The sequence below is a fragment of the Vicia villosa genome, linkage group LG6 (assembly GCF_029867415.1).
Source record: "Vicia villosa cultivar HV-30 ecotype Madison, WI linkage group LG6, Vvil1.0, whole genome shotgun sequence".
NCBI lineage: Eukaryota > Viridiplantae > Streptophyta > Magnoliopsida > Fabales > Fabaceae > Vicia > Vicia villosa.
This window is the reverse complement of record NC_081185.1, coordinates 136,320,742-136,381,689: the sequence shown is the minus strand read 5'-3', so window position 1 is coordinate 136,381,689 and position 60,948 is coordinate 136,320,742. Positions and strand designations below refer to the sequence as shown.

The following is a 60,948-nucleotide window of genomic DNA, read 5'->3' as shown; positions in this document are numbered from 1 at the left end:
ACTTGTTTTCTTGTTACTCAGACAAACTATTAATGTTTTTAATTAAAATACATCCTTTCACCTCCCCTCCCCTTTATTAAAATCTCTCTTCTCCCCTTCCTTCTGTTGAACCAACCAGACCCTTAATGTTATTGTTCACTTAGTTGTCCTTTAGTTTTGAACTTCTTTAATTCTAAATTTTGTTTTAGTAATTATAAATATAATTAAATATGGTTTTTACAATATAATTTCAACCAAATATTTATAAGCTCCATTAAAAAATCATAAAATTTTATGAATTAAATTCACTAAACCATAATTCCGTAGTTGAATATTGTAGCGGTGAAATTGGTGAGACTAGAGTCATGGGAAGACTTAGCTCATTTTAAACAGAGTCGCCACCGCGCTTTATTGTTTCCGAAAAGGAATGGGTGAAAGAGCGAATAAAACCCACAGAAGTTTTTAAAATCAAAACTAATAAACTTATCAAAGTTCTGGCTATGGAGGGTTTGTTATACAAGGGGAAGGTTTTAAGCACCCCTCATATCCATGGGAACCTCTTTGTTTTTGTGTTATTGTCTTTTGTTTGTAAATACCTTTTTTGTGAAAAACCTATGTGAAAAACTTGTTTGAAATAGAGGGTGAGGATGAGAAGAGAAGTTTTTGAAAGTGAGCTCGATAAGATATGACATCTTAGGCCTACATACCCATTAGGTGCAATAGGGAAGTCAAAACTTTTGTAGTTCCTCTTTTGAAAAAGGAAAAGGGGCCAAAATGGCCAAAATCTTTTTGGGTGTGAGCTTTAAAATACTCACACGTTTTTCTTTAAAAGAGGGTTAAGCTTTAAAATACTTAACAAGTTTAAAAGAAGATTAGGCTTTAAAATACCTAATAAGTTTAAAAAGTTAAGCTTTAAAATACTTAACAATCTTATTAAATTAAATTTTTTTATTACAATCTTATTAAATTAAATTTTTTATTACAATAAATTGATGAAAGGAGTACCAAAAGTACTCAAAAAAAAGAACAATGAAACATATCTCAGCTAAGTCTGGTGGATATCAACTGGAAAGTGCCACCAATCATAGAAACTAACCAAATCATCATACATTTATTCTTGAACTTTCTCCCTTTCAATTATCATAGAACTACTCAGTAGTTTCCTTTTTTGAAATTTATTTTTGTTACTATCAGAAAATAAATAGATAATTTTGCGGATATAATCACATTTAGATAGCTTAATATGCTTAATAACTAATGGATGTAACTTTTCTTAGCTTCCAAAATAAATTTTCAGAATTAATTGCTAATCTTTATGTGTATTATAGATTATAGAAATTGAAATGTAGAATTTAATTCAATTGGAAAAGGGCATAAAATAGATATGTACTTTCACTTTTAGAGTCATAATGTGAATTTCATTGAATATGTAACATAGGTGCAAAGATATTTCAATTTTGTTAAAATTTCCACAATTAATTTCAACCTTCTCAAGAACACATCAAACAAGTCTATTTTAATATCGTGTGTTTATACATTTAAAATTATCTGAAATAAGCTAGTGGTTTGACTTTTGTAAACATAGTAAATAACATCTTATTTCAAGATATTTTATATGTCTGATGGAATTTTAATACTATGATTATTATTCAATTTTCAGATTAGAAATGCAGATATGGAAATATCACATATAAATGGTTAGATATCAAGACAAAGAAGAAAATATGTTAGATTTTTTCATAAAGATTTAAAATACATGGAGTTAGATTTTCTCCATAAATGTAAATGAGTTAACTAGTCATCTATTTAGGGGTGCAACTTTACTTCATAAATTACATCCAGTCATCTATTGAGGAGTGCAATTTTATTTAAACAAATTACTTTCAGTTCTTATAACAATTTCTTTATAAGGTGGTTGAAGATGGAAATGGCTTCGATTGTTGTTATTGGTTTGAACAAAATCTCGTTAGTTGGTTTAGTGGTGATTGGCGCTAAACTTGGTAGGGAGGACCACAGTTCGATCCCCCGCAACTACGATCGAGAGGAGGCTGGAACCACTTGATGTCAGAACTGACCCCCGAACCGGATAAGCCGATAGTGATAAACTAAAAAAAATCTTATTCATGAGCATCTCAAAGATCAAGTAAATGAATAATATCAAGCTCATAATTTTGTAGTGTTATGTTATTTATTTGTATTGAATTATGTCATATTCTTGTTATTAGTTAATTCTCTCCTACTAACATTGTATACTATTATGTATCTTATTTTCTAAAATATGTGTATATATCGACCGATCTATATAATTTTATAGGTTTTTTTAATAGCATAGGTCTAGTTTATTTAATTAAATAGACTTTAAATAAACTTAACCTTGTTATTAAATATGTAAGACCAAACCAAACTTAAATATGATAGGTTATAAGTCCATGCAGGATAACCTGAAATATTCTCATCTTTAATTGCAATTTATTAAATGATCTGAGTCAATCTACAAATGAAAACTATCCTTATGATGAATTCAATGAATTCAATGAGTCGCTTTATCTTTAATGGTTTGCCTTCGATCAATAGTTGAAATCAAGCAAGGAAAAAAAACAAGTTAGTATAATAAACCCTAGAGAGACAAAAAAGACGAGCAAAATCGAAATATTCTCCCGTTTCACACCTTCAGGTATCGGAGTTAGAACACGAACGTGTTCCAGGCCAATATGAAGATGTCATTGGAAACTGTCCAGGGTATGCTTAGTCGGAACCTCTCGTTCGACGCATTTTTTAGACTCTTCGCGGATAATTTTTGTAAAGTTCCCACAGACGAACTAGTCTGGAAATGGAGGACTTAAATCCACACCTAAGTCAGCACTGGGCAGTCGAGGGAATTTTGGAGGGTACATGTTAAGAGCCATTTCATAACGTTGTTCAGGACGAACATATGAAGGAAATTTCAGACTCTCCAATTTTTTATAAAACTTTTCGTGTAAGGTAAAAGTTGCTTCGCCAATGGTTCGACTAAGATCACCTGGCCTGTAGGCAATTTCGAAGTATTTTTGAAACGCTTGAATTTCCTTGATATGCGTCGAAGTACCTTTTTTGAAGCGCTCCTGCATAGAAGCGAAAGCTACAGTTAGTTCTTTCGAGAGAGTAGGAACATCAAAGATCTCTTTATTGTAATAACTGGACCACCGTGTAGAGAATTCTTGGTACATTGGAAATAGACTCTGAAGGAGATGGGTGTAAGAGAGGTGATCCCAATATATCTACCAGTCAGGGATTCGAAGCTTTCTTCGGTTGAAAACAAAGTGAAGGCACAAATGGCTCTTCTTCTCTTACATAGGTTTTGGCTTGATTTGAACAAGGCTAAACTGTCTCGAAACCAAATTAGGTTGATAGCTCAAGAGACCATAATGGCTCTTCGAAATCCTCAGTCTATGAGATAACATCTTAGGGGTCAAGAATGCCTCCCAAATAGTCGTGGATTCAGCTTGCTGATTTGGCAGATGAGCAGGGAACTCTCGAGTAAACCATTTTGGGCCTATCTTCCTTTCAGCAAAATGAGCCATTGAAGGGCTAAAATGATAACGTTTAGCGAACATCTTCATATAAGCTGGAAAGGCTTCAAGTAATTGTCCTCCTTCATCCTGAGGGTCAAGTAAGCTAGTCTTGTTCCTTCGATTGTGCGGTCATTGATAGCTTCTTCATTTTCTTCAACCAAACATTTCTTTGGTAAATCAGATTCGAAGGTGGAATTTAACCACAACTGTAGTAGCCAAAAGGGTCCAGCGAATAAAAGGGAGGTTCCAATTTCGTAAGCTTTCAAAAGGTCCGCAGATTCGCCAAGACACTCATAAAGATACCCAAGAATCATCTGGCTTAGGTCAAGTTTCCTAATAGAATTGAGTTGATTTGCCATGGCTAGGTATCTTTTCGCCACTTGTAGCGATCTTGAACAAAAGACGCATCTCGACAGCCAGAGCGCCAAGAAGGCGATGTGTTATTCATCGGAGACATCAACGCTATCCTTGTTATGATGTTTCGTAGTAAAGAGGGTGTAGGTGGCCTTACTTTTTCCAAACTTAATGGTAACTACGTCCATATAGTTGGGATCAAAATCTTCTCCAATCGGGTGAAGCCCAGTAATGGCAGTTACATCGAAAAGTGTGGGTGTAACCGTTCCGCATGGAAGGTGGAAGGTATTGTGAGACACGTCCCAGAAATACAAGAACGCTACTAACATTGGTTGATTATATTCGGTTCCAGTCTTCGACAACTGGATTAAATCATAAATCCCTAATTCTTTCCAGAATGGAGATTTTTTCGCCTCAACTTTCTCTAGCCAAACATAATAAGGTTCAGGATCTTTCGCTAAAGGGATAGATCTAAACACCTTAAAGGTGTTCGCCATATACTATAGTCGAATGGCCTCTTGGGCTACTAAAGCTTCCGTCGAAGACGTAGCTTGGTTTTGTCGAATTTCTTCGGTTTCAATTAAAATGGGTTTCCCTTATCATCTATTTTGTTTTTGCTAACAAGGGGTCTAGACCTATGATAACTGGGAAAGAATTCAGAACGCATATTCGCATTAGGATCAGGGAGTGGACCCATAAATGTGTGTGTTTCACCAGAGATTTCAAGAGGAATCAATACATGAGAAGCATAGATTATACGTTTTTCTTCAAGATAAGGAGGTTCTGAAACGTATTCCTGATTTCCCATTTGCAGTGGCTTTTGGATCTTTAAGATTAGTTGCGAAGCATCTTCAATTTGTGTTTGTTTAAGTTTTTGGTTACCAGGAGCCATTGAAGTTGAGTTTTTTGTTGAAGAAAATTTAAAATCTTTGAACAGATTTTTGGAAGAGAAGATATTAGGAAATTTTTCTAGAGAAAGCACGAAGAAAGGTTTTGAAAGTGACAAGGATCACTATTTATAGGGACGGAAGTTAATCTCTCAAAATTCTGAAAATTTATGGTTTAAAGTTAGTGGGACACGCGTTCGACGCTGATTGATTGTCCAGGCGGTTGCATAATTTGTAGCCTCACTCCTACTTATTGGGAGTAATGATTACCTTAATGGCGCACATCTTGATGAGATGTTTGAAAAGAAACGTCTTAATTATAATGACGCCATTAAGTTTCGGAAGATCAAAAGGTTAAAGCAGTCAAAATCTATAGTGGCATGAAATGCCTATTTCTGCATCTCATTCGAAATAGACATTTATTAGGGGAAATTTGTTAGCTGGAGATTTCGACGACCAAAATAAAGTTGTTAGACTGTATGTTTCGAAGAGAAAATAAGAGAGAGTCATGCAAAGATATTTCTTAGAATCCCTTCGAATGAGAGTTTTTTTCTTTGTATTGAGTTGAAGCTTCTATTGGAAAGTCTTCGAGATGTTTAAAGCAAGGATTGAAGATATTTTGCAAAATGTTTCGAAGGGTATACGCATTTTAAATAAGTCATGGGGATCGCGTTTCGAAGGCTTCGAGTGGAAATATTTGAATTTTGAAGTAATTCGTTTAGCCAAAAGGACGCGTGGAAGCAACGTGGCATTTCGTTAGGAAAAGACCGTTAGGGTCGAATTAGTATAAATAAGAGTCTTTTTATGTCGAAAAGTGTGTTCATTTTGTACAAAATTACTCAAAATTGCTGAAGTATCAAGTGTGAGAGAAAGAGTTTGTTGAGAATGTACGTGTAACACCATTGTCATTCTAATATTGTTTTCGTTTTAGTAGTGCAAGTCATTTACATACTTTTCGTCAAATTATGTCTTTTATATTTACAGTCGAAATCCTTTAAGTCTTTCTTTAAATTTGGTTGTTGCATATCCCATTGCCTTTACACCAATTGTAAATTCGAGTGCTTTTTTTAGAATATAGTCAAAAAGATGAATTTAATCACTAAGACAAAATCACTTAGCCACCATGTCCTACGATCAATCTAGTCGATCATGTATGTTACCAAAAATATACAAAAGAATTTAGAGGACTATCGGTTGTTTACCAGAAATCGCTGTAAACATGCATAAAGGATCATATTTAAAAAAAAAATAACAGAAATTCACATAGATATAGAAGGGATACTCACATGTTTGTTCACGACCACCATTTCAAAAATAGATAATATATGATAAGTTAACTTTGTAAATATTTTTTGAGTTTTAAGATCTGCTTTAATAAACCATAGAAACTTAGGTAGAGGCTTATCTCATCTAAACTTATGTATTCCGAAAACAAAAAATGATCTTGTCAATCAAGTTAAACAAAACCTAAAAGGTAGGCTATGGTTTGTAAAATTAAAAAGTTCCCTAAATTGTGGATCTCGTAAAAGTTGATTGCTTAAGAATTTTCTTGGATTGGTTTGCTTCTCTTTTTTTTCTCCCTAATGTCATTTCACAAAAAATTTATAGCATTTTTAAACATGATTAGGGCCGGACCAACCCGTTTCGAGGCCTAAAGCAAATTTTAAAATGAGCTCTTTAAAATGTATTTTAAAATATTAATTTAGAAGTTACTAAGAGTTGAACCAAAGACATAAAGGAAAAGAGGCCTATATTTTACAAACTCTATTATAATAATATATGTAACTCAAGCGTCATTATATATTTTTATAACTAAATGAAAAAAAATTGAGGCCTTTTTTAAACCTAAACTTTTGAAGGCCTAAAGCCCTAACTTTAGGAGCTTGGCCCTTGGGCCGGCCCTGAACATGATTATGGGTCCACTTATTTTATCTTTAAAAATGATTTTAATAAAATGCTATTTAAAATAGTTTCAAATTCAAGTGATTTTTTTTAATTTTTATATTTTAAAAAATATATGTCAAAATACCTAAGATAATATTTTAAAAATAAATATTTAAACTAATTTTTTATTTGATATTTTAAAAAAAAAAATTGTAACACTAAAAATTATTTTTAGGAAAAAACTGAAACATACCCATGTGTTGTGCTTATTGATTTCTTGTTTCGCATGCTAGTAGGGATGGCAAGCTGATTCAAATCCGCGGGATCCACTTGCACCCGAACCCGAGTCAACGGATAAAAACTCGAATTGATTAGGTTTGGGTTCGGGTGCCACTCGATATTTCGGATGCGGGTTTGTGTAGTGTAAAACCCGCATCCAAAACTCGAAATCACACCCCGTTTATATATATATATATATATATATATATATATATATATATATATATATATATATATATATATATATATATATATATATATATATATATATATATATATATATATATATATATATATATATATTGTGGAAAGTTGTAGGAAAATTGTAGGAAAAAATGTATTTTACTGCGGGTTCGGATTTGGGTGAAAAAACCCGAACCCAACAGGTGTGGGCGTGAGTGTTATTTTGTCACTGTCACCCGAACAGCATTTGGATTTGGGTTCGAGTTTGAGCGTCGATTTCGAATGCAGATTTGAGTAGTGCGAAACCCGCACCCGACTCGTTCTCATCCCTCCCTCCTTAGTAGTGGTCTAACATGAAGAAGAAGTTTTATAATTTTACAATGAGATAACATAGGCCAGCCATTGAGTTTTGTAAAGCTGCTAACCTTTGAATTTGATTCAAGCATACATGTTTTCTGATTTCTAATTACATAACTAGTGTGACTTTTATCATATGACACGGTTAACGTGTTAGGGAGAAAAACAAAGGGTGTACTAAAAATAAGTAGAATTTAGACAATACTAATAAGGTTTACAAAAACAAGCACGACGCAACCTAAGTAGTGGTCATGAATATGAATGTGAATTTTGCAAAGATAACCAGAACAAGCAAAGAACATTGTAATTTTCCAGAACTTGATGATGTTCTATAAGACGACGATGAGCCTCGAATACTTCCAGTTGTTCCAGTAGTTGATGAAAAACTCCCTATAACAAAAAAGCATCAAATTGATTACATTTATTCATCAAAAAAAAATTGTTCAATACTAAGAATTCGTTTTTAATTTGATACCTGAAGGAGAATTCGGAATGTTGGAAATCGAAATACCTGCGGGAGGAGAAGAGGAAGAAGCTGAGCCTGAAATTACAATAAGAAATTAAGTTTTCCAGAAACAGACATACAGATAGACAGACAGATAAACAGATATATTTAATAACTCGTACCGTTGCAAGTGTTAATAGGAGGTGTTTGGATATTACAAGCAGTTGGAAGAGCCAAAGCGCGGGTTTGATTGATGTTAAAACTAGCAGCAATAGACGAAGCAGCACCGCCATTAACAACCTCGCATAGACACTGTGGCTGTGACCCCATAACAGAAGCAAGCTGTGAGCAGCAAGCAGAAGAAGGAGTGGAAGTTTGTTCTGTGATGTAGTCAAGGCATGGAGAAAGACTTATGAACACATTGGTGCAACTTGAGTCAGTTTGTTGTGCCACTGTGACACCCCAAAGAGACACTAGAACAAAGAACATGCTTAGCACTAGCAGCATCTCATTGCTTCTGAATGCCATTGTTTTAAGATGTTATGACAGTAATGTTGTTGATCAAATATTTAAATGCTGAATTTATTGGTTTCTTTGTGTTTTTTGGTGGAAAAGTCACTAGAGAATTGCTTGTGGTGACAAAAAGAGAGTGTGAATTAAAGTGTGAGAGCACTTTTTTGCTTTTCATTTACATTAGATTCTTAACAAAGAATTTATCTGGAACTTTGCAAATTTATATGTCCTCTCTTTTATGTTTCTTATCTTTTTTATTTTATAATATATGTAAGATAAAAAAATAAGATATATAAAGAGCTATAAAGTGTCGCATAAGATGTTTAAGACTGTTTAAGTAACATAGCTATAATGAAAAATCATATGAATGACTTTAATAATGCATCTTCTTTTCATGATGGGTTTTACTTTTGAGATTGAATTGTGATCAAATTAGTGTTGATATACAATGTTTCATGCTTTTAGTGCTACAATTATGGAGTAAGTTAATAAAAGGGGATTAAACTCTGAATGCATTGAAAATTGACAAAAACTAATGCTTAGCAGCGAAGGCATGTTTTTTTTAAAGCATGTCCCTTCTAACATGCAATACTTTCTCTATTCGAACAACTTTTGGGTTTACACACACGCCAAAGAATACCAGGAAAAGGACAAAACAGTATTTTTAGTTCATCCCATTATAGGATTTTTGTGTTAATTGTTGGAAGAAAATGGTTAGAAGTTGATTTATGTAAATTTTAACATGATTATTTTGATATATGACATTAATTTATTGGGCCATTTTTAGCATGTAAATTTGAACTTCAATTCTCGACATAAAAAGTGTAAGAAAAGAGTGAAAATGTTAAATACGAGATGATAAGATTAAAATTTCGACATATTGATCATTTCATTTAAGGTGGTGAGTTCAACTCGCTTACCAGGTGTCGTGAGACTTAGCTTATTCTTGAGTCCAAGGATTATATAACCTAGAAATCCATTAAGCTTGGTTTGGAGGAGTCTCAGGAACAGATCCACAAGATTAGAATCACTCTTTCTTCAAAATATGTCCAGAATCTCGAAAAGGTTTGTAATGACTTGACGTACTCGGAATGGGTATTTAGAAGACTTGAAAATATTCTCGACGGAAGCAGTTAAGAGATTTAAGAGCAGTTATAGACTTGGGTAGCAATTTAGAAGCAGTTCAAAGACTAAGGACACGTGAAAGCAGAGGAGAGAACATAGGTCCACGTAATAAGATACATGTCGAGTTCCAGAATGGTAACCGTTATTGACGCTTATTGATATTTAGTATATAAGTTGACTTCATTCATGTAATCAAGGTTCGCAAATTTTATCATTAATCCCTACAGACCTCGAGTATCCAAGTCATAGAGAGAAAATAGTTTGTGAGGAAACATGTATGAATCTGCGTCCCTTTTGTAATTCTTTAATCAAATCATTCTATCTTACCTTTATTTGTAGTCTTTGTTTATTTTGTCCCATCGAACAATCATATATTGTTCCTATTAGAATTTCTATCCAATTTCTCTATATTCAAACATCAACACTCAAGCACAAACACGTTTCTTCAAAATATTTTACACAAGTTGTCCATAGAATTTTTTCGAGTTTAATCCCTTAAGTGAACTAAAACTTAAGCATAATTATACTAGGGGTCCTTTAAGTTATTTTATTGTAACAAGTTGGTCCCTTAAGATGTTTTTGTAACAACTTGATCCTTTAAGTTAACAAATGTGTGCACATTTACCATTTTTTACCCTTTTTTTCAATCTTTGATTAAACCAATCACCCAAAATACATAAAGTTGCAACAAAATGCATATATTATTAGCATCCTAAACACATAAAGTAGCATCCGAAAACTATAAAGTCATAACCTAATTCAACCAAAAAATTTTAAAGAACCAAGTTGTTACAAAAAAAACTTAAAGGATCAACCTATTACAGAAAAAAACAACTTAAAGGACCAACTTGTTACAATAAAATAACTTAAAGGACCACTAATGTAATTATGCCTAAAACTTATTATTTGATTTACTGGAAAGACCGATAAACAAATTGACACACCTTGTGGTACCCATTTGTGCAAAAATTTTAACTTCTGCAGAAAAGTGTTGTGTCTTTTATTGTTGTTTTATTCTTCTTACATGAAATGTCTTCAATTGTTGAGTGTTTATGCGTCTGAGGAATGGTAAAACTCTTGTTGAGATGACTCGTCCAACATTGAAAAATCCTCCCCCCTCTAGAACAATGCTCTAAACATAGAAGAACAATTAATCGAATTGATGGAAGGAAATGCAGGAACTTCAACAAGCGTTGGAATAACCTCTCCTGTTATAAGCTAAATGTCAGTTTCGACGATATTACCAGAAGTGGCTGTTTACCTACCACATTCAGCGAGTATTCCAACTACTCCCAGGGCCGCACAAACGATTATAGGAGACCCTTTTATCCCAATATTTACATTACCCTTGGTAGTAGTTAATATCATTATGGCATGTCAACTGTGACGATGGCATACCTACAAGCTAATGCATCGACATATGCAGATAATACAATGTCTATTGCGCCGCCTCTTAATTCATACTTAGCGTCAGGGTCTGCTATAAGCAACCCTATTCGAATGGTACAACCACAAGGAGGTTAAGACTATATCCCTCAAGTTATGCCACCCCTAACCACTAGTTCCCTCGTGTCTGTGAGACAGCAAATGGATGAAAGTAACCATGATACGGTGAATATGCTTACATAACAGATTGGTACTATGTTTAATCCTTTGATCCGAAACACAAATCATAGCTACCAACAATTGGCCCATCAAATGGGTCGAATTGGTGATTTGTTTTGTGCTCCCCAAGCACCTATTCGACATATCCCTCAAATCCAAAATGTTAGGCCAATTCAAAATTTAGGAGTACCAAACAATGAAGGGATTCTTAATAATCAAAGGCAACAAGTTATGCATCAACCCGTCAAACAGCCCATACCCAGAGTAGTCGAAGCAAACATATGTCAAGATGGCTCAGAGGTAGGATTGATCAATAGAAATCAAGATGCAGACCAATTTTTTAGGAGATTCTAAGAAATATATATTGGAACTTCCATAAAAATAGGCGGGATTGTCATCATACTAATAGGTGACCATCCTCATAAATGATAAGTGCATATATAGTCGGTTTGATATGTTATATTTTCCATGTTTAAGTGTTTGTTCTCTCGAATGAGGGTCAATCTTCGTGTCAATAACTTTAAAGTTGAAGCTTTTAATCATCTTAAAATTTTCCCTTCACAACTGCGTCCCATAAGTTTGGTGTATATGAAGGTTTTTTAGTAACAGTATCGGTACAAGAACAACTTGCATACATTGGCTTTGTTCTGTCATATGTTCTACGTATTGAGGAGGTTTACTAGTCTTGGCCATCCTCAAATATTGATATCCTTGAAGTAAGGAAATAACTTTTTTCAAAGTGTACATGGATAACATTAAAAGCTTTAAGAATAAATATTACTTTGAAGCCCCTAGGGGTGTTCAAAATCAAACTGGCCCAATAGAAAACCGCAAAATCAAACCAAACCAAACCAAAATCGCAAAAAACCACATTTGGTTTGGATGCGTTTGAGCCATTTTTTAACAAACCATGCGGTTCGGTTTGGTTTGCGGTTTGTATTTTACAAATCGAACCAAACCGCATTATGTTACAACCCCCTAACTTCAATTAACTAATATCCAACCCAAACTCAAACCTATTATGCCTTAGCCTTAGGATTATGAATGATTTTCTCTTCCTCATACTTAAGGTTTCAGTTTAAGTCTTCTCAAATCTCTCTTAGTGGTATTGCACCTTCTTCTCATATTCTTTTCTAGTCTTTCATCTCTTAAGTTCTTACTTTTTCATCTTATTATTTTTATTATATTGTTCTCTCTTTTAATTACGTTTTTAATGTTCCGCTTCTTATTTAATCGCATCTCTTCTGCTCTTTCTTTTTCAATTTCTCTAATATTTCATTTCCTTTTTTTTTCTATTTCATTATAATGCTTTTAATATTATTTTATGCTACTATTTTATATCTTTTATTCCACTTTTATCTAATATTATTTTTGTATATTGAATGGAAAGTTGTTATCCAAATATGATGAATTTTGTTGTTATTTGATAACACATAAATGGCTAAATACAAAGTTATATTGTCATCAATATGTGTACGTATGGCTCAATAAATTCTTGTAAAAAAAACCGAACTAACCGAACTAATCCAAACCGCATTGGTTTGGTTTAGTTTGGTTTGGTTCGATTTTATTTCTAAAAGCCAACCAAACCGCACACTTTTTCCTCTTACGGTTCAGATATTTTTTATGTCAAAACCGCCCAAATCGCACTGCGAAAACCCCTAGTCGCCCCATTAACCTTACTGCACATAAAATTCACTGTGAGATTCCAATAGAGACACTTGATGAAGAAGATAGGGTGTCATGTAGATAAGTATTGAAATAATTTTGAATCCACGTTGTATGAAGGTAATTCCTTCAAAAGTCATATGATTTTGGAGAGATAGGTAGGCGGATCTATAGAGCACCACACTCCCATTTGGCAACCTAGGTGCGAAGACAAGTTCAAGAAATGGTGGTCTCATAACCACTTTATTCATGGCCCAAGGACATACATTTACAAAAAGGTCAATCTCTCCTGAGAGTAATATAGCTTTAAGAGAACCCTTTTGAGGTTCCAGGGCGCCTTAAAATGTACAAGGGAAGTTGATCATGAGGGTGCTAACCCACCCAAAAAGAAACCTTAATATGTTGACATTTGCCTTTTGCTCAAAGCGAGCAATAAAAATCAAAATAGGGAAATTTTTGGTGATAAGTGTTTCCATCCTTTATCCTTGTTGTTTTATTTTTCTATTTTTTTTTCTATTATTTTGTGATGAAATACATGTCCTACTTTTTTGTAGATGGTATGGATAAACTAAATATGGTAATGATCATGAAGAAGGGATAAAATTCCACTTTGTCCCCATATGTGGTACTTGGAACGTCTGGTGGCATTATTGCTAGAGACACCTTAGAATAAGAGGTCCCAATGGATGTGGATGTTAGTGTAAAGGAAGAAGATACCAAGAAGAAGGGACGTGGATCGAAAAAAGTGAATTCTAGGAATAAGGTTGATGGAATTAAAAAGGTTGATACAAAGGTGGTTTCCAAGCCTATTGATAAGAAAGCTAATGCTTGAATGTCCTCAAGTGAATTGAGTCATAGGTCGACGTCAAACAAGGCTCTCAAGATTGGTGTACCTACACTAAAAAAATAAAAAAGGACCCAAACCAAGATAAACTAGTTCTAAGGGAAATGATTGTTTATGTTTTTCATAAGCACTCACCCATTTCCAGCTTCCTCTCGCCTTTGTGAACAAAAGACACCAGGCTAAGAGGGATTTTAAGCACTTCGTCCCTGAATTTGACTCTAAATATTTGACCAAGTTGAATAGGACGGCTACCTATGAGATGATTGTGGAGGCACTTTATCACATGAAAAGACTTGTTAATATCAATTCTTTGATAGTTGCTGGTAAGGATGAAGTATTGGCCTTGGGGAAGCTATGCAAGGAGTGGGACATTCAAAGAAAGGGATTGGAGACTGCCAACTCAAATAGATCGAAGGCCTTCAAAGATCTCGACACGGCCAAGAAGTTGACCCAAGAATACTATGAGATGCAAGCCAACTATGATGAGCATTCCAATAAGTTTTTCACTCGTTCTGGGTTGAAGGAAAAAATGAATAAGTTTTATGAACTTACTAGAAAGCAAAGTAAATATATTGGCGATAAAGAGGTTGCCCTCAAAAAGCTTCAAGAAATTTTGGTGGCTAAGGATAATGATCTCTCAATGGCTAATAAAGCCCTCGCCAAAGTCTAAGAAGCTATGAAGGATAAGGAAGATACTCCAAATAAAGCTCAAGAAGCTCTGAGCATTGAGAAAGATGTTACCCAAGAAACCTTGAAGATGGTTGGGATAGAGTGAGTGTGCTTAAATATGCAACCCAAGAAACAATGAGTCATTTGAGAATGGTTTGAAACATGTTGAAGATGGTTGGAATAGAGTGAGTGCGCTTAGATTAGTGTCTTTGTGTATACGCTGCCTACTCGTTTGATGTTTGATTTGGTGTCTTTGTCTTTTGTTTGAGGTTTGTTTCTCTGGCTTTTCCCTTTATTGAAAATTTTACTTTGTACCCCTACAATTAGCATTATGCCCCTACAATTTTTAAAAATACTAATTTTACCCTTTATTATTTCTAACCATTTAATCATTTTAATTTTACTATTTATAAGAAAATCAGAAAATTGCGTCCCTACGCATGCAAACCGGAACACTTTTTGAAAGTATTCCGGTAAAGAAATTGTCATACCGAAACACTTTTTGAAAGTGTTCCGGTATGAAAAAATAGTTAATTCGTCAAAATTTTCACTTTTCTTGCAAAATTATTTTTCATTCCGGAACTCTTTGACAAAGTCTTCCGGTATGCAAAATAAAAGTTAAAACTGACTACCTGAACTCTTTTGCAAAGTTTTCCGGTACACAAAATAAAAAATTGACTACCGAAACTCTTTTGCAAAGTCTTCTGGTATGCAAAATAAAAGTTAAAAATGACTATCGGAACTCTTTTGCAAAGTCTTCCGGAACACAAAATTAAACTTGAAAAATGTAAAAAAAAAAAAACTAACGGAACTCTTTTACAAAGTCTTCCGGTACGTAAAATAAAAGTTAAAAAAATAATAATTAATTAATTAAAAATACACAAAGGCAAAATTGACATTTTACATAAAATGTAGGGGTGTGAGAATAAATGTAGGGGTAAAAAGTAAAATTTCCCCCTTTATTTTGCCACTTTCATCACCAGGTCTGGCCCTGCACAATTGCAGGTGTGCTATGTTACAGAATCTCAAATTTAAGTGGTTCAATTTTATTTTATAATTTGATTAAAAAATATTTTTAAAATAAAAATATTAAAAACTTAAAATTTATATAAAATAATTTATAATTTAAATAATATTTTAAATGTTCTTAGTGTTCCGTTTGGTTAACATATAATTGTATTTTAGATGTGTTATTTTTAATGATTAAAATTATATATATTTTTTAAAATTTATTCTCATTTTTAAAATTTAAATAAATTAAAACAGAATCTCTAAATTGATTGGGTTGACCCTAACTACTACATTCAAGGTTTAGTTCTAGAATGGAAGGTGTAAGCTTTACCCTGTCATTAAAATCAATAACAAGTAGATGTCATATGAAAATCTCGTTTATTAATTATAACATTAGAAATAAAGTAGAAAAGGAACTTAATTGTAGTAGCGTTTAAGCTTGACCGTATTCCACATTCTTATAATGAGTTTTTCGTGGATGATCTTTATTAAATATGCTCCCTTGTCAGTGCTGGTTTGAATATGTATATCCCTCTCGGTTTGATGTCAACTAGCCTTTCTCGATTTGTAATTGTCTCTGATTTGTTCAACGTGAAGTGCAGAAAACCGTTAGATGCGTAACAATGTTCTTAATGTAATGATCAATGTGCTAGTGAATGAAACATCTATACGTATGCTGTTAAAATTAAAAATAACTAATTTTAAATTTGTAAAGACTTGTATAAACCAAAATATATATATTGCCGGTACTAAAACCAAATAATGTTATAATTGTAGTGATCAAAATCATATTTCAACCTTAATACAAAATCATCTTGCCCTTATCTTCATATTTAATTTTCAACTCTTATTTGGAATTTCAATTTTCTATGAGCATCATGAAACATATTATAAAGTACTAATTATCTCTAATAAATGTGACAAGCTCCATTCTAGCCAACTACACCAAACTATAACACTAACTCAAGAAATTAACATGAAAACTCTTCCACTAAGAAAACCAAAGTAGTTGAACTCCTTTATCATATATTCAAATCTACCATTTCTCTTCTCCAAAATATGATCCAACCATTACACTATATATCAATCATAATCCTTACCTCAATTTAATCAAAACATAAACCATTGAATTGTTTTCAAATGGCATTGATATCATTAACCTTCCTAATTATAATCTCTTCATTAAATTTAATCAATGGACAGATTAGTTCATCATCATGCACATCCTCTATGATTAGCAGCACTTTCACTCCTTGTGCTAACATAATTACAGGAAGCACTAATAATGGTTTAGTACCATCAAGTACTTGTTGTGAATCATTAAGATCTTTGATTAGTACTAATATGGATTGTGCTTGTCTTGTCATGTCTTCCAATTCTCCTTTTTATCAAGTTCTTGCTATGTCTCTTACACAGGCATGTAACATTATTAATGGAGGTTCTGTTCAGTGCAAAGGTGTAAATTCTCCAATTTCAGCTCCAAGTGCTCCATCTCCCTTAAGCCCTCAAGGTAGTACTAAACTTTGAACAACATGCTTAAGTTTTTTTAAAAATATTTGGCTAAATTCAAAGATTAATACTCTTTTTAGATTAAAAATTAATCTAATATGTCTTTGGAACAGATTCAAAAACTTTGGATGTGGATGACAAACACATATATGAGAATCTGCAGTTGGCAGTGGCAGGAGAGCTGGCACCATCATCAGCACCGATGGAAGCAGAAGCGCCGTCTAAAACTTCAAGAATTATACCAGTTTTGACTCCTCTTCCTCATTCGGCGTCTTCTCCGTGTTATTATTCACCTTCTGCATTATTCATAGGCATAGCAGTAGCATTGGTTTTTGGCTTCCATTAAATTGTTAATGTGCAGCAGCGTTCATGTTCATATACAGATGTTATGCGTGCAGCTGGTTGCTTTGTGTTCAAGTTTTCTGCCTTTTGAGCTCTGATTATATATACTGATACACTTTAATAATGGTTACAAACTTATATGAATAGGTTGCAATTCAAAAATGTTTGATCTTGAGTGAATTTTATTAGCTTTTCGCATATGCGTGATCTTTGCTTAATATGAAAAAAGAACTTGCTTTACATTTTGAACATCATCTCAATTTTTCACCCCTTGTGAACCAAACAAAAAACGGTTATTTCTCTCCCTTTCCTTCCATCCTTTTGAACCAAAGAGACTCTTAGTCACGTACTCGAATGTTGCCACCAAATCCCTGCAAAAATCAATAAGCGAGAAACTTAATTCTCTCATCATGATAGAGTAAAACTGGTAATTGTCATTCTTTACTAAGTTTTAGTATGAGTCAATTTTAATTACATTATCTCATTATAAAGAATTCTGATGCAATTTTCTTTGAATCGAATCACATAGCCTTCTCCCGCCTTTTAATCAGATTGTGAGCTGCAGATATTCATATACTCAATAGGTGTTGACAATCGATAAACTCTGCAGCTGCAACATCGAACCATGGACAAGTTTTAGCACTTCGGCAAACGAAAATTATAGAGAAGCTAAGAAAAGGAAAGTGGATAAACGGAAAACCTTCGTAGGGTCTTCGAGGATATCAGAAATGTCTTGGTCACCATTGCGGCTAGCATTCCTCATAGCATTGCCTATCTGCAAGAGTTTGAATTTTTTATAAGCCAGACGTAAATCAAAAGAGAAACTATCAGATGGTTTTTTTACTGATACTGAGGTGGATTACCTTGTGTAACAAAACAGTTTGATGTTTCAGTTGAAGTTCCGTCATTTAGTCGAGTTGAACTCAGAGAAAGAGAATTAAATTTACATGTGTGTATTATACATCAATAGAAATGGAAGTCGGTGTAGCCATAACCGTGTGAACGTGAATGCGGTAATAACTCTTCTACTTCAATTCTGGAATTCGAACAAATAGAGCCTTTCTTTACTTGGTTACTGTTAATAGACTCAACTTTTGCCAAGAATATGCTACAAACTGGCCTATGATCAGAGAATCTCGACTCGCCACGAACGTAAGATAATTGTTGTAAGCCACTTCCATACCACAAGATACGATCACACCTTCACGAATAGATTATTTTATTTTATTAGATCTATATAAATAACTTGTTTCAAAATAACGACATTTTTCACTTCATCGAGAAAGAATTGTACCATGCTGGAGTTCTTCTCTTTTGTTTCGAGCGTCTGTCATCACCTGCATAACTGTCGGAATTGTTTGAATACTTATATGTGGGAGGAAAATATATTTTCCCTTCACTCCATCCTGTAAAAACTCGACCTTGCCGCTTCTCTATACACAGCTGAAAGAAAAAGCTATCAAATTGTCAGGTAAAATCTTAAAAGTAACCGATATAGGAATAAAGCATCATAGTTATTTGGGGGACAAACTAACATGCCTGGTCATTTTTCAACAAAGTCTTCCAATCATGCATCTCAACAAGAGCTTTTGCGCCTCGGTACGAAAGAGCTATCCGATAATTTAAATCCCCCAGCCAAATTATTCGGCTACACCAAATGAACCAATGCAAGTTTAGCTCTTGAAAATTACGACTTAGTTGCAAATAAATTAGGAATAGAGATGGATGAGGGAAATACTCGTGTTCAAGAATTGTCTGAGGAGAATTCACATCATTCGTGTCATGGACCTGCGGAAACCTTGTCTTTCGGAGAATCTCCATTACATCTGAATTTCTTCTTAGCTCGTCACCATCCCTTTGACCGGAAGTCAGATGGCTACAGACGAAGCAAAAACTTGTTTCGCGCAATGACATACTAATTGAAATTGAACCCTGGAAAAATCCAAGAAAATGAGATTGTCTCTTTCCCTAGTACATTATAAGAACTCTAGTATTAAAAATAAATTCGCGAATGTACCTTGTTTCCAAGATATCCCATCAATCCTCTTCCAACGCACGACACTTTCATGTTACGAACATCATCTCTAATATCACTTTTCACCCAAACAGTTAGAAATACACCTACCATTTGCTTACTAGCAACCAAACAGTATCTTGAGTTTCCTATCGGTCTGTCACTCTCCTCCATAGGTAAACAACCTCCATTTGACATTGGCGAAAAATCTGTTGTAATCGGTGAGTCGCCACCTCCATTTTCGTCATCTGACGATCCCCATCGACAATTGGTGTCATAGTCACTTGTTCTGTGACCGGATATCATCCTATCACAGACACTGAGACGTCGATCAAGGCAAGATTGTGGGAGCGACATGTCGTTATCCATTCTCATACTACGACTCATGGCTTGGAAGGATCTCCGATGGAAGAACGAGGTTGCCTTCTGTCTCATCGATCCTTCAAAATCAGCATCTTGCTCCACAATAGGAGCGGGAATAGGAGATGGAGTATGGTATCCACCACTTGTTCCCGGAAGGTTGTTCAGTGTCTTCCTTATAAGGGCTAGCCATTTTTTCGCAGGACCATTGTCTTCTGTTCCCAAAACATTACCGGCATTGAGAGGCACAATTTCTTGAAACCTGAGTCCAAGAAAACACAAAATATAACGCATTCCAAACCCTTTCCCAATTAAACATTATGATGATACAAAACATTATATAATCCTTAAATTACCCAAGAACGTAGATATCAGCAGGCGGAGAAATGTGAAGCCAATCTTCGAGACTTAAATAACTCGGAGGCGACTTCCCTGCCACATTCCAAGTAGCAACAAAGATTCTGTATTCAAAAGAGGAAAAAAGTTAAATCAATAGAAATAAAATTCTTAAACTTCATTATAATCGCAACAAACGGAGTTATTTAAGTAATCAAAACATACCTATAATTACATACATCGGTAACCTGAGCTTCATCAAGGTAATTCTTACCTCTTTGCATTCTATCTATGTACCTTCTACTTGATCTCTCTATGTATTGAAATGGTGATTAAACATACAAAATTAGTAGGAGTTTGAGAAATATGAAGGTAGTGATAGTGATAGTGACAGTGATGCTGAACCTGTTTTGCTTTTCTTGATAGAACATGCCTCCATTTCTGAGTAGTTGCTTCTATACTCTTCATCAACAACTTAAAAAGGAAAAACCATATAAAAGTTAATAAAAGTTGTGAAATTTGCATCTTTCCATGGTTAATTTACTGTCCTATTCAATCAAACACAACAAAATGAACAAAATTAGTATTAGCACAAAAAGGGTTGAAAATTGAAATGAAGCCATATAAGAAGAAAACAACAAAGGCTAGATCTTGTGTTACAAATAGAATACCCTTAATTGAAATAAACAAAAAGTTCATATTTTTTCAACCAAGATTTCAAATCCAATAACCCCAAATTACATTAAAATCATGAGATTAAAAAAAAAGTGATTAATTAATCAATCACCTTGAGAAATGATATCATCTGCTTGAAAGTCCTCAGATTTGCTCTTGATATTGAACCATTTTTTTACCAATGTTTTTGGCCATGAAAGCTTCACCAACAAAAAAAAAAACTATAAGCAATTCCAATAATCACTTAATACAAAAAAAATAGATAAATGAAAGTGAAATAGAATAAGCATTTTTCAACCAAAAAAAAACCTTGCTTTTCTTCAAATTCTCATCTCTCATTGTTGAGACAAGTTAATCTATCAAAATATCATCCCTGCTTCAACAAAATAAGAAAATATCTTAAATGGCCAACAATGTTTGAGACTTTAAGGAAGACAATGCAGAAGAAAACATGAGAGAGAGAGAGAGAGAGAGAGAGAGAGAGAGAGAGAGAGAAAACGAACCTTGTTGTGAGTAATAAAGAAGGGTCGTACAGAGGTAAAGCAGGGAATTTGAAGGGGAATAAAGTGCAGGCAGGAGAGGTAAGGTTGGTTCAGTATGGAGGGGTTTCCTTTATCTGCAAATTCAAAGACTTCGTTAAGAAACACAAAAAGAGACAGAGTGCAATGGTTACATTGGTAATGGTAACCCACTCACATAACCCAACATAACATTGTCTTTAATCTTTATGTAACCACAAAAACTATATTGATTTATTTCTAATTAACTTTCAAGTAAAAAGAGGATTCTTATTGATCCAAAAAAACAAACAAAATTTGAGCTTCCACTAATGACGAATCGTTTGGGTGCTACCCGAGTTCGATTCTTGGTGAAAACAAGACTTGACCACTCTATTGTCTCTTTGAACCACAAAATCATATTAGTCGATTCCCTGTGTGTATCGGAACTGATTGGCTAATCCAAAAAAAATGATACAAGAAATTGTTTATTTAAAAAATAACTCATGAATAAATAAATGTATTTCTACCAACGGGATGATCTTGAGTGTATCTCTTGTACCTTTTGTGGGAATAACAAGATTCGCTGCCAACTCCACATCTAGAACATCTAATTTGTCAATCAAAGATTTTATGGTTCTAAAGAGTTTTCAATCAACATTAATAAATCAACATTAATAAGTCACAGATTTGCGTTGAGGTCTTGTGGTGCACTCCTATTAGGGGGTGGCTGGAGGTCAACATTGATGGCGCTTGCGGTGGCGTCCTGTTAAGGCAACTTGTGGGGGTATCTTTAGAAATCATTATGGTGAGTATCTTGGCAGCTTTGCATGTTAATCGACTCTAAGTTAGTTATTTTGGCGTTCAATAAATCTTATGTTGTGCCTTAGAAGATAAGGTACATATGGGATAACTATATGCAAAAGATAAAAAGTTTTTTTTTTGCTACACTTATTTACAGGGAAAGAAATCATTGTGCAAATAAATTGGCTAACTTAGGCTTATGTCTCACTAATTTTACTTGGTGGAATCATTTCATTTGGTTGTTGAGCCAGATTTCAATAGAAATAAACAAAATTTGCCTAATTTTAGAATTTGATAGGTTTGAGGTTTTGGCTTTATGTCTCCCTCATTTTTGTAAAATTTTCTCTTTTTTATATTTATTTGGGCTAAAGCCCTTTTCAATTAAGAAAATGGAATATGCATCTAATCTTTTTATTTCTCATAGTTTGGCTTCTAGTGTCTAGTATAGGATGATTGGAGGTTCAATCGGCTCTTTCTAGTGAGCCTAGGGTTCTTTTTTAGTTTTCATCTCTTTAGGAGTTATGATTAAATCTAAGGGTGATTTTGTTATGATTTGGCTTGTATTGGTTTGGATCATTTGGTTTATATGTAATGATAAGTAGTTTTTTGGATTGTCGACAAACGTGAAAGAGGTGAAAGATAAGAGTATTTTTTGGCTTGTCATTGGTTTCTCAAAAGGGTAACCTTGAACTCATTCCCCTTCTCTAATTGGCTTCATAATCTTATCATATACCTAAACTTCAAACAAATTAAGTGTTATGACATGTGTCAGAGGTGTTTCGTAATTTCAATGTTGCTTCGGCTCTCTTGGCCTATTGATGGTGGGTCAGGCGATCTGAGTTCCAATCAGATGATCGGCTGGGTGTTTTGTAGGAGATTTTTGTATCTTCAGACTTTCCCTAACATCTTGCCATTGGTGTCTTGTATTCTTGTATATTTTTTCTTTCTTTGATTGTTATTCTTAATTGTTTTAGTCTTTTTGGTACATTTTGTGCCTTTTTTCATTGACTTTGTACTTATGGGGTTATCCCCCTTTTCTCTTATATATTATTTTGCCCATAAAAAAATTTGATATGTGACAGTGAGATTTAAATCTGCAAAATTCTCTGCTTCTTAATATTTAGTTAATGTTGAGATATTGTTGATTTTCTTTTTCTTTATATATATATATATATATATATATATATATATATATATATATATATATATATATATATATATATATATATATAGGGCATATCTAGTGAGAACGAATAAGTTATATGAGAATGTGAGAATGAATAAGAACCATTAGATTGAAAAAAGAATGGTTGAGATTAAATTGTGATCTTTAATAAACCATGTATCATTAAAAGGAAAGAGAAACTATTAATCAAATTTTAAAAAATATCTTTTAATCTCAATCATTAAATATAAATCTAATGATTGTTATTACATTCTCACATTCTCATATAACTTGCTCATTCTCATATGATATGTTCTCTCTCTCTTTCTATCTATCTATCTCTCTCTCTCTCTCTCTCTCTCTCTCTCTCTCTCTCTCTCTCTCTCTATATATATATATATATATATATATATATATATATATATATATATATATATATATATATATATATATATATATATATGGAGTGTGTCTAGTGAGAAAAGGTAATCTTATATGAGAGTGAGAGGAAGAAATTACAACCGTTTGATTAAAATAAACAGTTGAGATTTAATATTTCGTCGCGTGGTCCTTTTTTTTCTCAACTGAAAATAGTTGAGAAAAAAGAGGATCACATGGATAATTTAAACGAAATATTAAATCTCAAGTGTTTATTTTAATCAAACAGTCGTTATCCATACCTCTCACTCTCTTAGATTAACTCTATCTTTTTTTAAGTTGGTATTACAACTCACATTTTGTGGGCTTGATTTTAAAAAAATCATGTTAAAAATCTCAAAATTTGGAACCTTAGTTATCAAGTTGTCTCTCCAAACATTACTCAGGAAATTTGTTAGTACCATGGTTTTAGGATTGACATCAATTTTGCTAAAACATAGTTCACATGAAGATGTTATGAAAGATGTTCTAACATCTTGGTTAGATTCATTGAAGACAGATGTTCAGACATATGTTGTGACATATTGTACCAGATAATTAGTACAGGCTGTTTTAATTCTGACATTTTTAATTTGATTTTGCAAGATTCCTTTTGGACATATCTCACTTATTTTTCGTAGACCAAGAAGATTTAATCCAGAACAAGTGATTTGATCTCCAACTGTACATAAGTTTCTAAAGTTGGATGTTGAGACAACTTAGGAAACTTAATATTGTTCCAAGATTTAATGATCTTAATGTTATTGACCATCAGAATAGACGTCCCTTTTGACTTCAGATTCTACTAAGTGGTTCTTAACATGCTTAGCAGTTCTTGAAGACTTTTGTCCATATCATTCATGTTAAAATTGAGGACAAATGGACTTGAGCTCTCTAGCAACCATTGCAAGATCAAATCAATCACAAGTTCCCTTCTGAGGGGAAACCCCATCCTTTCAAGGTTTTCCATATACCCAATCATCTTGAGTACATGGGGAATTGGGGACCTACAAGGGTTCCCTCGACTAACTTGCTATGAAAAAGGGCTTTTGAAATTTCAAACTTCTCATGCCTTGCTTGCTCTTGATAAAACAAATTTAGGTTTTGATCATATCAAACGATGTCATGTTCTCATGTTGCTATGAGGCAAGCAGTTTCATGGGCATCATCGACGTGCTTCTTATAAGCATCTCTTTCAGCCTTATGAGCAAAACTAGGAGGTTCTTATTCAGAAACATGTGTGTCTAAGACATAATACTTTTTGTCATGTTTGAGGACAATCCTCAGGTTTCGGTGTCAATTCATAAAATTTGTCCCAGACAATTTTTCTTTGTCAATAATTGATTGCAAAATGTTGTTAGAGGTGTTTTAAGTCATGGTAATCTACATAAAGATTGTGAAGATATCAGTATCGTTAAAACATATTCAATTAGGCCTTTAATTAAATATGCTCCCACTATTTTACTCAAATCAAAGGACCCTCATCATTTGATTTGGAAAATCCCGTCGGAAGATTTCCTAGTAGATCGAGATCCATATTTCACTTCGTTTTAAGTCAGCGTTAGGCTGATTACACAAAACTCATTTAAGTAGGAACTCCTTCCAATTGTATCTAATACAATTCTCGAATATTATCAGTTGGGTGAATAACTCCTTATTCTAATCCATCATATGGACCATTCCCAACTCTTGCTTCTAAACGTATATAATCTAATTATAATTTGTTTAGTTAAGTTTGATCCAGTGTTTTAGCAGTTGGATATTACATTTATCCCATCGCACCTTACTAATATAAAACATGCACCTCGCGTTAGACGAAACCTACATTGTTTCGATACTAGTCTTCATGAGTGCTAAAACTTGGAAAGCATAAACTTAATATTTAATTTGATCTCACCGGCTTATTTATCATATAAATGGTCTCTCACGTAGAACCTCGGTGTCTGGTGACTCAGCCTCTATTGAGCTAAAAACATAGTACAACACATATCTATTTGTAAAGCAGCTTCATCTTGTCAACTGCCAGAATTATTGAAAAAGTCAACTAGGGGTTCTAGCACAAGGCCCAAGGCTATTTGACATGATTTCTTCAATCTACTTCATCATGCCTATGGTCGCCTTACTTGAGAAGACACAGTGGATAAACAGATTATTCAGAAGATGAATATCCTAACCGTACCAACTCTCAACGTCTTTCTCTTGGAAACTGCTTCTTAAGTAAAGATACTTGTGTAAGTTATGCTCCAACGACTCTTTTGTTACCTCTATATAAGGAACTGAAGATTAGATACACCATTAGACAACAATAAACTACAACAACAACAAGATTTTTTTATGTAACATTCTCTAGGGTTTGTTTCCAGTAACAAAAGCTTGGTTTGAAAACTTAATAAAACTCTATATGGGCTAAAGCAAGCTCTCGGAGCTTGATATGACAAACTTGCACATGTCCTCATCTAGTTTGGTTTCACTCATAGTAAGTGTGATCACTCCATTTTGATATATTCTTCCCAAGGTATATGCATGTATTTCTTAGTATATGTAGATCATATTCTAGTAACTAGCTCCTCGTCCAAACTAGTTCATGATCTTATTCACAAACTTCATGATAAATTTTCCTTTAAAATGTTAGGCAAACCTGTTTACTTTCTAAGAATTGAGGTTCTGCATCAAACAAAGTGTTCCCTTTTACTCACTCAACCCAAATATGTGCATGATCTATTGATAAGAGCAAATATGCCTAAGCAAAGGGTGTCCCTACCCCATTGCTGAGTCAATGCAACTATGTAAGAATGGCACTGATGTCTTTCAAGATCCTAGTCTATACATGTCCATTATTGGAGCCCTTTAATATGTCACACTGACAAGGCCTGATATCACTTTCTTTGTCAATAAAGCCTGCCAGTTTATGTCTCTTCCTCTTGAAATTCACTGGGTAACAGTTAAACGTATCTTAAGTTGGTATTACCTCTCACGACCTTCTTCTCACACCATCACTTGTGGATCACATGTTCGCTCTTTGTGTCGATAGTGATTCCGATTAGGCTAGTGATCTAGATGATTGACGTTCCATTTCGAGTTCTTGTGTCTTCTTTGGTCATAGTTTTGTTGCGTGGAGCTCGAAAAAGCAACCTCTTGTGACTTGCTCAAGCATATAAGCTAAATACCATAGTCTAACTCATACTACATCTGATTTACTTTGGATTGAATCCTTGTTGTCTAAGTTACATATCGTTTTTATTCCTCATACAGTGCTCTGTGATCATTTGAGTGTGGGCCTTCTCTCACATAATCTAGTTTTTCATGCATGCACGGTCGAATTGGATATTCATTTTGTTTGGGGATGTGTAGTGGAAAAGTTGCTGCTTGTTAAACACATTCTTGCTCATGCACAAATTGCGCACACGCTGACCAAATCGCTCGATACAACTACATTTCAAAGTTAGTGTATCAAACTCAAAGTTCTTTGTCTTAAACAACCTTAAGTTTGTGGGGGAGTAATAGAAAGTAAAGTAATTAAGGGGGTTAGAAGGTAGTTACAGAATGTGTAACTAACTCAAGTAGTATAAGGTCACAATATAGTGAGGTAGTTATTACTGAAAATGTATGAAATACAATTGTGAAATTACAGAAATTCCACTTTCCATTATTACGCTTCGTTTCATCCGGCTCTGCTCCTTTCTGCTTTCACTCTGTTCGTTTTACAATATCCAAACATAGTCCTATAGTTTGATATCTTTGTTGAATTATTTCACTTTGGTATTGAACCCAAAAATGAACAATTTACTCCTTTTACGATTTTGCCGTTTAAATAATTTTTTCATAACCCTGAAAAAGTTGACTTTGATTTGAAAGCTTGAAACTCTTTTATAAAATCAACTTTGATGTTTATCCACAACTCTTTTATGAATTGAAAATCAATGAAGGAATGATTATGAAGGATGAAACACAATTGAATGAAAATGTTGAATCTCTAACATTGAAAGAGGAAGAAAATGAAAACTAATTTTGGGAAAAGTGTATTTAAACCTATATAAATAATGTGAATATAGTTGAAGGTATAGCAATGTAATCAAGATTGCTTAGTTAAATGTTTGTCCGGCATATGGTCAAATGTTGAGCAAAATTGCGCTTGTGTTTTTCCTTCATTCAAATTGTCCTAGGAATCATTCGCAAGACAACAAGTACCAAGACTTTGAAAACTTGTTCATTTGAGTTTTTTTAATTCTTAGTAAGTGGTTGATGCACAACGTTTGGATGTGAATCATGTATCTTAATCTTGACAGGTGAAAGGTCACACCAATGCACATTTTCCTCCTTCATAATTGTCTCAATGATCCTTACAAGAAAGGGCAATATCAAAATTAAAGATAAATGGGACCCTATTCATGGAATGCACAACTAAAGGCTAGTAGCGTTTACCCTAAAATTTGAATTTTCTAAATGGCCTAGTGAAAGGTCAAAAAATTGGGATCTATTATTATTATTATCCACAACAAGAACACCCTATAATTGGATTCAATAATAGAAGTGGATAACTTAGTACTAGTTCATATGAACAAAATAAATATGTTTTATAATAATTTTTCTTTAAATTTTTTAAATTATTAATGTGTATTTTTTTATAAACTAAGTAACTAATAATTTAAACTTTATAAATTTTTTTCTCTCAATTATAATCTAAAGATAATATTAATTAAACATTTTTTATGTTATCTCATTTTTTTAATTATCAATTAATTTTATTAAATACTACAAATTCAATTAATTAATGTATCATATATCTAGTAGTTTATTAGTTATCCACTTAACATATCTCTATAAAATATTTTATCATTTATCAAATTTTTTTTTTAAAGATAATCTTTACGACTTTCTTTTTTAAAATAAATTTAAGAAATTACACATAAATAAACGAATGGTTATAAACCTAAAAATATAGACTATTTTTCAACCAACTCCATGGATATCTTATACACCACGTAAAATTTCATTTTTGTCCCCATCTTCCGCAGATGCACATCCGGAAACACTCCAAAATTTGAAAAAAATTGATTTCTTCCGTAGATCCATTTACGGAAGCGTAATAAACTAGTGTATATGAGGAAAAAATACACATAAAATCAATTCAATGATGTTTCCGTAGGTGCATCTACGGAATCTCTTAGCGCCGCATTGTTCCATAGATCCATCTACGAAAGTGTCTGATATAGTTTGAACCAGCATGATCACTCCCCCATTGTTTCATTTCTTCAAACTTTTCATTTTCCACACCCTAAAAATCCTACATCATCAATACCCTATTTCACTCCAGCACTCAAACTTTTTGGTGCAACAAATCAAAGGGAGCAAGAAGATACTGAATTTCGGGTAAATAATCACTTTCAACCACTACATTGTTCACATTATCAATGTTTTTTGCTATAAAAAAGTTACGTAGCTTTCGTAGATCCATCTACGAAACGTGTTGAAGATGAACACTTCCGTAGATGCATCTACGGAATAGTCCCTGCAATTTTTTCCAACATTTTGTAATTCTGTGTTATTTTGACAAAATAGGTATGGTGCACCCCGATAATATTTCAAGAGAATTAGCTACTTTAGTCTATGTTTGTACGAGTATCGACGGGGTAGTCGCAAATATGGTAGATGTCGGAGGTAACTTTAGTAGCAAGCAAGACTTTGATGATCGTGAAAGCATGCTAACATGGATTCGTAGGAATACAACTAACCTTGGTTTTAGTGTGGTGATAAGAAGATCGGATAATGGTACGACAAGAAGAAACCCGTTTGTAACAATATTGTGCGAAAGAAACAGGAAATACCATCCTCCTCTAAAGAATTTTAAAAGAGACGACACGGGTACTAGAAAATGCGAGTGTCCATTTAAAATCCGTTGTTACATGTTGGCTAGCACGAAGTGGAGATGCTCTGTTGTTTGTGGTTTGCATAACCATGATTTGTGCGCAAAATTACAAGGCCCTCTGGTGGCATGTCAGCTCAATTCGGTTGAGAAGGCATCTATTAAAGACATGTCCTTGAATTTTGTCCAACCGAAAAATATACTTGCCACAATGAAAAGGAAGGAACTCAACAACATATCAAATATAAGGCAAGTGTATAATCAACGGTACCGCAATAAAAAGGCGAGTAGGGGAGATAGGAGCGAGATGCAACAATTGTTGAAAATGTTGGATGATAACAAATACGTGGTGCGGTACAGAAATTGCGATGACGAGGTTACGGTCCAAGATATTTTTTCGAATCATCTGGATTCCATAAAGTTGTTAAACACTTTCTCGACAGTGCTCCTTCTCGATTCTACCTACAAGACCAACAAGTATCGACTCCCAATATTCGAGATGGTCGGTGTTACATCCACCGAGAAGATATTTTTCGTTGGCTTTGCTTTTTTGGAGTGTGAAAAAGAGGATAATTTTAGGTGGGCATTAGAGGTGTGTCGCTCACTTTTTAAAAAAAAATCGAGATGCCCAAGGCGATTGTTACGGACCGCGACCCCGCTTTGATGAATGCGGTTTCAAAGGTATTTCCTTCTTCTGATGCATTACTTTGTCAATATCACACGTCATGTAATGTGAGAAGTAAGGTTAAACCCGCCGTGGGGACGAAATAAGTAGCGATCGAAGGTAAGAAAGCGGTGAAGCCCAGAGTGATTGTTGACAAAATAATGGATGCATGGGCGCGTATAGCAAGTTTGTCGACAAAAGAATTGTATGCCAATGTCGTATTGCAATTTCAGAAAATATGTGAAAAATATCCCGATTTATTGAAATACATTGAAAGCACCATTCTTGACAAAGTGAAGGAGAAATTTATTTGTGCGTGGACTGATAAGGTCCGACACCTTGGGAATACAACCACCAATAGAGTTGAGTCGACACATGCTACTTTGAAAAATTGGTTGTGTGATAGCAAGGGTGATTGGTGTAAAGCATGGGATGCCATAAATCATATGATTTCGAACCAACACAACAAAATACAAACCTCGTTCGGTCGGAGCATTACGGTTTTGGAGCATCTATTTAAGAACAACATCCTTTACTCTCAATTGATCAGCAATGTGTCTGGAGCCGGATTGAATTATATCTTTCACGAGGCGAATCGAGGTGAAACAATTGGTGGAGATAGCGCAAAGTGTGGTTGCACTATTACTATCATGTATGGTCTCCCGTGTGCTTGTGCTATTTCTAAAAAGGTGAGATTAGGTGAGCCAATAACAATGAATGAAATCACTCCTCATTGGAAGAGACTTAGTTTTGATGATAATGGTTGTATCGAAGAAGATTAGAATATCTCTATCATTTTTGAATTGGAGGCGATACAAGATAGGTTTTAGAAGGTCGATGAAAACACGAAATTATACATCAAAGAACAGTTGCGGAGGATTGGATTTCTTGAAACAACCGACATGAAACCGTCGGTTCAACCCGTTAAGAAAAAGGGTGCTCCGAAGAAAGTGAAGTCTACGCCAAATGACAACTCGACAACACGGTCTCCTTTATATTATGAGTACATCGACAAACGCTTTCCCGACTCACCTATTCCGAAATCGCAAAAATCTCAAAAGAGTTCAAATAAGGGAGATCGCTTAAGCAAACTGCCTCCGACACCTATTCCACCGCAAGTTCCGCAAGTTTCGACTTCGATTCCGACACCTATTTCTCCATCAATCGAAGAGGCACAAATTGCTCCAAATATTCCATTAATTGACGAGATGTCGGTTTTTATGCATAAATACATCGACCGGATCGTCAATGTGGCGGGGGACGGTAATTGCGGATTCTGGGTCGTATCGGCTTTGCTTGGTAAGGGAGAGGATGCCCATGAGGTTTTCCATCGTGATCTTATCGAAGAGTTGGTGAACCATAAAGACTCGTACATGCGGGTATTTGGCAACGAAAATAAATTTGCATCGGTAAACAAAGTTCTTGTTTCTTGGGGGGGCCCTACGCACCGGTTTCGCATTGGATGAGATTCCCGAAAATGGGACATCTTATTGCATGCGCATATGACATGGTATACATTGACTTGACGCGTTATGGTTTTTCGGAAACCTTTTTTCCGCTCCACACTGCACCTCCTCCATATCCAATTGATCGTATTATATGTGTTGGATGGCTCGCCAAATCGCGTCATTTTGTACAAGTTTACTTGAAACCGGGATGCCCCATAGGACCTACGTCACCGGAATGGAATCTTCATCATACCGGCGATACGTGGTTGAATGTATTTGTTGATAGGATGCATGAATTCAAAAGATTGAAGAATATCAATAAAATCTCGATTGCGGAAAAGTCAAAATTGGAACCACCAATAGATTTAGCTGGCGACAGTTCTTTTGATGTATTTATCTAGTTTCAAAATGTAATATGTGCACTCTATAACATTACAATATTATCCTTTTTGTGTTTTTGTGTTTGTGTGTTGGTGTGTATGTGTTTCAAATTGTTTAGGTTTTGTGTTTCCTACACCCTTTACCAAAATTGCTGCTTACTGTCTTCTGTTCTGCTAAAAAAAATAGTAGGGAAACTTCCGTAGATGCATCTACGGAAGGGTGTTACGTTAAAAATTCAAGGTGTTTACCGTAGATGCATCTACGGAACGGGGAAATCTATGATCCTTCCGTGGATATATCTACGGAACATTCTGTGACAGAGATTGTGTGGTTTATAGTCTCCAAAGGCTTCTATATATTTGGGGTTTCTAGGTTTACATTACACATAAACACAAACACCAAACACAAACACAACAATGTCTCGCATTAGGCCAGATGGATGTCACCAAACATCAATGAAGCGTCCCGATACTGAACCGGTATACCGCATAAGGGAAGGGCATGTCATTTTCTCTCCCGTCAAACCCCCATATCGGTTAAGTTTTGGAATATTCATTCCTTCGACCAACTCAAGAGGACTCTGATGTCTTTTTTAGAGGGGGAATACAAACCCAGCAAAGAAATCAGAAGGATCCAGACGCTTAGGACAAGGACCTGTTCTAGGACTGGAGAAAAGGAACGTTGGTGGGATGAAGTGAAATACGACATTGATTCCATTCAAATGATGCATGGATTATACGACATTGTTTTAACATTGATTCCATTCAAATTTCTCTTAGTTTTCTTAATTTTCTGTTTGAAATTTCGTTGTAAAGTCGATTAATCAATGAATCAATGCAATGTCTTTTATGGTTAAAAATGTCTCTGTTCTGGTTTATGGGTTTGGGCTGATTCCGTAGATGCATCTACGGAAGTCTTCTGCATGTTCATATACAGAACAAAACAACGTTAAACAAAAAAAGTAGTGCTTTCAGAGATGCATATACGGAAGCACGAGGACAAATTGGTCAATTCGGTGGTGCGTAAGAAGACGATAGAGTTGGTTGAAAAATCATGGAAATATATATTCACATGACACAAAAACTTTAAATGAAATATTTTGAATATATATAATTGTGTGGAGATACGTCAAAAAAAAATATATATATATATATATGAAATGTACAAGTTAGTATTTTGAAATTACTATCCATAAAATGTTTTCACTCTTAAAAATTTATAAGAAATGAAATTATTTCCATTCAATCATTATTTTCCCAACATTATTTTTTCCTGTTTTTTAATGATTAATACATAATTTTTTTGTTAATAATTATAAAAAATAAATAATATTTGTTATAGTACAATTTTACCCCAATACGAGGCAGTCAAAGAATGCATCTTTAATTCTACTTTGGCTAAAGTAAGTAAATGGGTTTTCCAAGCTTGAAATTGATAAATACTACACTCACTTTTTTCCTACACCCTTTTACTCTTTTGTATATTTAGAATGTCCTTTTTCTTGGCTGTCATTTTCATAACAATCTGGCAAAGGAGAGAGAGAGAGCCCTGTTGTACATTTGTACTTGCTAATACAGATAGTGACGTAAACAACGTGCCTTTTAATTTCTCAACTACATTTTTTGAATTTTTTTTTTGAATAACCAATTTTTTAAAAAAAATTTCTGAAATATCCAACTTTTCAAAAAAATTCCCCAAATGTCCATTTTTTGCTATTTAATACACGTTGTCGCCAGGGGGGGGTGGCGACAACACTGGGCTTTAAGGGTATTCGCCATTGGCGCCCATGTGTATTTTTTAGGTGTTGTCGCCACCCCCCCCTGGCGACAACACCCCCCCTTTATTTTTTTTTTCTTTTTTTTTTTGTAATTTTATTTTCTTTAACATATTGTCCTCCTAATTTTTTTCAGTATTTTTTTTTTAATAACTACAATGTTTTAATAATTTTTGTTAGTTTTTTTTTTAGTTTTTTTTTTAACAACAATTTTTCAATAAATTTTTTATATTGTTTTTTTTATCTATCTTGTTAAAATTATTTTTGGAATATAAATGTTAATTAACTTATTTATAATTTAGTTTCTGAACATGGTTAATAATATATATTTTATTGGTCAATGAAGTAGTGGAAGTAGTTAATGAATTATAAGTAAAATAATTAATCAATAACTTATATTTTTGTGGTTAATATAGTTGTGAAGTTGGTTAGTAAAACAATGTTATATTTATATTATAAAATAAATTTTAAGATTATATAATATTGAAAAAAAATAATATTATTTTAAAAAATATTAAATACATTAAAATATAAGTTGGACATTCGTTAAAATAATTATATATTAAGATACAATAACGATACATTGACGATAGAAATACATTAAAATTAAAGACATTTCAAAAAACATTAACGATACAAATACATTATAATTAAAAACATTACAAAATACATTCAAGATACAAATAAAAATCTTATTGCGCGCCACGTGGACCATGGTACGATCCACACTGAGGTTGTCGAATGGGTCGTGTAGATGGGTCACGAGTTGGTAATGCCCCCCTATTCCCGCGACGACGCCCCCCTCTATTTGGTACGTCTTGTGCCATAGTCGACGGTCCCTGAATGAAACCTGGGTCTTCAACATCTTGACCTATAGAATTCCCTCCATATGATAGGCGGGTGCCCGCGGCGCTGTCGAAGCTGTGTCTAGGCGGGTTAAAATTTCTCCTAGTGGGTGCAGCCTGGAAGTTTTGGAAGTCGGTGGTGGATCCGGTTTGGTTAAAATACAATGGTTGTGGCGGTGTGTTGAAGTCAAATTGTTGGCTGGGGTACTGTGATGTGTGTTGGTCGAATGTGGTGTATTGCGGGTATTCTTCTTCTATGCCCATGTCGGGGGTCATTGGTGGTGATCTTGAAGAGCCCCCCGCATGGAATTCCTGAAAATGTGATCTAGAAGAGCTCCCTGCATGGAATTCTTGATTTTGTGGTTGAGTTTGGGATGAAAAAAACGGGTGGAGTTGTTGGGAATGTTGTTGGTAAAAAGGTGTTTGTGGTTGCATTGGTTGTTGGTGGTAACTTTGTTGTTGTTGTTGTTGTTGGTGTTGTTGTGGGTAATGTTGTTGTTGGTAATTTGGTGGTGGTTGTTGTTGTTGTTGTTGGTAATTTGGTGGCGGTGGGTGTTGTTGTTGTTGGTGGTAATTTGGTGGTGGTTGTTGTTGTCCTCCAAAATATGGAGGTTGTGCTCGCGGGTCAGCTAAATAGAAAGGGGCAGACACAATCATTTCTGGATTTGTGACGGTCCTGTACCAGTTTACATACTCAACAGTTGGCTTCATTTCTCCCGGCGCCACAGGAAATTCTAGAACCGTTTTTGATCGACGAGCCCATATTTTACGCTGCTCTATGGCAAAGGACTTGTAATTTTGTACGTACCACTGTTCGCTAACCTTCGCAAGATGCCAACGTCCCAAACAGTCAGGCTCAGGTGGGTCAGGGATACCTTGATGCATGCCGAATTGGAGCTTCACACGGTCACTCGGGTGCATCTCCACAGTGGTGAACCGTATGATGGGTGATTTTGCTGTCCAAATAGCCGCCTCGTCAAGGTCGGGTACGTGGTCCAATTCCAAGTAAGGACGCCAAATAAACTGCAAAGCAAATAATATTAATTTCAGAATATAGAAGATAGTTATTTTTAAAAATATATTTAGAAAATGGACATTTTTAGAGGTATTACTTCTTGGGGTCCTAGTCGATCTAATAGCTGGCGGTAGAAAATGATTTTGGAATCAGGCGTTTTGGACCAATCCATTTCGAGTGCATTGAACCTAAACACATTAAAAGATATAAATCAATATAGTTACAATGATGATGGAATAAAAAGCAATAATTAAAATAAGATCCAAACGTTACCTTGAAGCGTAAGGGAAGGCGTAACTGTTTGGATTTGCAGGGGCCAATATCGGCATCCTCCACCATGCCCATGTTTGTAGCAAGAATGCACATCCACTAAATGTACAAACATCCTTTTTTGCACATTTGCATAAGGAACTATATAGGTATGCCAACACAGCCGAACCCCAGCTATATGTCTTTATTGCATCAATGTCCCCAAGTAAACACAAGTACATAAAATTAACACTATTTCCCGTGCCTTCGGGAAATAGAAACCTACCAAACAACAACATAATATACATCCTAGTTTTCCGCAGTATAGTTTCTTCGTCAGAAAACTGATCCAATTGAATCCCAACATAAGCTTCCTGAAGGCCAGCAAGCTTTATACCTTGGCCCCTACCCCTTTGTTGCCCCTCACCCTCTATTAAATCCACACCCAACAATTCGACGCATAGGGCGTTTGGTTGTTGGACATTTCCATACACTGCCTTTCCATTTGTTCTGAGACCCAACAACATGTACACGTCCTCTAGAGTGACGGTACATTCACCCATTGGAAGGTGAAAAGTATGAGTCTCAGGCCTCCAACGCTCACACAATGCTAATATAAACTTCATATCAACTGAGGTATGTGTTAAGTTCATTACCTCACCAAATCCCGCACGTTTAACGTAGTCCACAATCAAAGGGTCAGGAGCAATCATCTTACCAGCACGGGTCCTAAATCTCGTGACATCCTATAAAAAAAACACCTCCCATAAGTATTTGAAATTAGTAAATTTAAGTAAAAAAAATTAAGTGTTTACTAAAACTTACATAAGTGGCAATGTTTGCAATGGTGCCTCGATGCTCTTGACCCATAGTTAGGAGAGACATGTTTGTTGATGATGAAACACAAAGTTGCTCTGATGATAAGTTGCTCTGATGAAAGTATAAGATGTGATGAAGAAAATGAACAAGTTTGGGAACATATTTATAGCCAAAATGCATAGGTTATTACGAGATTCCCTGCAGTGTCTTGTCCCGTCAAGTCTGTGGTGGGGACGAGATTCCCTGCAGTGTCTTGTCCCGTCAAGTCTGTGTGGTGGGGACGAGATTCCCTGCAGTGTCTTGTCCCGTCAAGTCTGTGGTGGGGACGAGATTCCCTGCAGTGTCTTGTCCCGTCATGTCTGTGGTGGGGACGAGATTCCCTGCAGTGTCTTGTCCCGTCAAGTCTGTGGTGGGGACGAGATTCCCTGCAGTGTCTTGTCCCGTCATGTCTGTGTGGTGGGGACGAGATTCCCTGCAGTGTCTTGTCCCGTCATGTCTGTGGTGGGGACGAGATTCCCTGCAGTGTCTTGTCTTGTCATGTCTGTGGTGGGGGGACTAGATTGCTATAGAGGCATGCATTCTTGTCATGCTAAATTATGTTAAACCATTGCATGCACCGATTTATCATATACTTTTATTTTTTATTTAGATGTTTTTATTTTTATTTTAATTCATTTAACACATATACTCATTTGAATCTTGTGCAGAATTATTGCTTCATTTCTTGCATGCATTAGCCTTGTGTAAGAGGTGGGGACGAGAATCTTTTGTGTCATGCATTAGTCTGGTCTTGTCATGTTTATGTTAGATTTTGAGAATTTTATATTATAATAGATTTTAATTCATTATCATAATTTGTGACATGCATTATCATAATTTTTAATTCATTTACAACATACAATTATAATAGATTTTGAGACTTTTATATTAAACTAGCGCAGATATATTTATTATGGAAAACATTAATTCATTCATTCATTAAAAAGGTACATTGACAATTCATTAAAAAGGTTGATAGTCCAAACGCCTTACAGGTGGTGGAGGCTCAGTAGTCCGGTGCGTGCTATCTGGCCTTATTCGAGATCTCATTTTTTCGTGTGTGTACTGATGCACACAAGAAACCCTAATTTATAGAGGGACAATTAGGGTTTCATTTACAAGGGAAAAACATAAACAATAATTTTGAAGAATACAAATTAGGGCCCCACATGGTCCCCATCTGTTTTTTGTCCTTCGCATGCGTCCGAAACGAGTTCCTGTACCCTAGCATGCGCCTGTAATGATTCCTGAAGCGATTCCTGATAGATTCCTGCAACGATTCCCCCTATCTTCATGCATGCAGCCCTATCTTTTATGGCATGCATTAGTCATGTCAAAGTTACTATCTTGTGCAGAATTATTGCTTCATTTCTTGCATGCATTACCCTTGTGTAAGAGGTGGGGACGAGATTCTCTTGTGGCATGCATTAGTCATGTCAAAGTTACTATCTTGTGCAGAATTATTGCTTCATTTCTTGCATGCATTACCCTTGTGTAAGAGGTGGGGACGAGATTCTCTTGTGGCATGCATTAGTCATGTCAAAGTTACTATCTTGTGCAGAATTATTGCTTCATTTCTTGCATGCATTACCCTTGTGTAAGATTTCTTGCATGATATATAGGAACTACTTCACATACTATTTTTTACAACCATCACAACTTTCCCAAACATTTCTTCCTTTTGCAACACAACACAATTCTCACATTTCTTCTTTCACAAACACATTTCAAAATTATGGCATCCACCTCGCAGTTCAAAGTTCGTGTTCATATGAATGGTGAGACATACCACTGCGACACAAACGGTTTTCTATTTAGAAACACAAACTCAACACGTTTTGCTCTAAATAGACAATCAGATTTCTCTTATCTAAAAAGGAAAATCGAATCCAAAATAAGAGAACCAGTGTCTCAGATATTTTACCGACAACCCCTTCTTCAACCTAACAACTCAGTCATGTTTTGTCAATCAGAGATAACAACTGACTTAGAGGTCCAAAACATGCTCCTCACCCATGAGTATTTTGGTTATGATTATCTGGAACTGTACGTAGTGGTTGAACAAAATGCTCCTTCGCAAAATATTCAGTCACAAGTTATTGATCCTGTTGTTGATGACGAACAACAACCCGAGCATGTCATTGACGAAGAAACTGATATAGAAGATGTTGTTGATGAGTTGGTGAATCGTGAATCCGAAGATGAAGGTGACGAAGAAGTTCCAGTACCGGATCCAGTACCGGATCCAGTACCGGATACACATGCATATTCACCTCCGGCACATTTCACAACGCTTAATTTAGGAGAGGACGAGCCATCGTCCGATATGTTCTACAATCCATACATGAGGTCAAGCGAGGAGTTGAAAGAGGGTGACACGTTTCGTTCGAAGGATGATTGTCTGTTGGCTATAAAAAATTGGCACTTAGCAAATTGTGTTGATTTTAAAGCCGATCGATCAAATCCAGAGAGAGTCACTATTGCATGCAAAAACCCGGAATGTGGATACATGCTGAAGGCATCATTCAGAAAGAAGTTTAACGCGTGGGTGATACGTTCGATATCTCAAGCCCACACCTGCGTCACCACTAACATGGCGCAAGATCATCGAAAACTCAGTCATGACATGATATGCCATACCATCATTCCTCTGGTCGAAACTGACCCATCCCTGAAGGTGAAGACAATTATTTCTCATTGCGTTTCTGTGTTCAAATACAGACCTTCGTACAGAAAGGCTTGGTTGGCGAAACAGAAAGCAATTGAAAGAGTCTACGGCAACTGGGAGGAATCGTACCAACAACTTCCTCGCTACCTGGCTGCACTGCAATTGTATTCACCTGGGACTGTTAGTATATTGGAGACACTGCCGGCACAGTCCCAGGACGGAACCCCTCTCGAAGGTAATGGAATCTTCCATAGACTATTCTGGGCGTTTCAACCATGCATCGTCGGTTTTGGTTTTTGCAAGCCGATTATTCAAATTGATGGAACGTGGCTGTATGGGAAATACAAGGGAACTTTGTTGATGGCGGTCGCGCAGGATGGAAATAGCAACATTTTTCCAATAGCATTTGCTTTGGTAGAAGGCGAAACAGCTGCTGCTTGGGGTTTCTTTCTGAAGAATCTCCGAGCTAGAGTCGCTCCACAACCTAATCTTTGTTTGATTTCTGACAGGCACGCTTCTATTGAAAGCGCATACAACAATCCGGCAAATGGTTGGCACAACCCTCCGTCTAAGCATGTCTACTGTATTAGGCACATAGCACAGAATTTTATGAGAGAGATCAAGGATAAATTTTTGAAGAACCACTTGGTGAACGCGGGGTATGCCTTAAACCAACCTGGATTTCAATACTACCGCCGAGAAATAGCGTTGACAAATCCAGATGCAGGGAGGTGGATTGACAGCATTGATAGAGCAAGATGGACTAGGTCATACGACGATGGGGCTAGGTGGGGCCACATGACTACAAATCTTGTGGAATCAATGAACGGGGTTTTCAAAGGCATACGAAACCTACCTGTAACTGCCATTGTTAGTGCTACGTATTTTCGGATGGCAACTTTGTTCGCCACACGAGGCAAGAGGTGGAATTCAGTGTTACAAACACAACAGGTATATAGTGACGTCTGCATGAAATATATACAACAGGAATCTGCCAAGGGTAACACTCATCGGGTGACCGAGTTCGACCGTCATGGCCACACCTTCAGTGTAAAGGAAACAATTGACCACAATCAGGGACTTCCACGACAACAGTATCGCGTCAATATCCCAGATCGTTGGTGCGACTGTGGCCAATTTCAAGCATTTCGCATGCCTTGCTCCCATGTCCTTGCAGCATGTTCACATACTCACTTTGATGCATTATCTTTGGTATCCGAAATTTACAAGGTATCAACGTTGCTCAACGTATACGACAATTACTTTCCGGTGGTAGCAATGGAAGCATATTGGCCTGTGTACGAGGGGGAAACAGTTTGGCATAACGATTTAATGCGTCGGAATAAAAGCGGTCGACCAAACAGCAGGCGTATTAGAACCGAGATGGACGTAACTGAAAAAATGCAGAGGAAGTGTAGTATATGTCGTGAGGTAGGACATAATAGGACCAAATGTCCCAATCGTGGATCTAGTTCCACAACATAGTTATTAGTTTCCTTGATGTATGTAATTTACTTTTTCAATGAAATGAACTTTTTTTTTTTTTAATTTTATGGGTTACAACACAAAAAAAAAAATTACTAAATAAAAAAAAGTTCATGGTACATATTGAAAGAAATTACCAAATATTACCATGGAGAACATATTTGGAACCAACAAAATTTACAAAGATTTAAGAGAAAATAGTACCGAAAACATTAATTTTGAAACTAAAAAATTACCTAAAATATAATACCATAAAAAAATTAAGAGGAAATAATGAAAAAAATTACATTAATATTGAAAAAAAATTAAGAGGAAATAATGAAAAAAATTACATTAATATTGAAAGAAATAATTATGAGGAAACAATGAATAAAATTAAGAGGAAATAATGAAAAAAATTAGGTGGAAATAATGAAACTAAGATTGAAAAATATTGAAAATTACTACAAAAAATTATTACAAAATTGTAGTTATTAAAAAAAAAATACTGAAAAAATTTAAGAGAAATTAATGTTAAAGAAAAAAATTACAAAAAAAAAAAGAAAAAAAAATAAGGGGGGGTGTTGTCGCCAGGGGGGGTGGCGACAACACCTAAAAAATGTACATAGGCGCCAGGCCCAGTGGCGAGTCCTCTTAAAGCCCATTGTTGTCGCCACCCTCCTGGCGACAACGTGTATTAAATAGCAAAAAATGGACATTTGGGGAATTATTTTGAAAAGTTGGTTATTTCAGAAATTTTTTTTAAAAAATTGGTTATTCAAAAAAAAAATTCACATTTTTTATTGCTATGTGTTGGAACAATACAAAAAGTGAGACTTGCAAGGATAAAATATAAAACAATATTCAGTTTCATATTTTTAAGTTTTTTGTGTGTCGTATTGGTAATGTCAAATACATATTTATAATTCAAATTTTGAGATCATTTACATTAACATATTATATTATATATTCCTATTTCATTTTCCTTTCATTTTGTTTTCATTTAAATCTTAATTTCTTTCATTTCATTTTTTATAAGATATTATTACACAGAAATAAATCTTTTAAAAACAATATTCAAATACTTAATAACATTATTATGCATGAATGTTTAAATTTGTTATAAAGATTTAGTGTTAGAAAGTCAAAAATGTCAAATGCAAATGATATAAAAAATGTTGATTATTCAAATATGTTTTTCTTTTTAATTTATGTTTGACTACTTTGCTAGTAGTTTTAAAGGTTGTCTATTTCATTGTAAAACCTATAACTTATAACTCTCAATCTCACAAGTGTAGATACCTCAGTCAAATTTGTGCATGATATTTTTTTTCTTTATATCTACACGTATTCTAGAACATGTGTTAATCTAAGTGCCGATCTTCCGTCTAGTGGATCGGTCTAGAAGTTCATACACGTCTCTTTCCTCACATTTATGCTCTCCTTCCTAATTTATCAAAAAAGGCTTAAAAAGATGTCGAAATTTAAAGTCTTGAAGTTCCTTATACTCCCTCCGTTACTTTTTAATTGTCATTTTGAAAGAAAAAATTGTTTATTTTTAAGTGTCATTTCAAATTTCAAAGTAAGGATGATTGTTATTTTGTCAAAATTACCCCTAGTCATTTACTCCCTATGGTCCTATTTATAAGAGAAAGTTGACTATTTAGATTCATTAAATAATCAATGTATCTGGTCCATGATACAGTTCAAATACATTTATTATTCAATGAATCTAAAAGACAGATTTTTTCTTATAAATGGGATCAGAGTTAGTATTATAGAGAGAAAAAAGTCAAATAAACTAATTAAAAATTGAAGGTATTATAGAAAAAAAGATAATTATTGTTTAAAAAATAATAATAATGATTAGTTTTATTGGTATGTGTAAAAAGTAAAAAAAAAAACTCTTAAAAAGGAAGGGAGAGAGAGTCATAAATTGTGCGCTCCCCAAAGATATCTGAATACTCCTTACGGCAAACATGACAAACTTCCTAATGGCCTAACACATCAATATGTATAACCAGAAGAAAATTATTATGATGACATATAATGGCCAAACACATCAAATGTATAACCAGAAGAAAATTTTGAGCATGCACTACTTGCAAATACCAACAAAATTTTGTTTGTCTTGTGACTATGTCAAACTTAACTTCCATGTCATGAACAACTTTACAAAAAAAGCTTGTCAAAAAATGTTGGGATTTAGGAGAGACAGTGTCATTGCTAGCAAAATTGTTATGGCCAAAAGTTAGAATCATATCATTAACATCATCCAAAGCTCTGTCAAAATTAGAGTCCATGTCACATATCTCACTGTTTCTCAATATATGACCTTGTAACATCCAAGATATGATATTGAAAGTCGCAAAATCATGTGAAGAAGCCTCTGCTGGAGATTACGAACCTAACCTGAACCCTAGTAGGTAAAGAGTCAACCCCCATTGAAGGTCCATAAAGAAATCACCTATATCTACCATAATCTTTTCGACCGCCCTTCACAACTCTTAATCAAAACTAAGTAGTTGCCTCCTCCATCTAAATCAGTTGGCACTTACTCGAGACAAAAAAAAAGCTTGGTGATACTCTTGTAAGAACAAAGTAAGAGAAGCTCACTCTGTAGATTTTCTAATTGTCAAAGAAGTTTCTTTAACTCAAAAACTCTGACAACTCTATTTATGGACAATCCTTTGAAAACCTTTATCACGTTTAACAAGACCTTTGAGAAATTTCACATCCAATATCACTCTCTCAATGTCTGAAGAAAATAACCTTCATGATACTTATTACCATCACATAAAGGCCAAAAGATTTTAGTCTTTAAAATATTCAATTTAAGATCCAATCGTGGACTCATCTCTTGTATGATATAAAAGGTTTTAGCCTCTTCCTTAGAATTCCCTATAATGGTTCCATCATTAAAATACTAAGCATAAAGAAGAATCTCATAATTGTCTCTAATCTTATGAATAAAAGAGTGTGGCACAAGAAGAAAAAGGAGATGCATCAACATGTCTCCTTGTTACACTCTCTAGTGAGTGACATAATATGTCAATCCCCAAGATACAACATTTTTGTTTGACCATAAAGAAACTCAACTCACCCTTATCATGTGTCGAGTGGTCTACCATGTTGAAAGCATTCGAGAAATATATTGTAAACATAGTCAAATAACTATCTCCACGTCGCTTGCTCAACACCTTGTTTGCATTGTAAAATATGGACCCAAAACCCCCTTATACCCCGACCCCAAATTGAAAACATTGAAAACATTTGCTACAACTTTAGTGACTCCTTTCATTGCAACATTGGATACCAGGCATCTCCAAATAAAACCAATAGCAATAGAGTGCATCCCGCCACTAAAATTTAAAAAATAATGTCAATGGTGTTGACCCTACAAACTTTGTTAAATTCATCAAACATTTTCCTCCTAGTTATAGGTTAACTACTAGAGTGATTGCACATTAAAAATCTATAGCCATAACAAAACCTTCTCTATAGAGTTCAACTAGTATGTGATGAGAACACAAATCATTTCTACCACGTGATGCCCATTTGGTGAACAAATTAATGCACTTGAGAATAATTTCAACATCAACCCCAAGGAAAACTTTAGAGAACACAATCAATGATGTGGAGGGTGGCTTGTACAAATGTTTAGACTCCAAAGCCTTCATTGTAGCTCCATTATAGGGGGACTTAGGATGATCTCAACACCTTTATAACCATTGTAAAGTGGCCATATGCAATGTTATAGAGACATTGTGTGATTTTATTGCTCATCTTTTTATCTTACTCTTTAATATGATCTCCTCAAAGGCCCATATCATCTTGATTTGAGGTGCCCAACACACTATCAACTAATTTGATGAGATCAATTCTTCTCTCCATGTAACCATGTAACCAAAATGTGATGTTGTTATAAGGACTTCTGATTCTAAAACCTACGACCCTGACTATTTTGAGGCTTAATCATATATAAGTTGCAACAAGGAACAAGTAGAAATCAAACATAAACACCAATAGATTTCAATTTATTGACTATCTTATAAAGAGACTCTTTTAATATCTGAGAAAAATAAGACAACAACTATGAAATATACTCTGTATAATAAAGATATTGTAATTTTTGTCTAAATTGCAGTGTTTCTAATAAAAATTGTACAACGACATCAAGAATAAAGTTTATGCAGATAACACCATTACTTCAAAAACATTTATTTTTAAAATATTGATAATTGGATCTTCAAAGCATGCTACATATATTTAATAAGTATCACGGAGAAGGACTTAGTAACTTTATTTTTGATGGACTTTAGGTAATTTAAAGCATTTTTAAACATATTTTGTGAAAGAGTAAATAAAAATAAAAATAAAGATGTGAGAGAGAAAAAGTTATGCTACTTTGCGATGTTAAAGTTATTGAAGCCCACCATAAGTATCACATGATAATTTTTGTGCACACACATGAAATTTTTATTATATGTACCTCTCAAATCAATACATTTATGTAACTACTGCTTTAAAATATAACATTAACTAAATATTTATATAAATACTATTTCTTAATTATTTTTCTTGAAAAAAAAATTAGAGGCAAGAAACTCAATTAAAATTATAAAAGAATTATTAGTTTTTTTCCCATGTAAAAGAAGTATTAATAATCACTAGAAACCAACCATCTTAAATTTTGGAGCAACAGTTTAACCGTGACAAAACAAATATAAGACATTATAAAAAAACTTTGTACACAACTATAAAATTTTAAATTCGAATTTGAGTGATGATATTCAACTTGACAATATCGGCTTTATAAGTTTTGAATAAAATTTGCAAACAAAACAAAGAGTATTATTTATTATTGAAAAAATAATTAACATTTCTTAATTGTATTTATTGTGCATGCAGAACAAGCCTACCAAACCAGTATGACATTACAAAATACATAAAGATCTTGAGAGGGGCCATTTTACCACCCTTGAATTGAAGCATAAATCATATACTTTACCAAAATCACATAAAGGACAAAAATGAAGCATTGAAGCAGCTGCATTTTAAATAACATAAATGATTTGCAGTTTGTGGAAAAACAAAATCCCAGAAGGAGGGAAAACAAACAAGTCAGTTGTCTCTATAAGCCTAGTATTGTATTGATATGAAATTTTTCACCAAGGAGTGGAAAAATTACAAGGTTTTTCACCCAAACAAGTTTGTTACCAGTTTAGTCCCTTTCCTCATTTTCATTGAACTATACAAAAGTTAATATTTTCACTGTTTATCATGCCTTGTCCATATCATTTTCTAACCCTTTCTTTGCATATCGGTTGATCAGATCAGAGAGTGATAGTTGAAGGTGCAATTTGGCAACAGTGTAGGCCCCTTGATTGTTTTCTCCTATTAGAAAATGTTATGAACTGTACCCTCATAGAAGTTATAATGATATGATAAATTGTAGCACACCTAGAGGGGCTAGGAAAATGACTGGTAGGTACATGGATAAGAGTTTAATAATTGGCCTGATTTGGAAAGTTAGCCTTGTGGTAAAAATGTTTTACCCGCCTAAGGTTACTATATAATAAAGTTTATTTCTTTTCCTGTTTTAGTTCTGCCACATTAATATTGGCATGCAAAATAATTATATGATCTCCAGCTTGTATATCCATCATGTTCTTGAGCAGTTGAGCTAGCTCATATTTTACTTGTTTAACATTATTTCTTGACAAAGCATCTCTGCATTTCTATTGTGCTTTTACTTGTGTATAGAGTTGGGTATATGGACCAAGGAAATTTTTTAATGTATATTTATGTATTATTAAGACACCTTATGAAAATATAATTATACTTTCAAATTCTGGATATATATCTCCGGATAAACTAAAATTTAATATATTTAAAAATTTCTTCACCCACCTCCTAACCTTCTTGCCCACCCCTGGTGAATTTACCACAATACCCCTTGTTTCGGAAGTTCATTTCCGAAACTGTACTTTTTTTCTTAAAAAAGGTGTTTTCGGAAATGTATCTCCGAAAACGTGTTTTTTTTAATATAAAATATTGATTTCGGAGATGCATCTCCGAAATAAAGTTACTTTTCAGAAAATGTGGTGTTTCGGAAGTTCATCTCCGAACGCACCCCCCTTGGAGAATTCGGAAATGAACCTCCGAAAATATGTCTGGACAGAATAAAATGAAAAACAACAACAATTCGCTTTATTTAATCGGGTGAAGATTACAACGATAATATTACATAAAATTAAAGTTACATATTGTTGAACACGGGTAGGTGGGGATGAGAGAGTGGTGGGGAGAAAAAAAGGCTTCCAAATTTCAAAAGGTTTTTTTATTCTTTTAATAAAAATACGTACTACTGTAAGTAACAAATGACGGAGGAGGTGTAACCGGGGCCGGAACATATGACGGAGGAGGTGGATGTCCGGAGGAAGAAGAACCGGAGGTACGTCCACCGCGAGACAAAGGAGCCAATCAATGTAAGCTATAGTTTATCATTATCATCAGGGGACGTCATTACAAAAAATTGGGAAAAAAAATCTTATTATTTTTAATCTTGATTTTTTAGAAATGACGTCCCCAGATGATAATGATAAACTATAGCTTACATTGATTGGCTCCTTTGTCTCGCGGTGGACGTACCTCCGGTTCTTCTTCCTCCGAACATCCACCTCCTCCGTCATATGTTCCGACCCCGGTTACCACTTCCAAAAACTAACATGATAAATCCAATACAAAAACACTGTGCGATACAATCTGAAATCAGAACAAAACAAAACAAAACACGTCAAACAAAACAAAAACATGTTATTCTGCCCGACGAGGGTTACAAAATACACATCAAACAAAATAAAAACATGTTATTCTTCCCGACGAGCGAACTCCTCCGAATGAAGATAATTATACCAATCCTCATCCCACTCAGTATCAGAACCATCAGCGTTGATCACGCCTGAAGGCTGAGCCTGCACGTCCGAGCCATGGACCCCCAGGGGACGAGAAGCAGAACCAGTCAAAAGCTTCTTCTTCTCCTTCACCTCCTTCACCTCCTTCACCTCTTTCACCTCCTTCTTTGAAGAACCCTTTCTTCCCTTAGCGCCCTATTTAGAAGACGCAGTCCTGCGTGCTGGTTGGTTGCCTGACATGTTCCTGTAAACAATTGAAAACGATTAATATGCATAGACAAAATAAAAAATAAAAAAATTTGAACTTCTGATACATTTCGGAAGTTCATTTCCGAAAATTAGGATGGAGGTGTTTTCGGAAATGAACTTCCGAAACACCCCTGCGATGGAGTTTTCTGCAACTTCCATGACAGACCCCTAAACCAAACTTCAAACCAAATCAAAATGCTTCTAAACAACCTAAATACTACTAACAACCTAACCATATATCATTTATGCAATTAAAACCCTAAATAACATGCATCACAAAACTAGATCTAAAAATTGCAAAACTTACAAAGTGTTAGGATTGAGGGCTTTTGAATGTTGTTTAGCAGTGTGATTGGAGCCTTGATGCAGCTTTGGAATTCTGTTTGCACAAATTTTCGCCTTTGCCACTTTTTGTTTTGATTTAGGGTAAATGATTGAGGGAGGGGGAGTGTTTTGATAAATCTGCAGAAATCGCAGTATTTCGGAAGTGAACTTCCGAAATAATGTTTTCGGAAATGAACTTCCGAAATAAGTCAATTTTTTCAAAAAAAGACGCTTTCGGAAATGAACTTCCGAAGCAGGGGTATTTTGGAATTTTCGCTGGGGGTGACCCCCATAGGGAGGTGGCCAAAGAAATTTTCATATATTTTTGAATTAGACCCTAAATAAATAGTAATAATGCGTTACAGAGATACATCTCTTAAAACTGAGAGATATTTTTGAAATTGCATAAGATATTTTTCAGATATATAAGGTGGTAAAGAAATTTCCTGGACCAATGTCCACGAACCAACATTAACCCGCGGCCCATCCAAGTTTTAGATTTTTTTTTAAAAAAATATTTAATTTAGATTTTTGTTCAGGTTATGGAAATTTAATATGCAAATTCATGGGTTCGTTCCCATCTAAAAATTATTTGTAAAATTAATTATCCTTGTATCTCTTATAATTTTGTCTATATTAAATTTTATGGATAAGAAAAATGCAACTATCCAATACATAAATATTAGAAATTATTAGTTTGAAATATATATTAAAATTACTTTCAAGTATTTTTTGAAATTTTTATTATTAGTATTTGAGTTATAAATTTTAATTTAAAATAATCAGATAATTTTTTTATTTTAAAAAATTTTTTGTATTACTATTTTAAATTATTTGACTTAATTGCAATTTTAGTCCTCCTATTTTATCTTTTTCTTGATTTTGATCCCTCTATTTTAAAAACCACTATTTTAGTCCCCATTTTAAGTTTTCTGTGCAATTTGCGTCCCCCTATTTTGCTTTTTTCTGCAAAATTAGTCCCTATTTCTGTCTCTTTTTCAACAAACAATTCAGAAGGGGGACCAAAATCGTGGTTTTAAAAATGGGGGGATCGAAATCGAAAAAAAGACAAAATAGAGAGACCAAAGTTACAATTAAGCCAAATTATTTTTTAATTTAAATAATTTATTTATTTATTTTGTTAAGACTAGCACATTACCCAGGTTTAACGGGCCCATACCCAACTCTCCTCGTGTAGCACTTTTTAACAAGTTTGTAGTGTGTATTGGCTTTTATTAAACTTGTTATTGTACTTTGTGTATTTAATTGTACAGTACTTGTTTTATTTGGTACAGGTGGCCAAATGAAAAGAATAAAATAGAAAATCATTTAAAAAATAAAGTCTCACTAATATCATCATCAACTATAGTAGGAAGATTAGTTTTAGTTATTTATCCTTATTTAAACTAATTTCAATATCTATATCATATGAACTCATCTAAATTTGAGTCTTATAATATTAATATATCTGAATTTATCTAGATTTATCGATATTTTATATTTATAAATTAAATTCCAAATTTGAAATAATATAATAGTAAATTTAAAGTTAAAATAAAATAATAAAAAATAATAGTGAATTTATATTTTCATCAAGCCAGGCATAAATTGTAAAAAGCCTACTTTGGTTTACCATATCACCAGCCCTAATTATGGGTAAGACTGCATTTGATCTATATTTTAATAGAATTTGCTAACAAAAACAAATCAGGTTGTGTGAAGTATAAAAATAAGCAGTACTATGTTTATAAAAGAAAAAATAGTAGTAGTAATTAATGGCCATTTCTTTTTCCAAAATTGAAAGAAAATAGAATCAGAAACATCTTTTCCTTCTAGTTGAATGCAATGTGCATAGAATGCTACTATCCGGACACCAGCTTCAAGGGAAAATTATGTTCCAAGTTACAATAACCGATGAATTTTTCCAACACAGTATAATTTAGACCCGTTCTCCTTCACTCGAACTAACGAGTGTGTTGAAAAGAAAATGTTACTGCCATTTTATTAGCGCAGCTAAGCCATATTTATCTTCCCCGCTCGGCCCAAAGTAGGAACATGACCGATTGCAGCTGTGCTTGCATTCTTGACCTATAAGTTTAGAATAGTTTGCACATTTACCTCCTTTCTGAATATGGGGGGCAGTCAATCTGTCGCAAGAGTAGCAGATCGACTGTTGGATAGTGTCTTGTATATTCCTCTGATGGTAACAGGAGTCGTTCTACAACAGCCACCAACAAAGCAAGCCCCTAACTCACACCATTTACTAACATACGAGACGAAATCTTCATCTGTAACGCCTGTATTTTGCTGCAACGGGAACAGCCTAATATCAGAATCACATAATTCAAGAAATATCTCAAGATTTGATCTCCAACTCCAATATTAATACTAATAACACCAACATTTGTAGTTCAAGTCCACATAGGTTCCATTAATTAATCATGTTTTCAATGTTATATACACTCCTTAACACTGTTCCAGGAAACTTAGAAGTCCGCTGGCTAAACAAGGTTAAGTAATATAACTCATCTATTTGAACTATGTCCAAAATGGTATGACATCACTAGTATATGAAGTTAAGTTCAATAAGATTCATACACGAATCTTTCCAAAATGAATCTGCATTCAAAGTTCTTTACACGAATTTTTCCACTGTGAAATCTGTCATTCTATGTTTAACACCTACTGGTACTATACGACCACTTACACTTGAGTAATGTTTGGCCAAGTTTCTTTCGCCCTTACACTTATGTTGTAATTAGGATTTTATTAATATAGAATACTTTGTTCTTTTTATTTTTTTTCTGTTCCACACATAACACCAAGATTGTTTCATTATTACAGCTATTATTTTCTTATTCTTCATTGTTATTTACTCGTGTACAATAATCTACATACGAGGGCCTCTCTTTTGTAGCTTTTCAAATCAATTATATGCAGATAACTCGAACCTTTGAAGTATCTTTCTAGTTATTCAGACCTTTTAAGTATTTCTCAAGTTGGCATGAGAGCCCCGGGGACAGCAGTCCAACTGGATCGGTTGAAGAAAGGACTGAAGAAATGAAGGTTGAAAATAATGGCTGGTTTAAGATCCTTTGTTTTACTAAAACTTTCATAAACATAATGTACAAGATAACTTTTAAGCTCATATTTTTAAGCTCTACTTTAAAGTAACTTAATAGAAACTAGGACAAAGGCTACCTTAGACTCCAGCTTCTAAGCACGATTCTGCTATAAGTGACAAATTACACAACAGTCTCTGAATCAGTTTTACTTTTTAAATAAAAACTAATAGAATGATTACACGGTCAAGTAAAGGGTTGGGCACAGTGGCACACACGGATTATAATCTTACTTAAGTTTGACTCTTCTTTTATTTGACTGCATACAATTTTCTTTATTTCAGGCAAAATAACTTCCACAATCAAATTTTCCACTGTATATTGGTTCAAATTTAATATTACTCAGATAGCACAGCTTTTATCTTCGATAATTGATCTTTGTTGAATTTTAAAGACAGAGATGACCACCAATAATTTAATAACAACATAAAATGCAACAGTACAACCAGATGAAATTAACTTACCATCCACTCCTTTCGATCACCATCATAAGTTTCCCCGCTATTTGGATATATAGCAACTGGTTTTGTAGTCACCTGAACGAATTACATGTGAATCAGGGCCGTGTGTTTCGCACAGATAAATTGAAAGCTATAGTAATTTATGAATACTAACATATTATCTTACATGAAACTAATGAAAGTAGCAAATGAAACTAATGAACAAGGAAGAAGTTCAACAGTTAACCCCGCATATTCAGTTAGAAAAAACTAAGGTTATACCTTCTTAAGCAGAAGTATAAGATCATGTATAAATCTAGGTGGGGTACAGTTGATTCCAACAGCAAAGACTTTGTTGCACGATTCAGCAATGGAGCCACATTCCTCTATAGAATCACCACTAACAACATTAACTCCATCCTTAGAGTTAAAACAAAACCATGCTGGAGTCTTTATGTTCTCTTCTTCCAGAAGTTCTGCATAAGCCTGCTTAGACAAGACCAAAATGAAATTGTAAGTAGAGACTTAAATTTTTGAATGTCCAAGCTTATTATTTTCCTTTAGACTGTTGTTTATTACATACTTGTTTTGCAAGTTTAATAGATACTGGATCATGAATCAAGAAAGAGATTTTTTATTGAGAAATCCCTATTTTCCAGTCTACACCGGTGGGGATCGTAGAGTTGGAAGAGGTAGAATGTACTGTACTGCAGTATGGAGATACTGCAACAATCTCCATGCTTACTTAAAATACCTAGTTCTCTCCCAATTTGATTTCCTCTCTAGAAACCATACATATCTTAGAGTTCTTCTATCCATCTTTATCTATCTTTTAACGAAGATTGATTATTGAACACGAATTAAGGAAGTTGTTAATAGCCTCATTTAAAAGCAAGCAGAGTTCATTTAACTGAATTACCCCTTCAATAAAATTCGTAAATCAAAATATTTTATCATTCTATTGATCTACTCTCCGGGTTATTAATATTGAGGGTAAAGTTGGAAGGAACAAACAATTAATGCTCCGTTAATTTTCTTAAGAGATAGACAAACAAAAACATTCTTCTAAAAGAACAAATACAAATATCATAGAGGGTAGTTTAGCATTTGACTGTCCAAAGCTTTCTAGGATACCTGAGCTTCAATCTTATTTGGAATCGTTTCAAATGCAAGCAGATCTGCACCCGAATCTGCCAAAATTTGAACTCTTCTTCGATGAAAATCTTTGAGAGTTTCCAATGTGATAGCATCACCATAAATCCCACTGCCAAGAACATGTCAAGAAGCATATCAATCATGAAAAATATGTTTGTTAAAAGTGCTGAGATTAGCAACAAAAGTCTATCAAACCTAAAGCTTTATAAAACATTAATGATTCTATTCGACAAAGGAAAAATCTCCAAAACATACATGCAAGATGAACACATTCATTTCAGACAACCTTCTGATATTGTTTCTATGACGTGCAAAAAAAGTGCCAAAACAACATACCAAGTTAAACACACTCAGAAAAGTAACATACCATAATAGAAATAGAAATTTAATTGCTAACAAATAAATGGAGTACAAAATAGGTAATATATCAAATATACTCAACGGCACAAGTTGGAACCAAATTCCAGATATCTTAGGCATTTCACCTGTACTCTGATCCATCAGCTAAATAAGCTCCATAGCTCCCAATAGAAGCTGCAATCAGGATCATCCGTGGCTTGAGGACTCTTGCATCAGTCTCATCACTCAAAGAACTCTCAGCACATCTTTCATAATACAAATCGCGAGCCTCACAAGCAATTTCAACGCTTCTTCTTAGCATGTTTTCACCTTCTTCATCTGAAAATCCTTTTTCCTTAAAACCTTGAATGGTAGCCTATGAACATTACAAACAACTACTTCAGCTTTTATTAGTAACAAAAAGCAAAAACACCTATGAAACACGGACACCCGAACACGGCCTCGACACTGATACAGCCAAACCGGTGATAATTTGAAAAAATTAATTAATTAAACTTAAGCACAAGTGTCAGTGCAGGTGTCCGACATTGACACACAGATACGGAAACTCACTTGATAAGATGCTGTGGTAATAATGTCTGCACCATTTTCCAAGTAATCAAGGTGCACCTGCTCCATAGAAAACATGATCATAGCATCATTCGATTAAGTTAAATAATTAGCTAATTTAATAACAGTTTATAAATCAATGATATCAATGATATATGAAAAATGAATTAAAAAAAGGTTAATCGAAATGAAGTTTAACGGTAAAAGGTGAAGAAGGAAATGTACCTGGCGAATGAGGTCAGAGTGAGGGGAAGAAATGAGACATTTGGCGCTCCATAAGGGATCGTTGAGGTCGGCGCCGTGGCGTTCAAGCTCTGTCGCCAAACCGCCGTCGATGACGGCAGCTCCGCCGGCTTGACGGAGAAAATCCGATATCAGTGACGACGACATTTTGACACGGACAACAGAGGGGGAAGAAATTGATGTTACTGCAGTATAATTTGATTTAGGGCTTCTACTTTTATCATTGGGTTTCTCTCATTTTAAAATCAAATTTGTTAATTGTTATCCTTAAGTTTGTTTTATTTAATATTGTTGTTTTAATGAATTCAATTTAAAAATTAGAATATATAGGAAGTCTTTATTATGGGTATGTAATTAATTTAATTACCATGGATTAAGACAAAATTACCATAACGGGTGGATTGAAGTAATTTCGTTAACAGTGAATCACGATAAAAATAATTGTGTTATTTATTTTTGTTCTTGTGTTTTTGAATTGAGAAGAAATTATTTTAAACTTTGAAACTCAATTCAAACATCTTTTTCTTGTGTTTCACGCACCTTCAACTGGCACCAGAGCTCCGATTCTGGTAGCAAACACTTAATTGTGTTAGATAAAGATTCACAATTTTTCTGTAAAACACTATGGCCATTACACCACCACTGCCACCAGTTATCAATGAAAGAGAACACAACAATGCTAAACCTTCAAATTTTGATGGAGAAAGATTTGATTACTCGAAGAACATAATAGAAAGTTTTTTTCTTGGATATGATGTTGATCTATGGGATAAGGGAGTTGATGGCTACGAACATCCTGTTGATGCAAGTGGAAACAAGGTCGAAAGAATAAGTATGAACGACCAACAGAAGAAAGAGTATAAGAATCACCATAAAGCTAAAACCATTCTACTGGATGTGATTTCTTATATGGAATATGAAAAGATAACAAATAGAGACTCTCTTAAGTATATATTTGATTCTTTGAGAATGACACACGAAGGCAATGCTCAAGTAAAGGATACCAAGAGCTTGCATAAGTCCATATAAGACTTTATGCAGCCTGTACACCTTTCTCTCTTCGCCATGTTTCATAAACTCAACTGGTTGTGCCACATAGACTACTTCGTCTAAGGGTCCATTCAGGAATGCACATTTAACATCCATCTCACACATGTGCCAATTGTTCATGTTCGCCAGACCAACAACCAACTTGATTATTTCGATCATGGCAACATGTGAAAAACATCATCGAAGTCGATTCCTTCCTTCAGAAGAAATCCTTTCGCCACAAGTCGTGCCTTGTGTCGAGTCACTTCCCCTTTAGGATTACACTTCACCTTGCGGAAATTCGACAAGTAACTAAGTGTTGTTGACTTTGATCGACTGCAATTCCTCATTCATAACTTTCACCCATTTTGAATCCTTCAATGCCTCTGCTACATTGACAGGTTTGACATTTGCGTATAAAGTATAATGTACCAGCTCACCATCATCATCGACCATATTATATGATGTAATCACACATTCTTGCAACCTTTTAGGCATGTGTCTTGTTCTTTGAGGTCTACTTGGACCTGCATCACCTATGACTTCTTCTTGTTGATCTTATTCTCTTTCGACTTCAGTAGTTGGTTCTTCACATAAGATTCTCACTGAATCCTTCTTGGCATTATCAATCCAATCCAATTTCTTAAGCTCATCTATGATCACATCCATGTTGATCAATACTTGCTTACTCACTGGGTCGAACAACTTATATCCTCCAGTAGAATGATATTCTATTAGGATCATCTGACTCGACTTGTCATCAAGTTTTATTCTCAACAGACCAGACACATGTCTTTGTGCTATAGATCCCAAATACCTACAGATGACTCAAGCTAGGATTCACATCAGACCAACATTCTTCTGGAGTAATTTCTTCTAGCATCTTTGTCGGACATATGTTCAATATGTATGACACACTCTACACAACTTTTCCATAAAACTCTTTAGGTAAATGCTTTCCTTTGAACACATTTCTCACCATATTCATGATTTATTCGATTCTTACTTTATGCCGTTCCATTATGTTGCGGAGTATAGGGTGGCACCACCTCTTGCACAATCCCTTCTTTTTCACATAACATGTATAAGTCTTTCAACACATATTCTCCACTACCATCAGTCCTCAGAACCTTGAGATTTCACCCACTTTGCCTTTCGACCATAGATTTGAACTTGGAGAATACCTTGATCACTTCTCTTTTCTTCTTGATCAAGTAAGTCCACAGTTTTCGAATGAAATCATCTATGAATGTGATAAAGTATTTGTTACCTCCATTCGAAACCACTTGGATTTAAACCATATACATTAGAGTATATGACTTCAAGAATTGCCTTCGACTTGCTTCATGCATCCTTGCTGAAGTTTTTCTTGTGTTGCTTCGCCTACACACATTCCTCACACACTTCTCTTGGAATGTCGATTTCTGGTAATCCTGAAACCATATTTCTTCTTTTCAACTCTTTGATATCATTGAAGTTGAGATGGCCTAGTCGATAATTCCATATCCATTCATCTCTGCTAGCTGGAGTTGTAAGGCACTTGTGCTCCATCACATTTTAGTTCAATCCTGAAGGTTCTATTCTAAGACATATGAGCCTTCAAGATTAACCTCCCACTTGCATTGACAAATCTCATCATCTTGTCTTTGATCGACACCTTATAGTTCTTTTCGACCAATTGCCCAATGTTGAGCAAATTGATCTTCATGTCTGGTATGTACAACACATTGGAAATTACTGACCTCTTTCCTCATAATCAGAACATCACAAATACCTTCAGCTGCTAGAGTATTGTCATTTCCAAATTCTAATGTGTTCTTCATAGAGGATTTTATGTTGACAAACCATTATTTTTTTTCATACATGTGTGATGAGCATCATGAGTTCAAGTACCATTATTCCTTGAATATCTCTCCATCCATTGTTGTAACCATCAACATCATTTCTTTTTATTCTTCATACTTTGCAAACTTTGCATCACTTTCTTGATTCATATTCTTTTTTGGACAATCACTAGAATAGTGACCATACTTATACAATTGAAACACCAGATGTGACTTTTTTCAGGCTTTCGACCACCACCTCTTCCTCTACCTGCAGTACTACCTCTTTGGTTGCTTTGTTATGAGGGCTTTCTCTGATTCAACCAACTTCCTTCTTGATGATTTCGACCAGTCGAATTATTGTAGCCTTCTTTACCTTTGTTGCCTTTCCAACTTTCTTTAACTTTATTTTCTTTTGCTGACTTAGCATACAAATCCACGCCACTCTTTGACTTGCCTGCAACTCTTTCTGTCATTCTTTGTTCATGAGATTTGAGCATCCCTTGAAGCTCTTATTTTGTCAATTTCGACAAATATTTAGGTTCTTTTATGGGTACCACTATGTGGTCGAACTTAGGAGCCAATGACCTCAACATCTTTGCAACAATTGATTTTGATGTCAACACTTTTACACATACCTTGGTTTGATACACCAATTTCGTAACTCTAGTGATGAAATCAATTATGCTTTCACTTTCTTCCATCTGAAGTAATTCATATGTACTTTTGTTAACTTCACCTCTTTCACCTTTTCTACACCTCCAAAAGACTTTTCAAGAATCCCCCAAACTTCTTTTGTAGATTCTACATCACTAACATTTTCAAAATTATTCGGACTTAGACATTGATGAATTATAAAGGGAGCTCTATAATAATTCTTCTTCAATTATTTGTGTGCAGCCTTTTCTTCATTGTTGCATTTTATGCAAGCGGTGCTACCTCTTCTTTCACAACATCCCAAATATCTTGATAACAGAAAACAACTTTTATCTATTTGCACCAATTCTCACAGTTGTTAACTTTCAAAATTGAAAGAATCGCCAAAAAGTGACTGCTTGGATGATTCATTGCCATCGTGGTTTGCACCATTACTCAACTTGTTACATAATAAGGGTCACTCTCTCTATTTATAGTTTTAGGTTTACTTGCTCCCTAAGCCAGAGCCCAAAACTACAGAAGCCCAAAATAACTATTTTAGACCTAAATCGAAATTTGTGTGTAGCAACCTACTTACAACACTTCGACAACTACATACAACTCGACAGACTAACATAAAAAACAAAAATAAAAGACTACTCTAGTGTATTTTCAATCGAGAGATAAGAACTACTCCACTATGCAAGTAATCAATGTCTTAAAAATTGAACATCAACATAATCAATAATCAAAATCATAAATAAAAAGTTCAATGTCATCAAAATCAAAAATCAACATGCTTTGAATTTTTCAAAATTAAGAAGAAAAACATACGAAGAAGAAGAAAAAACTGCATGAACATGCTTTTTATAACTCAAAAAGAAGAAGAAAATGTATGAACATGCATTTTAGAACATACAAAGAAAAGAAGAAAATGTATGAACATGCATTTAAGAACATACAAAGAAGGAGAATAAGAATAAAACTCACTTGATTCTCAAACACTCATGATTCTTCTTGCTTTGAAATTCACTTCTTGGTTATGCTCTAATGTGTGTGAATAAGGTCATGTCACTGTGTATATATAATTAGTTATTACATAAGAAAAAATGGTTACGGTTTGTTATAAAAACTACAGTTGGATTTCAAATATTTATAAAATATATTAAACTAATAGTTTCAATTAAGGGTGTTTTCGATAAAAAAAGTTATATTTGATTTTGTTTTAATTTTAAGTTTTAAAAAACTCATATGTAAAATAAATAGAAGTTTGTAGAAGTAACATAAGTAAAATTGAAACCAATTGCATTTGTTGAATAACGTCTTGTTACTATTACTAGTTGCATTTGTCGAATAGTGCCACATTAATATTAGTTTCAGTTAGTGGTGTTTGGAGAATTAAGGCTCGTTTGAATAAATTTTGCTTTTCAATTTTTAAAAACGCGTTTTATAAAATTGTTTTAGAAAAGCGTTTTTAAGAAGAATACAATTAAAAAAACTTGTTTGGTAACATGACTTTTCAAAACTGTTTTAAAAATGAGAAAATTAAAATATTCATTTGGTTAACTATTTTTTAAAACAATTTAAGAGATGAGAACATAAAAAACATTCTTTATTCATTCAAAATAAATCATAACAATTTGTTCCAATTCCATTTAATACTTCAGCAACAAACTCACAACCAGTCAATGAAGATGTCAAAACATTTGCTTTGTTAAAGTATTTCTAATGATAATCATAACTCATACTATTAAAGAGAAAATTTGAAAATTCATCATCACTTGCATAAGAAGTAGAATCATCACTTTTATCAGTATCAATTCTGATTAGAACATGTCATAAAATTTAATAACTAAACTTTAAGTATGAAATATTCCATAAAATGTGTGTATACCACAATTCAAAGGTTCTAAAATAGGCATCAAAACTTAAGAAAAATGGGGATAAAAATTTAATTAAGCTAAAAAACCAACATAAAGTTGATATACCTAATTTCATGTTCAAGATATCTAGCTTTGATGTGAAAAACGATACCAATAACAAAGTATAATAGGGAATTAGGGAAGAGAATAAGAACACAAGAATTGGTTATAACTGCTATTCTTTTACTTTCTCTTAGAACAAGATTACAAGTTTACAAGAATAACAAATAACCTCTCTCACCCTAAATTAGGATTTGCAGCTTAGCAATGATGAGAGACTAGTATGCTATTTATAATAAAACCTAACATACTAACTAATGAGCTTTTTCAGCAAGGCCCATTACACAAGCCAACTTAATAAACAATCTAACTTAACAAATTAGGGTTTAAACACTAAAACCTAATTTAACATGCTAACAACCCTAGCATCTTCGACATCTGCATGCTAGACCCATCTTCGACTACAGCATGCACACTTCGACACCAGCATGTGAACAATCCTTCGACTTCATGCTTAACTCTGTCGAACTGTCTAACCAAAAAGCTACCCTTCGACAATACTAAAGTTCGATCCAATATCTCACAAATCTCCACCTTGGACCTAACTCTACAACGTCAAGGAACAAACTAGCTTTCTTCATGCAGCTTTATCAACTGCATACAGTGGAAAAACTTGCAACTCGGCAATGTCTTGGTGATCATATCAGCAGCATTGTCTTCAGTCGAAACCTTCAGCACTTGGACTTCTCCACGCTCGATTACTCCTCTGACGAAATGCAGCCTCACATCAATGTGCTTAGTTCGCTCATGATAGGCTGAATTCTTCGACAGGTGTATTGCACTTTGACTATCACATTTAACAGTGATACCTCGACCTTGAAGTTTCAGCTCCTTCGCAAAACCTTCAAGCCACAATGCTTCTTTCACAGCTTCAGTTAGGGCAATATACTCCGCTTCAGTGGTTGATAGAGCAACAACCTTCTGAAGTGTTGCTTTCCAACTAATTGCAGTGCCAAACATAGTGAAAACATATCCAGAAATAGATTTTCTGGAATCCATACAACCTGCATAATCAGAGTCGACATATCCTTCTATTACTGCTTTACTATCTTCACCCAAGGCTCCACCATAAATTAGAACTCTGTTCAGAGATCCATTTATGTACCTTAAAATCCACTTCAATGCTTGCCAGTGAGCCTTTCCAGGATTCGCCATGTACCTGCTTACAAGACTTACTGCGTATGCTATGTTGGGTCTAGTACAGACCATAGCATACATCAAAGAACCAACTATATTAGCATACGGAATGCTATTCATATAGGCTCTTTCGACATCAGTACTGGGACACTGATCAATACTCAGCTTGAATTGAGGGTTTGTTGGAGTCACAACTGGCTTCGAATTCGACATACCAAACTTTTCAAGAATCTTCCGTAGATATGCCTCTTGAGATAGACATAACTTCGACTTCTTTCTA

The 60,948-nt window shown here is 34.5% G+C and overlaps 6 protein-coding genes across 7 annotated transcripts; 3 read left to right on the top strand and 3 right to left on the bottom strand.

Annotated features, from left to right (window-relative positions):
* Positions 1 to 7,554: 7,554 nt before the first annotated feature.
* On the bottom strand, positions 7,555 to 8,583 carry LOC131612479 (non-specific lipid transfer protein GPI-anchored 26-like). Of its 2 annotated transcripts, none has more exons than XM_058884271.1 (3): positions 8,102 to 8,583; positions 7,950 to 7,985; positions 7,555 to 7,864 (listed from the first exon to the last, which is right to left on the bottom strand). In XM_058884271.1, the coding sequence occupies exons 1-3, from the start codon at positions 8,445 to 8,447 to the stop codon at positions 7,713 to 7,715; spliced, it is 534 nt and encodes a 177-aa protein (XP_058740254.1). In that variant the 5' UTR covers positions 8,448 to 8,583; the 3' UTR covers positions 7,555 to 7,712. The 2 variants fall into 2 exon arrangements, with proteins under 2 accessions (XP_058740254.1, XP_058740253.1); XM_058884270.1 differs by having other exon boundaries at positions 7,950 to 8,015; positions 8,102 to 8,565.
* Positions 8,584 to 16,465: 7,882 nt separating this feature from the next.
* LOC131610147 (non-specific lipid transfer protein GPI-anchored 16-like) lies at positions 16,466 to 17,209 on the top strand. Its single transcript, XM_058882023.1, has 2 exons — positions 16,466 to 16,864; positions 16,977 to 17,209. The coding sequence occupies exons 1-2, from the start codon at positions 16,495 to 16,497 to the stop codon at positions 17,207 to 17,209; spliced, it is 603 nt and encodes a 200-aa protein (XP_058738006.1). The 5' UTR covers positions 16,466 to 16,494.
* Positions 17,210 to 17,681: 472 nt separating this feature from the next.
* LOC131610146 (type I inositol polyphosphate 5-phosphatase 4-like) lies at positions 17,682 to 21,319 on the bottom strand. Its single transcript, XM_058882022.1, has 13 exons — positions 21,094 to 21,319; positions 20,900 to 20,963; positions 20,703 to 20,790; positions 20,321 to 20,389; positions 20,141 to 20,228; positions 19,936 to 20,040; positions 19,223 to 19,841; positions 18,944 to 19,137; positions 18,745 to 18,853; positions 18,500 to 18,648; positions 18,069 to 18,406; positions 17,906 to 17,980; positions 17,682 to 17,815 (listed from the first exon to the last, which is right to left on the bottom strand). The coding sequence occupies exons 2-11, from the start codon at positions 20,927 to 20,929 to the stop codon at positions 18,169 to 18,171; spliced, it is 1,689 nt and encodes a 562-aa protein (XP_058738005.1). The 5' UTR covers positions 20,930 to 20,963; positions 21,094 to 21,319; the 3' UTR covers positions 17,682 to 17,815; positions 17,906 to 17,980; positions 18,069 to 18,168.
* Positions 21,320 to 30,161: 8,842 nt separating this feature from the next.
* LOC131614767 (uncharacterized) lies at positions 30,162 to 30,782 on the top strand. The gene has a single exon (XM_058886319.1). The coding sequence runs from the start codon at positions 30,162 to 30,164 to the stop codon at positions 30,780 to 30,782; it is 621 nt and encodes a 206-aa protein (XP_058742302.1).
* Positions 30,783 to 30,902: 120 nt separating this feature from the next.
* Positions 30,903 to 31,466, top strand: LOC131614765 (uncharacterized). The gene has a single exon (XM_058886318.1). It carries the CDS (start codon positions 30,903 to 30,905, stop codon positions 31,464 to 31,466), a length of 564 nt encoding a protein of 187 aa, XP_058742301.1.
* An 18,492-nt stretch (positions 31,467 to 49,958) lies between these two features.
* LOC131612478 (selenocysteine methyltransferase-like) lies at positions 49,959 to 54,289 on the bottom strand. Its single transcript, XM_058884269.1, has 7 exons — positions 54,044 to 54,289; positions 53,822 to 53,878; positions 53,395 to 53,624; positions 52,889 to 53,018; positions 52,037 to 52,240; positions 51,779 to 51,850; positions 49,959 to 50,499 (listed from the first exon to the last, which is right to left on the bottom strand). The coding sequence occupies exons 1-7, from the start codon at positions 54,206 to 54,208 to the stop codon at positions 50,335 to 50,337; spliced, it is 1,023 nt and encodes a 340-aa protein (XP_058740252.1). The 5' UTR covers positions 54,209 to 54,289; the 3' UTR covers positions 49,959 to 50,334.
* Between the last annotated feature and the right edge of the window lie 6,659 nt (positions 54,290 to 60,948).

Excerpts from the sequence above, each read along its gene's own strand:
- LOC131612478 (XM_058884269.1), bottom strand. The coding sequence starts at position 54,208 with ATGTCGTCGTCACTGATATCGGATTTTCTCCGTCAAGCCGGCGGAGCT. Across the intron at positions 52,241-52,888 it reads CAAATAAGATTGAAGCTCAG|GCTTATGCAGAACTTCTGGA; the intron begins GTATCCTAGAAA and ends TTGTCTAAGCAG. Across the intron at positions 51,851-52,036 it reads TTATACTTCTGCTTAAGAAG|GTGACTACAAAACCAGTTGC; the intron begins GTATAACCTTAG and ends TAATTCGTTCAG.
- LOC131614765 (XM_058886318.1), top strand. The coding sequence starts at position 30,903 with ATGAAACCGTCGGTTCAACCCGTTAAGAAAAAGGGTGCTCCGAAGAAA.
- LOC131612479 (XM_058884270.1), bottom strand. The coding sequence starts at position 8,447 with ATGGCATTCAGAAGCAATGAGATGCTGCTAGTGCTAAGCATGTTCTTT. Across the intron at positions 8,016-8,101 it reads TCCTATTAACACTTGCAACG|GCTCAGCTTCTTCCTCTTCT; the intron begins GTACGAGTTATT and ends TTGTAATTTCAG. Across the intron at positions 7,865-7,949 it reads CATTCCGAATTCTCCTTCAG|GGAGTTTTTCATCAACTACT; the intron begins GTATCAAATTAA and ends TTTTTGTTATAG.
- LOC131610146 (XM_058882022.1), bottom strand. The coding sequence starts at position 20,929 with ATGAGAGATGAGAATTTGAAGAAAAGCAAG. Across the intron at positions 20,229-20,320 it reads TATCAAGAAAAGCAAAACAG|AGAGATCAAGTAGAAGGTAC; the intron begins GTTCAGCATCAC and ends TTCAATACATAG. Across the intron at positions 18,407-18,499 it reads AAGAGAAGAACTCCAGCATG|GTGTGATCGTATCTTGTGGT; the intron begins GTACAATTCTTT and ends CTATTCGTGAAG.
- LOC131614767 (XM_058886319.1), top strand. The coding sequence starts at position 30,162 with ATGGATGCATGGGCGCGTATAGCAAGTTTGTCGACAAAAGAATTGTAT.
- LOC131610147 (XM_058882023.1), top strand. The coding sequence starts at position 16,495 with ATGGCATTGATATCATTAACCTTCCTAATTATAATCTCTTCATTAAAT. Across the intron at positions 16,865-16,976 it reads ATCTCCCTTAAGCCCTCAAG|ATTCAAAAACTTTGGATGTG; the intron begins GTAGTACTAAAC and ends TCTTTGGAACAG.